The following is a 68,999-nucleotide window of genomic DNA, read 5'->3' as shown; positions in this document are numbered from 1 at the left end:
TCCCCGGATCCGACCGAAGCCGACGCCTGCAGGGCGCTCTGGACCGAGCTCCCGACGGTCAGCGCGGGCGACCGAGACCGGCTGGAGCTGCCTCTCACTCTGGCCGAGTTCTCGGAAGCCCTCCGTCTCATGCCCAACAATAAAACCCCGGGCATGGACGGGCTGACCGTGGAGTTCTACCGCGTGTTCTGGGACGTCCTCGGCCCGGACCTCGTCACCGTCTGGGCCGAGTCCTTGGAGAGCGGGGTCCTCCCTCTGTCGTGCAGGCGAGCGGTGCTCGCCTTGCTGCCGAAGAAGGGGGACCTCCGCGACCTACGGAATTGGCGTCCCGTCTCGCTCCTCAGCACGGACTACAAGATCGTAGCGAAAGCCATCTCGCTGCGACTGCGGTCCGTGCTGGCGGACGTGATCCATCCCGACCAGACCTACACCGTCCCGGGCCGTAGTATATTCGATAACTTGTATTTGGTCCGGGATCTCTTGGAGCTCGGGCGTAGGGATGGCTTGTCGTTCGCCCTCCTGTCCCTGGACCAGGAGAAGGCGTTCGACAGGATGGACCACGGGTATCTCCTGGGCACCCTGCAGGCCTTCGGCTTCGGGCCCCGGTTTGTGGGTTTTCTCCGGGTGCTGTACGCCCTCGCGGAGTGTCTGGTCAGGCTCAACTGGACCCTGACCGAGCCGGTCAGCTTCGGGCGGGGGGTGCGTCAGGGGTGTCCGCTGTCGGGCCAGCTGTACGCTCTGGCGATCGAGCCCTTCCTCTGTCTCCTCCGTAGGAGGTTGACGGGGTTGGTGCTTCGGGAGCCGGAGCTGCGGCTGGTCCTGTCGGCGTACGCCGATGACGTGCTCCTCGTGGTCCGGGACCCGGGCGACCTGGCGCGGGTGGAGGCTTGCCAAGCCGTCTACTCGGCAGCCTCCTCCGCCCGGGTCAACTGGGTCAAGAGCTCTGGCCTGGTGGTCGGGGACGGGTGGCGGGCCGGCTCCCTCCCACCCGCGCTTCAGGCCATCAGGTGGAGCGCGGGTCCGCTGCTCTATCTGGGCGTCTATTTATCCGCCACGCATCCTTCGCCGCCGGAAAACTGGCAAGGTTTGGAGGCCAGGGTGGGTGAGCGGCTGCGGAGATGGACAGGACTGCTCCGGTGCCTCTCCCTTCGTGGGAGGGCGCTGGTGCTCAATCAGCTGGTCCTGTCCATGCTCTGGCACCGGCTCAACACCCTGCGCCCGCACCCGGAGGTCCCGGCCAAGCTCCAGAGGGCAGCTTTGGGGTTCCTTTGGCCGGGACTGCACTGGGTCTCTGCAGGGGTCTTGTCCCTCCCCCTGGAGGAGGGGGGCCAGGGCCTGGTCTGCGTGCGCAGCCAGGTCCGGACCTTCCGCCTCCAGGCCCTGCAGAGACTCCTCTTTAGTGCAGGTAGTCCGGCATGGAGCATTTTGGGGCACGCCTTCCTCCGCCGCTTCCGAGGGCTCCGATACGACCGGCAGCTCTTTTTTATCCACCCGAGGGGTCTTCCGCGAGACCTCTCAGAACTGCCGGAATTCTACCAGGACCTCCTCCAGACCTGGAAGCTCTTCTCGGCGACCAGGTCCGTTGTGGCCTCCGAGGGAGCAGACCTCCTCGCGGAGCCCCTGCTCCACAATCCAGCCTTGTGCGTGCAGGTGGCGGAGTCTCCCTCGGTGCGCCGGAGGCTGATCCTGGCAGAAACCACCATGGTCGGGGACCTCCTGGACTACGACAGGGGGGACTGGGTGGATCCCCGAGCGCTCGCTCAACGCATGGGGCTCTCCACCCTTCGAACCCCCCTGCGCCTACTCCAGGAGGTGAAGGCGGCTTTGTCGCAGCCCGCTCGCGATCTCCTACAGAGAGCCCTGCGAGAGGGAACGCTCCGCCCCTCCCCTCCTGCAAAGCCTCCGTCCCTCTTTATTGGGCCCCTGTCCCGCGGGCCCCCCCGGCCTCCCCACCCTTGGACCCCCAGCCGGCTGCAAAATCTGCAGCCGGTCTGTTTCCGGACCGCGCCCAGGGAACAGCTGTACACGCTCGTGCTCCACGCTTTGCATTTCCCCACCCTCGTGTCCCGCCCCGATACAAAGTGGCGGGACTACCTCAGACCCATAGAGGGTGGGGAACCCCGATGGGCCAGCGTTTATTCGACCTTAATTCCGCGGCCCGTCGGGGACATCAGTTGGCGGCTCCTCCACGGAGCCGTGAGCACGGGCGTGTACTTGGCGCGGTTCACCCCTATCCCAGACACCTGCCCCTTTTGCGGCGTGAGGGAGAACCTGGCGCACGCCTACCTTGAATGCGCCAGGTTGCAGCCCCTATTCCGGCTCCTCCAGAACCTCTTATTGAGGTTCTGGCTGCACTTTTCCCCTCACCTTTTTATTTATGCACACCCAATCCGTGGCCCCACAAAGTCGCGAGACCTCCTCGTCAACCTCCTCCTGGCCTTGGCGAAAGTTGCCATCTACAACAGCAGGAGGAGGATGCTAGACGAGGGGGTTCTCTGCGACTGTGGGGCCTATTTCCGCTCCTCCCTCGTGTCACGAATCCGGGCAGAGTTCCTCTGGGCGGCGTCCACTGGCTCCATCGACAGCTTTGAGGAGCAGTGGGCGCTGTCCGGGGTTCTCTGCTCGGTGTCCCCATCCGGCTCCCTTATTTTGAACCTCTAGCCCGCACTTCTTGATCCTTTAGTCATTATTTGTCCCAAGAAATCAATTGAACATGGGTCCAGTGTCCCTCCCATAAGGTTGGGGAGGGGCTTTTAGAAGGTGGGCGGGCTTCGCCCGCCCACCATCCCATGATTTCAAATAGGCCCTTCTCCCCTCCTCAGTTTGCTGACCAGCTCAGCTTTAGTTTGTTTTCACCTGCCCCGCCCACATTCAGCTAGTGCTCTGTCTCCCAGCCCCTACTGCCCTATCCTGCCCTGCTAACCCGATGCCCCTCCTCCCCCACCCCCCCAGAAGTCCTGTAGCCCCACCCAGAGCTCTGCCCCCTGCCCCCCTTTTTAGTTACCCTCCCTTCACATCACCCCTGCCGCTCAACAGCCCCATAGTCCTTCTCGTACCCCAGTGCAGCCGGAGGAGCCGGCCCCCGCCCTGCACCCATTACCTTGTTCATTGCCTGCCCTGCCAGCACCCTCCTCCTCTGCTTCCAGCCTTGCAGGGAGGACAGGTTGCTGGCCTCTTAGGTTTCCAGTCTACTACTCCTGGTAGAGCCCTCCCTCCCTGAAATCAGTTAGTGGGAGGGAGTGGTTGGTTCCCCCCCTCCCCCTCCTTCCCTCTCCCTCTCCTCCTCCCCAATTGTGTACCCCCCCTTTTCCCTCGCGTGCCCCCTCCCTTGCAATAGCGCCCTCCTCCTCTGCCCTAGTCTCAGCAGGGAGGAGTGGCTGCTAACCCTTCCCTTTTACGGTTGCCCTTCCTTGGACCCAGTGCCCCCCCCCTCCTTCCAACCCCCCCCCCCCTTCCATTGATGCCCTCCGCCCCTGCCTGCTGTTTGGTGGGGAGGAGTGGTTAACCCCCGCCCCCCCCGCCCACAGTTTGCCATTTGCACCTCCCTCCACCCACTCCCCAGGATGGAGGAGACCCCCGTCCCTGATGGTCCCTCGGTCCCATCAGTGCCATCGGCCCAAGCAACTGCTGCGGCCGACCTCCCTACCCCCGACCCGAGCTCTGCTGCTGCCACGGCTGCTGCCCCCCCTGACAAGGGTGGATCCTCTGCCTCGGCCGGCAAGAAAAATCGGGGAGGGAAGAAAGGCAAGGGCCCGGCCCGGAAAGCCGACCCCTCCGTGGCCAAAACTGCCCCGCCCGCTGCAGCCCCGACACCGGCTGCAGCTCCCCCCCTCCCTGCTGTTCCCCCCACCGGCTCTGGGGGCGCTCCACCTCCAGCCCCCAGAGCGTACGCCCAGGTGGCCGCTGCCGCCCCCCCACGTGCCGGGTCATCCGCCCCGACTACTGCCTCCAGCTCCACCCCTGGCGGCCGGGGCCCCTTTCCCGCCATGACCAGGAGGCACGGCGTCCGCTGCCTCCTGGTCGCCGCCTCGCCCCACATGGAAACCTACGTGCGGGCGATGGCGAGGGTGGTGGGGGCCTCGGCCGTGGTGGCGGCCTCTAAGATGTACGGCAAGGCGGTGTTCTTCCTTGCCTCGGAGGCCGCCGCCCAGGAGGCGGTGGAGAGGGGCCTGGCGGTGGGGGGCGTGCACGTGCCCCTCGAACCTCTGGAGGACCTGGGCGTACGGGTGGTCCTTACCTCCGTCCCGCCCTTCCTCCCTAATGCCGCCCTGTTACCTTCCCTCTCCACTCTGGGGAAGCCCATCTCGACCATCAGCCCTCTCCCGCTGGGCTGCAAGGACCCCGCCCTCCGCCACGTCCTATCCTTCCGCCGGCAGGTACAGCTGCAACTGCCGCCGGCGGCGCGTGGCGGGGAGGCGCTCGAGGGGTCCTTTATGGTGCCCTACCAGGGGGCTCTCTATCGAGTCCACTACTCCTCGGGGGAGACCCGGTGCTTCCTCTGCCGGGCGACGGGGCACGTCCGGAGGGACTGTCCCTTGGCCCGGTCGGGGGAGGCGTCCGGGACCTCCGGGGTCCGTGAGGACAGTGGCCCCACCACCGCCAGTCCCCCTGGTAGTCTGGCCTCCGCGGCCGCCCCTCCTCCAACCGACGGCCCTGCTCGGGAGCCGGAGGCGCCCCCTCCGACGTGCCCGAGCGGGCAGGCGGGCCCCGCCTCTACTCAATCTGTCCCTGCGGGGCCCGAGGAGGAGAGGGTGGCGCGGTTGCCGCCGGGCAAGGGAGAGGGCCCTCCCCAGGTGGAGGTATCCCCCTCCTTCCCTCCTGTGCCACAACGCCCTCCCCGAAAATCAAACGTGCCCCCCAGCCTTGCCCCTGCTGACCAGCCCTCCACCTCCACCTCGGAGGACTGGACGCTCGTCCGGGGGAAGCGCAAAGCCCGCCGTTCGCGGGCTTCCTCTCCCCCCTCCGATGCGGAGGGCGGGAAGGCCCCCCGAAAGATCCCGAGGGGGGCCAGCGCTGTCAAAATCCCCCCCGGCGAGCGTCAGCAGGAGGCGCCGGCCGAGGAAGCCGTGGCAGCGAGGGGGGACAACCATGTCCCCCCTGAGGAGCCTATCCACGAGGAGGCCTCTGATGGAGCCCCCCCGGCCCAGGCTCCAATTGCCCCCCCTTCCGTCCCCGCCGAGGTAATTGGTGCCTTGGTGGCCGGAGGGGAAGGCTCCGGGGCCGAGGGGATGGAGTTGAGCTCCATCTTTGAGGAGATCGAGGCCCTGGGTCTGACCCCGCTCACCCAGGGGGAGGACGACCCTCCGCCAGCGGGCCTCGGTCTGGGCGGCGACTCCGTGGCGCCGCCCCCTCCTCTCCCCAACCCCGTGTCCCAGGTGGCCGACCCCATCCTCACGCTCGGGGCACCCCTGATACTGCCCACTGGCCCGGCCGACTCGAGCGCCGGAACGGATGCTGCCGAGCCCCCCGGGGCGACAGCTGGCACCGAGCGACCGAGTCCAGGGGCTGAGGGTGCCCCCCCTCCAGTAACCGGGGTGGGGCGGTCATCCTCCCTTCCCGTTGGGGGCCCACCACAAGATACCATACTGGCCGACGCCGAGGCACTAATACTAGCTTTTCCATCTGAGCCCGGCGTCGGCGCGGACCCCCCAGTTCCTGATCCCGACCCCCAGGTCCCCATCCGGGAAGCGCCGCAGCCTGGTGGAATGGCCACGGGGGACCCCTTCCCAGACCCTGCCTGGGATTCCGATGCCCCCCCACGTCCCGATCCTCCCCCCACCCCCGCTTCTGCCCTTTACGAACCCATCTCCGGTACCGAACCCTCCCCTGTTCCCGATCCCTCTCCTACCCCCATGTCTGCCCCTTTCCCCAACCCTGACCCATCGTCCAGCCTAGAGCCCACCCTCCCCCCCACCCCTACCGTGGAAAACACCCTTCCGTTGCTGTCCCCCCACCCTTTTCCCATCCCGGCCCCGGCCGTGTCACCCGATTCACCCCTACCACCTCCCCAAATGTCCGCTAGTGCCACCCCCGCGAGGGCCGTCTCATTCCCGCTAGCTATGGGCGGCCCTCGGGGGGTTGTTTTTGTATCCCCAGTCCCCGATCTGTTAGGGGCTGCCGTGTTCCCTCCGCCGCCTCCTCCCTTGCCGGGGTCGGGGGCGGGCAGCTCGGCGCCAGCCGTGTCGGCGCAGCGACAGGGATCGGACCCCTGTCTGCCCGCCTCCGTGGCCCGTGAGCTCCACCTGGGGGCCCGGACGGAGGAAAACCCCGGTTCCCCCTCGGCGCTGAGGAGCGAGCTGCGCCAATTCCTCGCGGACAACCGCGGGGCAAGAGGAAAGGTGCAGCTCGCCCTCCAGCGCTGGGGGGACTTTCATTCCATCCTTCAGGCCACTAGAGCCTTGTTGCAGCAGGGGAGAGGGGCCGATAGGCAGGACGACGCGGCCTTCCGCCGGGCCCGCAAGTTTCGAGACTCTCTCCTGACCTTCGGGTCGGGGAGCGGTCTGCTGCCGGGCCCGCGGGGGGCCGCCGACTCACCTGCCCGCAAGGATCCACCCCAGCCCTCAGTATGACTTACGCCACCATCGCGACACTGAACGCCCGGGGCTGTAGGGCGGGTCTCCGCAGGAGCCGGGTGCTCTCCTTCCTCCGGGAGGGGGGGTACTCGGTGGTTTTCCTGCAGGAGACCCACACGACTCCAGCCGTCGAGGCTGGCTGGCGGCTGGAGTGGGGGGACGGGGTGTATTTTAGCCACCTCAGCGCTCGCTCGGCCGGGGTGGTCACCCTGTTCTCCCCTGCCCTACGGCCCGAGGTGCTGGGGACCGCCGAGGTTGTCCCGGGCCGCCTGCTGCACGTCCGGGCCCGCGTGGAGGGGCAGACGTTGAACCTCGTCAACGTCTACGCCCCGAACGCGAGCCCGGACCAGGTCACCTTTTATCGGCAGGCGGCCACCTTCCTCGGCACTTTGGATCCTCGCGAGTGCCTGGTCCTGGGCGGGGACTTTAACACCATCCTCGATGACCGGGACCGTGTAGGACTCGCGAACTGCCAGGCCGCGGCGGACGTCCTCAGGGAGATCGTGGAACATCACTCCCTGGTGGACGTCTGGCGGGACCACCACCCGGACGACAGTACCACCTTCACTTACGTCCGGGTGGGGAACGAGCGGTCGAGCCACTCCCGGTTGGATCGCATCTACCTTTCGCGATTCCATCTGGCACGAGCCCACTCCTCCAGCGTCCGGCCGGCCCCGTTCACGGACCACCATTTGGTGGCCGTGAAAGCCTCTCTGACGGCGGAGAGGCTGGGGCCGGCCTACTGGCACTTCAACAATAGCCTGCTGGAGGATGCGGGCTTCGTGGCGTCCTTCCGGGAGTTCTGGCAGGCCTGGCGGGGGCAGCGGCCCGCCTTTCCCTCGGCGCGGCGCTGGTGGGACGTGGGGAAGGTGCGCGCCCGGCTCTTCTGCCGTGACTACTCCCGGGGCGCCAGCCGGCGGAGGGATGCGGCGATAGAGCAGTTGGAACGGGAGGTGTTGAAGCTGGAGGGGCGCCTGGCGTCCGCCCCCGAGGATCCACTCCTCCGCGAGGCGTACCGGGAGAAGCGGGAGGAGCTCCGGGCCCTGGAAGATCACAGAGCCCGGGGCGCTTTTGTTCGATCTCGCATCCACCTCCTTCGGGAGATGGATCGCGGCTCCCGTTTCTTCTATGCCCTGGAGAAAAGGAGGGGGGCTAAAAAGCACGTCACCTGCCTCTTGGCGGAGGACGGCACCCCCCTCACGGACCCGGCGGAGATGCGCGGAAGGGCCAGGGCCTTCTACGCCAGTTTGTTCTCCCCGGATCCGACCGAAGCCGACGCCTGCAGGGCGCTCTGGACCGAGCTCCCGACGGTCAGCGCGGGCGACCGAGACCGGCTGGAGCTGCCTCTCACTCTGGCCGAGTTCTCGGAAGCCCTCCGTCTCATGCCCAACAATAAAACCCCGGGCATGGACGGGCTGACCGTGGAGTTCTACCGCGTGTTCTGGGACGTCCTCGGCCCGGACCTCGTCACCGTCTGGGCCGAGTCCTTGGAGAGCGGGGTCCTCCCTCTGTCGTGCAGGCGAGCGGTGCTCGCCTTGCTGCCGAAGAGGGGGGACCTCCGCGACCTACGGAATTGGCGTCCCGTCTCGCTCCTCAGCACGGACTACAAGATCGTAGCGAAAGCCATCTCGCTGCGACTGCGGTCCGTGCTGGCGGACGTGATCCATCCCGACCAGACCTACACCGTCCCGGGCCGTAGTATATTCGATAACTTGTATTTGGTCCGGGATCTCTTGGAGCTCGGGCGTAGGGATGGCTTGTCGTTCGCCCTCCTGTCCCTGGACCAGGAGAAGGCGTTCGACAGGATGGACCACGGGTATCTCCTGGGCACCCTGCAGGCCTTCGGCTTCGGGCCCCGGTTTGTGGGTTTTCTCCGGGTGCTGTACGCCCTCGCGGAGTGTCTGGTCAGGCTCAACTGGACCCTGACCGAGCCGGTCAGCTTCGGGCGGGGGGTGCGTCAGGGGTGTCCGCTGTCGGGCCAGCTGTACGCTCTGGCGATCGAACCCTTCCTCTGTCTCCTCCGTAGGAGGTTGACGGGGTTGGTGCTTCGGGAGCCGGAGCTGCGGCTGGTCCTGTCGGCGTACGCCGATGACGTGCTCCTCGTGGTCCGGGACCCGGGCGACCTGGCGCGGGTGGAGGCTTGCCAAGCCGTCTACTCGGCAGCCTCCTCCGCCCGGGTCAACTGGGTCAAGAGCTCTGGCCTGGTGGTCGGGGACGGGTGGCGGGCCGGCCCCCTCCCACCCGCGCTTCAGGCCATCAGGTGGAGCGCGGGTCCGCTGCTCTATCTGGGCGTCTATTTATCCGCCACGCATCCTTCTCCGCCGGAAAACTGGCAAGGTTTGGAGGCCAGGGTGGGTGAGCGGCTGCGGAGATGGACAGGACTGCTCCGGTGCCTCTCCCTTCGTGGGAGGGCGCTGGTGCTCAATCAGCTGGTCCTGTCCATGCTCTGGCACCGGCTCAACACCCTGCGCCCGCACCCGGAGGTCCCGGCCAAGCTCCAGAGGGCAGCTTTGGGGTTCCTTTGGCCGGGACTGCACTGGGTCTCTGCAGGGGTCTTGTCCCTCCCCCTGGAGGAGGGGGGCCAGGGCCTGGTCTGCGTGCGCAGCCAGGTCCGGACCTTCCGCCTCCAGGCCCTGCAGAGACTCCTCTTTAGTGCAGGTAGTCCGGCATGGAGCATTTTGGGGCACGCCTTCCTCCGCCGCCTCCGAGGGCTCCGATACGACCGGCAGCTCTTTTTTATCCACCCGAGGGGTCTTCCGCGAGACCTCTCAGAACTGCCGGAATTCTACCAGGACCTCCTCCAGACCTGGAAGCTCTTCTCGGCGACCAGGTCCGTTGTGGCCTCCGAGGGAGCAGACCTCCTCGCGGAGCCCCTGCTCCACAATCCAGCCTTGTGCGTGCAGGTGGCGGAGTCTCCCTCGGTGCGCCGGAGGCTGATCCTGGCAGAAACCACCATGGTCGGGGACCTCCTGGACTACGACAGGGGGGACTGGGTGGATCCCCGAGCGCTCGCTCAACGCATGGGGCTCTCCACCCTTCGAACCCCCCTGCGCCTACTCCAGGAGGTGAAGGCGGCTTTGTCGCAGCCCGCTCGCGATCTCCTACAGAGAGCCCTGCGAGAGGGAACGCTCCGCCCCTCCCCTCCTGCAAAGCCTCCGTCCCTCTTTATTGGGCCCCTGTCCCGCGGGCCCCCCCGGCCTCCCCACCCTTGGACCCCCAGCCGGCTGCAAAATCTGCAGCCGGTCTGTTTCCGGACCGCGCCCAGGGAACAGCTGTACACGCTCGTGCTCCACGCTTTGCATTTCCCCACCCTCGTGTCCCGCCCCGATACAAAGTGGCGGGACTACCTCAGACCCATAGAGGGTGGGGAACCCCGATGGGCCAGCGTTTATTCGACCTTAATTCCGCGGCCCGTCGGGGACATCAGTTGGCGGCTCCTCCACGGAGCCGTGAGCACGGGCGTGTACTTGGCGCGGTTCACCCCTATCCCAGACACCTGCCCCTTTTGTGGCGTGAGGGAGAACCTGGCGCACGCCTACCTTGAATGCGCCAGGTTGCAGCCCCTATTCCGGCTCCTCCAGAACCTCTTATTGAGGTTCTGGCTGCACTTTTCCCCTCACCTTTTTATTTATGCACACCCAATCCGTGGCCCCACAAAGTCGCGAGACCTCCTCGTCAACCTCCTCCTGGCCTTGGCGAAAGTTGCCATCTACAACAGCAGGAGGAGGATGCTAGACGAGGGGGTTCTCTGCGACTGTGGGGCCTATTTCCGCTCCTCCCTCGTGTCACGAATCCGGGCAGAGTTCCTCTGGGCGGCGTCCACTGGCTCCATCGACAGCTTTGAGGAGCAGTGGGCGCTGTCCGGGGTTCTCTGCTCGGTGTCCCCATCCGGCTCCCTTATTTTGAACCTCTAGCCCGCACTTCTTGATCCTTTAGTCATTATTTGTCCCAAGAAATCAATTGAACATGGGTCCAGTGTCCCTCCCATAAGGTTGGGGAGGGGCTTTTAGAAGGTGGGCGGGCTTCGCCCGCCCACCATCCCATGATTTCAAATAGGCCCCCCGCACTCGGGCTCCGTGGGTGCCATTCCCCTGCCCCACTGCAACTCCTGGGAAGGAGGAGGAGGTGAGGCAGCAGGGTGCAGAAGCTGCTCTCCCCCTTCTCCCCCCGCTCCCGCTCCTGCTCCTGCTCCTGCACCAGCCAGAGCCCTCCCCACCCACCCAGCCGCCCTCCTGCCTGCTGAGGCCTGCTTCCCTGGACACTGCTCCAGCCACAGCTGCTGCTGCTGCTTCTCACCACCACTTGCTGCTGCTGCTGCCGCCTGAGGGGAGAGGGGGGGCCTGCCGGCTGCCCTTCCTCTCCCCTCCTCCACTGCTCCGGAGAAGAAGGACCCCACCAGCACCCACCACCCGGAGGCCTGCCCCACCTGGCTGCTCCCCGCCTGCTGTTGCTGCTGCTGACTACCTGCACCCCACCGAGGAGGACAAGGACTGCCGGTTGGACTGTGGAGGGGGTTTGTTTGCAAGAACTGAGCTTTTTACCTGCTCCTGGGGTGGTGGTGGACAGAGACACCAGGAGGGGGGCTGGGGGAGAGGCGCAGAGCCCTCCCCCTAGTCCAGCTGCCCCCCCTCCCCCCCCCATACCACCTGCCCCACAACCCCCTCCACCAACCCCTACACCACCAAGGAAGCGCCCCTCGGTGGGGCTGGCTGTTCCCCCCTGTTTGTGCCACCTGGGACTGTCTTTGCTGCGGCAGTGGGCGAGGACTGAGCCTCCCACAAACGCTCGTGGGCGAGCTCCCCCCCCCCTCCCTTGGACTTGGCCCCCTTCCCTCAGCAGTGTTAGGTTGGGAGCCCCCCCCCTTACCTTGGTTCCCTTGCCCTGTTCCCCACTCTGTTAGCCAGTCCTGTTCCCTTCTCCCCTCCTCAGTTTGCTGACCAGCTCAGCTTTAGTTTGTTTTCACCTGCCCCGCCCACATTCAGCTAGTGCTCTGTCTCCCAGCCCCTACTGCCCTATCCTGCCCTGCTAACCCGATGCCCCTCCTCCCCCACCCCCCCAGAAGTCCTGTAGCCCCACCCAGAGCTCTGCCCCCTGCCCGAGCGCTTGTGCCTCCCTCCCCCCCTTTTTAGTTACCCTCCCTTCACATCACCCCTGCCGCTCAACAGCCCCATAGTCCTTCTTGTACCCCAGTGCAGCCAGAGGAGCCGGCCCCCGCCCTGCACCCATTACCTTGTTCATTGCCTGCCCTGCCAGCACCCTCCTCCTCTGCTTCCAGCCTTGCAGGGAGGACAGGTTGCTGGCCTCTTAGGTTTCCAGTCTACTACTCCTGGTAGAGCCCTCCCTCCCTGAAATCAGTTAGTGGGAGGGAGTGGTTGGTTCCCCCCCTCCCCCTCCTTCCCTCTCCCTCTCCTCCTCCCCAATTGTGTACCCCCCCTTTTCCCTCGCGTGCCCCCTCCCTTGCAATAGCGCCCTCCTCCTCTGCCCTAGTCTCAGCAGGGAGGAGTGGCTGCTAACCCTTCCCTTTTACGGTTGCCCTTCCTTGGACCCAGTGCCCCCCCCCTCCTTCCAACCCCCCCCCCCTTCCATTGATGCCCTCCGCCCCTGCCTGCTGTTTGGTGGGGAGGAGTGGTTAACCCCCGCCCCCCCCGCCCACAGTTTGCCATTTGCACCTCCCTCCACCCACTCCCCAGGATGGAGGAGACCCCCGTCCCTGATGGTCCCTCGGTCCCATCAGTGCCATCGGCCCAAGCAACTGCTGCGGCCGACCTCCCTACCCCCGACCCGAGCTCTGCTGCTGCCACGGCTGCTGCCCCCCCTGACAAGGGTGGATCCTCTGCCTCGGCCGGCAAGAAAAATCGGGGAGGGAAGAAAGGCAAGGGCCCGGCCCGGAAAGCCGACCCCTCCGTGGCCAAAACTGCCCCGCCCGCTGCAGCCCCGACACCGGCTGCAGCTCCCCCCCTCCCTGCTGTTCCCCCCACCGGCTCTGGGGGCGCTCCACCTCCAGCCCCCAGAGCGTACGCCCAGGTGGCCGCTGCCGCCCCCCCACGTGCCGGGTCATCCGCCCCGACTACTGCCTCCAGCTCCACCCCTGGCGGCCGGGGCCCCTTTCCCGCCATGACCAGGAGGCACGGCGTCCGCTGCCTCCTGGTCGCCGCCTCGCCCCACATGGAAACCTACGTGCGGGCGATGGCGAGGGTGGTGGGGGCCTCGGCCGTGGTGGCGGCCTCTAAGATGTACGGCAAGGCGGTGTTCTTCCTTGCCTCGGAGGCCGCCGCCCAGGAGGCGGTGGAGAGGGGCCTGGCGGTGGGGGGCGTGCACGTGCCCCTCGAACCTCTGGAGGACCTGGGCGTACGGGTGGTCCTTACCTCCGTCCCGCCCTTCCTCCCTAATGCCGCCCTGTTACCTTCCCTCTCCACTCTGGGGAAGCCCATCTCGACCATCAGCCCTCTCCCGCTGGGCTGCAAGGACCCCGCCCTCCGCCACGTCCTATCCTTCCGCCGGCAGGTACAGCTGCAACTGCCGCCGGCGGCGCGTGGCGGGGAGGCGCTCGAGGGGTCCTTTATGGTGCCCTACCAGGGGGCTCTCTATCGAGTCCACTACTCCTCGGGGGAGACCCGGTGCTTCCTCTGCCGGGCGACGGGGCACGTCCGGAGGGACTGTCCCTTGGCCCGGTCGGGGGAGGCGTCCGGGACCTCCGGGGTCCGTGAGGACAGTGGCCCCACCACCGCCAGTCCCCCTGGTAGTCTGGCCTCCGCGGCCGCCCCTCCTCCAACCGACGGCCCTGCTCGGGAGCCGGAGGCGCCCCCTCCGACGTGCCCGAGCGGGCAGGCGGGCCCCGCCTCTACTCAATCTGTCCCTGCGGGGCCCGAGGAGGAGAGGGTGGCGCGGTTGCCGCCGGGCAAGGGAGAGGGCCCTCCCCAGGTGGAGGTATCCCCCTCCTTCCCTCCTGTGCCACAACGCCCTCCCCGAAAATCAAACGTGCCCCCCAGCCTTGCCCCTGCTGACCAGCCCTCCACCTCCACCTCGGAGGACTGGACGCTCGTCCGGGGGAAGCGCAAAGCCCGCCGTTCGCGGGCTTCCTCTCCCCCCTCCGATGCGGAGGGCGGGAAGGCCCCCCGAAAGATCCCGAGGGGGGCCAGCGCTGTCAAAATCCCCCCCGGCGAGCGTCAGCAGGAGGCGCCGGCCGAGGAAGCCGTGGCAGCGAGGGGGGACAACCATGTCCCCCCTGAGGAGCCTATCCACGAGGAGGCCTCTGATGGAGCCCCCCCGGCCCAGGCTCCAATTGCCCCCCCTTCCGTCCCCGCCGAGGTAATTGGTGCCTTGGTGGCCGGAGGGGAAGGCTCCGGGGCCGAGGGGATGGAGTTGAGCTCCATCTTTGAGGAGATCGAGGCCCTGGGTCTGACCCCGCTCACCCAGGGGGAGGACGACCCTCCGCCAGCGGGCCTCGGTCTGGGCGGCGACTCCGTGGCGCCGCCCCCTCCTCTCCCCAACCCCGTGTCCCAGGTGGTCGACCCCATCCTCACGCTCGGGGCACCCCTGATACTGCCCACTGGCCCGGCCGACTCGAGCGCCGGAACGGATGCTGCCGAGCCCCCCGGGGCGACAGCTGGCGCCGAGCGACCGAGTCCAGGGGCTGAGGGTGCCCCCCCTCCAGTAACCGGGGTGGGGCGGTCATCCTCCCTTCCCGTTGGGGGCCCACCACAAGATACCATACTGGCCGACGCCGAGGCACTAATACTAGCTTTTCCATCTGAGCCCGGCGTCGGCGCGGACCCCCCAGTTCCTGATCCCGACCCCCAGGTCCCCATCCGGGAAGCGCCGCAGCCTGGTGGAATGGCCACGGGGGACCCCTTCCCAGACCCTGCCTGGGATTCCGATGCCCCCCCACGTCCCGATCCTCCCCCCACCCCCGCTTCTGCCCTTTACGAACCCATCTCCGGTACCGAACCCTCCCCTGTTCCCGATCCCTCTCCTACCCCCATGTCTGCCCCTTTCCCCAACCCTGACCCATCGTCCAGCCTAGAGCCCACCCTCCCCCCCACCCCTACCGTGGAAAACACCCTTCCGTTGCTGTCCCCCCACCCTTTTCCCATCCCGGCCCCGGCCGTGTCACCCGATTCACCCCTACCACCTCCCCAAATGTCCGCTAGTGCCACCCCCGCGAGGGCCGTCTCATTCCCGCTAGCTATGGGCGGCCCTCGGGGGGTTGTTTTTGTATCCCCAGTCCCCGATCTGTTAGGGGCTGCCGTGTTCCCTCCGCCGCCTCCTCCCTTGCCGGGGTCGGGGGCGGGCAGCTCGGCGCCAGCCGTGTCGGCGCAGCGACGGGGATCGGACCCCTGTCTGCCCGCCTCTGTGGCCCGTGAGCTCCACCTGGGGGCCCGGACGGAGGAAAACCCCGGTTCCCCCTCGGCGCTGAGGAGCGAGCTGCGCCAATTCCTCGCGGACAACCGCGGGGCAAGAGGAAAGGTGCAGCTCGCCCTCCAGCGCTGGGGGGACTTTCACTCCATCCTTCAGGCCACTAGAGCCCTGTTGCAGCAGGGGAGAGGGGCCGATAGGCAGGACGACGCGGCCTTCCGCCGGGCCCGCAAGTTTCGAGACTCTCTCCTGACCTTCGGGTCGGGGAGCGGTCTGCTGCCGAGCCCGCGGGGGGCCGCCGACTCACCTGCCTGCAAGGATCCACCCCAGCCCTCAGTATGACTTACGCCACCATCGCGACACTGAACGCCCGGGGCTGTAGGGCGGGTCTCCGCAGGGGCCGGGTGCTCTCCTTCCTCCGGGAGGGGGGGTACTCGGTGGTTTTCCTGCAGGAGACCCACACGACTCCAGCCGTCGAGGCTGGCTGGCGGCTGGAGTGGGGGGACGGGGTGTATTTTAGCCACCTCAGCGCTCGCTCGGCCGGGGTGGTCACCCTGTTCTCCCCTGCCCTACGGCCCGAGGTGCTGGGGACCGCCGAGGTTGTCCCGGGCCGCCTGCTGCACGTCCGGGCCCGCGTGGAGGGGCAGACGTTGAACCTCGTCAACGTCTACGCCCCGAACGCGGGCCCGGACCAGGTCACCTTTTATCGGCAGGCGGCCACCTTCCTCGGCACTTTGGATCCTCGCGAGTGCCTGGTCCTGGGCGGGGACTTTAACACCATCCTCGATGACCGGGACCGTGTAGGACTCGCGAACTGCCAGGCCGCGGCGGACGTCCTCAGGGAGATTGTGGAACATCACTCCCTGGTGGACGTCTGGCGGGACCACCACCCGGACGACAGTACCACCTTCACTTACGTCCGGGTGGGGAACGAGCGGTCGAGCCACTCCCGGTTGGATCGCATCTACCTTTCGCGATTCCATCTGGCACGAGCCCACTCCTCCAGCGTCCGGCCGGCCCCGTTCACGGACCACCATTTGGTGGCCGTGAAAGCCTCTCTGACGGCGGAGAGGCTGGGGCCGGCCTACTGGCACTTCAACAATAGCCTGCTGGAGGATGCGGGCTTCGTGGCGTCCTTCCGGGAGTTCTGGCAGGCCTGGCGGGGGCAGCGGCCCGCCTTTCCCTCGGCGCGGCGCTGGTGGGACGTGGGGAAGGTGCGCGCCCGGCTCTTCTGCCGTGACTACTCCCGGGGCGCCAGCCGGCGGAGAGATGCGGCGATAGAGCAGTTGGAACGGGAGGTGTTGAAGCTGGAGGGGCGCCTGGCGTCCGCCCCCGAGGATCCACTCCTCCGCGAGGCGTACCGGGGGAAGCGGGAGGAGCTCCGGGCCCTGGAAGATCACAGAGCCCGGGGCGCTTTTGTTCGATCTCGCATCCACCTCCTTCGGGAGATGGATCGCGGCTCCCGTTTCTTCTATGCCCTGGAGAAAAGGAGGGGGGCTAAAAAGCACGTCACCTGCCTCTTGGCGGAGGACGGCACCCCCCTCACGGACCCGGCGGAGATGCGCGGAAGGGCCAGGGCCTTCTACGCCAGTTTGTTCTCCCCGGATCCGACCGAAGCCGACGCCTGCAGGGCGCTCTGGACCGAGCTCCCGACGGTCAGCGCGGGCGACCGAGACCGGCTGGAGCTGCCTCTCACTCTGGCCGAGTTCTCGGAAGCCCTCCGTCTCATGCCCAACAATAAAACCCCGGGCATGGACGGGCTGACCGTGGAGTTCTACCGCGTGTTCTGGGACGTCCTCGGCCCGGACCTCGTCACCGTCTGGGCCGAGTCCTTGGAGAGCGGGGTCCTCCCTCTGTCGTGCAGGCGAGCGGTGCTCGCCTTGCTGCCGAAGAAGGGGGACCTCCGCGACCTACGGAATTGGCGTCCCGTCTCGCTCCTCAGCACGGACTACAAGATCGTAGCGAAAGCCATCTCGCTGCGACTGCGGTCCGTGCTGGCGGACGTGATCCATCCCGACCAGACCTACACCGTCCCGGGCCGTAGTATATTCGATAACTTGTATTTGGTCCGGGATCTCTTGGAGCTCGGGCGTAGGGATGGCTTGTCGTTCGCCCTCCTGTCCCTGGACCAGGAGAAGGCGTTCGACAGGATGGACCACGGGTATCTCCTGGGCACCCTGCAGGCCTTCGGCTTCGGGCCCCGGTTTGTGGGTTTTCTCCGGGTGCTGTACGCCCTCGCGGAGTGTCTGGTCAGGCTCAACTGGACCCTGACCGAGCCGGTCAGCTTCGGGCGGGGGGTGCGTCAGGGGTGTCCGCTGTCGGGCCAGCTGTACGCTCTGGCGATCGAGCCCTTCCTCTGTCTCCTCCGTAGGAGGTTGACGGGGTTGGTGCTTCGGGAGCCGGAGCTGCGGCTGGTCCTGTCGGCGTACGCCGATGACGTGCTCCTCGTGGTCCGGGACCTGGGCGACCTGGCGCGGGTGGAGGCTTGCCAAGCCGTCTACTCGGCGGCCTCCTCCGCCCGGGTCAACTGGGTCAAGAGCTCTGGCCTGGTGGTCGGGGACGGGTGGCGGGCCGGCTCCCTCCCACCCGCGCTTCAGGCCATCAGGTGGAGCGCGGGTCCGCTGCTCTATCTGGGCGTCTATTTATCCGCCACGCATCCTTCTCCGCCGGAAAACTGGCAAGGTTTGGAGGCCAGGGTGGGTGAGCGGCTGCGGAGATGGACGGGACTGCTCCGGTGCCTCTCCCTTCGTGGGAGGGCGCTGGTGCTCAATCAGCTGGTCCTGTCCATGCTCTGGCACCGGCTCAACACCCTGCGCCCGCACCCGGAGGTCCCGGCCAAGCTCCAGAGGGCAGCTTTGGGGTTCCTTTGGCCGGGACTGCACTGGGTCTCTGCAGGGGTCTTGTCCCTCCCCCTGGAAGAGGGGGGCCAGGGCCTGGTCTGCGTGCGCAGCCAGGTCCGGACCTTCCGCCTCCAGGCCCTGCAGAGACTCCTCTTTAGTGCAGGTAGTCCGGCATGGAGCATTTTGGGGCACGCCTTCCTCCGCCGCCTCCGAGGGCTCCGATACGACCGGCAGCTCTTTTTTATCCACCCGAGGGGTCTTCCGCGAGACCTCTCAGAACTGCCGGAATTCTACCAGGACCTCCTCCAGACCTGGAAGCTCTTCTCGGCGACCAGGTCCGTTGTGGCCTCCGAGGGAGCAGACCTCCTCGCGGAGCCCCTGCTCCACAATCCAGCCTTGTGCGTGCAGGTGGCGGAGTCTCCCTCGGTGCGCCGGAGGCTGATCCTGGCAGAAACCACCATGGTCGGGGACCTCCTGGACTACGACAGGGGGGACTGGGTGGATCCCCGAGCGCTCGCTCAGCGCATGGGGCTCTCCACCCTTCGAACCCCCCTGCGCCTACTCCAGGAGGTGAAGGCGGCTTTGTCGCAGCCCGCTCGCGATCTCCTACAGAGAGCCCTGCGAGAGGGAACGCTCCGCCCCTCCCCTCCTGCAAAGCCTCCGTCCCTCTTTATTGGGCCCCTGTCCCGCGGGCCCCCCCGGCCTCCCCACCCTTGGACCCCCAGCCGGCTGCAAAATCTGCAGCCGGTCTGTTTCCGGACCGCGCCCAGGGAACAGCTGTACACGCTCGTGCTCCACGCTTTGCATTTCCCCACCCTCGTGTCCCGCCCCGATACAAAGTGGCGGGACTACCTCAGACCCATGGAGGGTGGGGAACCCCGATGGGCCAGCGTTTATTCGACCTTAATCCCGCGGCCCGTCGGGGACATCAGTTGGCGGCTCCTCCACGGAGCCGTGAGCACGGGCGTGTACTTGGCGCGGTTCACCCCTATCCCAGACACCTGCCCCTTTTGTGGCGTGAGGGAGAACCTGGCGCACGCCTACCTTGAATGCGCCAGGTTGCAGCCCCTATTCCGGCTCCTCCAGAACCTCTTATTGAGGTTCTGGCTGCACTTTTCCCCTCACCTTTTTATTTATGCACACCCAATCCGTGGCCCCACAAAGTCGCGAGACCTCCTCGTCAACCTCCTCCTGGCCTTGGCGAAAGTTGCCATCTACAACAGCAGGAGGAGGATGCTAGACGAGGGGGTTCTCTGCGACTGTGGGGCCTATTTCCGCTCCTCCCTCGTGTCACGAATCCGGGCAGAGTTCCTCTGGGCGGCGTCCACTGGCTCCATCGACAGCTTTGAGGAGCAGTGGGCGCTGTCCGGGGTTCTCTGCTCGGTGTCCCCATCCGGCTCCCTTATTTTGAACCTCTAGCCCGCACTTCTTGATCCTTTAGTCATTATTTGTCCCAAGAAATCAATTGAACATGGGTCCAGTGTCCCTCCCATAAGGTTGGGGAGGGGCTTTTAGAAGGTGGGCGGGCTTCGCCCGCCCACCATCCCATGATTTCAAATAGGCCCCCCGCACTCGGGCTCCGTGGGTGCCATTCCCCTGCCCCACTGCAACTCCTGGGAAGGAGGAGGAGGTGAGGCAGCAGGGTGCAGAAGCTGCTCTCCCCCTTCTCCCCCCGCTCCCGCTCCTGCTCCTGCTCCTGCACCAGCCAGAGCCCTCCCCACCCACCCAGCCGCCCTCCTGCCTGCTGAGGCCTGCTTCCCTGGACACTGCTCCAGCCACAGCTGCTGCTGCTGCTTCTCACCACCACTTGCTGCTGCTGCTGCCGCCTGAGGGGAGAGGGGGGGCCTGCCGGCTGCCCTTCCTCTCCCCTCCTCCACTGCTCCGGAGAAGAAGGACCCCACCAGCACCCACCACCCGGAGGCCTGCCCCACCTGGCTGCTCCCCGCCTGCTGTTGCTGCTGCTGACTACCTGCACCCCACCGAGGAGGACAAGGACTGCCGGTTGGACTGTGGAGGGGGTTTGTTTGCAAGAACTGAGCTTTTTACCTGCTCCTGGGGTGGTGGTGGACAGAGACACCAGGAGGGGGGCTGGGGGAGAGGCGCAGAGCCCTCCCCCTAGTCCAGCTGCCCCCCCTCCCCCCCCCATACCACCTGCCCCACAACCCCCTCCACCAACCCCTACACCACCAAGGAAGCGCCCCTCGGTGGGGCTGGCTGTTCCCCCCTGTTTGTGCCACCTGGGACTGTCTTTGCTGCGGCAGTGGGCGAGGACTGAGCCTCCCACAAACGCTTGTGGGCGAGCTTCCCCCCCCTCCCTTGGACTTGGCCCCCTTCCCTCAGCAGTGTCAGGTTGGGAGCCCCCCCCCTTACCTTGGTTCCCTTGCCCTGTTCCCCACTCTGTTAGCCAGTTCTGTTCCCTTCTCCCCTCCTCAGTTTGCTGACTAGCTCAGCTTCAGTTTGTTCTCACCTGCCCTGCCCACATTCAGCTAGTGCTCTGTCTCCCAGCCCCTACTGCCCTATCCTGCCCTGCTAACCCGATGCCCCTCCTCCCCCACCCCCCCAGAAGTCCTGTAGCCCCACCCAGAGCTCTGCCCCCTGCCCGAGCGCTTGTGCCCCCCCCCCTTTTTAGTTACCCTCCCTTCACATCACCCCTGCCGCTCAACAGCCCCATAGTCCTTCTTGTACCCCAGTGCAGCCGGAGGAGCCGGCCCCCGCCCTGCACCCATTACCTTGTTCATTGCCTGCCCTGCCAGCACCCTCCTCCTCTGCTTCCAGCCTTGCAGGGAGGACAGGTTGCTGGCCTCTTAGGTTTCCAGTCTACTACTCCTGGTAGAGCCCTCCCTCCCTGAAATCAGTTAGTGGGAGGGAGTGGTTGGTTCCCCCCCTCCCCCTCCTTCCCTCTCCCTCTCCTCCTCCCCAATTGTGTACCCCCCCTTTTTCCCTCGCGTGCCCCCTCCCTTGCAATAGCGCCCTCCTCCTCTGCCCTAGTCTCAGCAGGGAGGAGTGGCTGCTAACCCTTCCCTTTTACGGTTGCCCTTCCTTGGACCCAGTGCCCCCCCTCCTTCCAACCCCCCCCCCCTTCCATTGATGCCCTCCGCCCCCGCCTGCTGTTTGGTGGGGAGGAGTGGTTAACCCCTGCCCCCCCCCGCCCACAGTTTGCTATTTGCACCTCCCTCCACCCACTCCCCAGGATGGAGGAGACCCCCGTCCCTGATGGTCCCTTGGTCCCATCAGGGCCATCGGCCCAAGCAACTGCTGCGGCCGACCTCCCTACCCCCGACCCGAGCTCTGCTGCTGCCACGGCCACTGCCCCCCCTGACAAGGGTGGATCCTCTGCCTCGGCCGGCAAGAAAAACCGGGGAGGGAAGAAAGGCAAGGGCCCGGCCCGGAAAGCCGACCCCTCCGTGGCCAAAACCGCCCCGCCCGCTGCAGCCCCGACACCGGCTGCAGCTCCCCCCCTCCCTGCTGTTCCCCCCACTGGCTCTGGGGGCGATCCACCTACAGCCCCCAGAGCGTACGCCCAGGTGGCCGCTGCCGCCCTCCCACGTGCCGCGTCATCAGCCCCGACTGCCGCCTCCAGCTCCATCCCTGGCGGCCGGGGCCCCTTTTCCGCCATGACCAGGAGGCACGGCGTCCGCTGCCTCCTGGTCGCCGCCTCGCCCCACATGGAAACCTACGTGCGGGCGATGGCGAGGGTGGTGGGGGCCTCGGCCGTGGTGGCGGCCTCTAAGATGTACGGCAAGGCGGTGTTCTTCCTTGCCTCGGAGGCCGCCGCCCAGGAGGCGGTGGAGAGGGGCCTGGCGGTGGGGGGCGTGCACGTGCCCCTCGAACCTCTGGAGGACCTGGGCGTACGGGTGGTCCTTACCTCCGTCCCGCCCTTCCTCCCTAATGCCGCTCTGTTACCTTCCCTCTCCACTCTGGGGAAGCCCATCTCGACCATCAGCCCTCTCCCGCTGGGCTGTAAGGACCCCGCCCTCCGCCACGTCTTATCCTTCCGCCGGCAGGTACAGCTGCAGCTGCCGCCGGCGGCGCGTGGCGGGGAGGCGCTCGAGGGGTCCTTTATGGTGCCCTACCAGGGGGCTCTCTACCGAGTCCACTACTCCTCGGGGGAGACCCGGTGCTTCCTCTGCCGGGCGATGGGGCACGTCCGGAGGGACTGTCCCTTGGCCCGGTCGGGGGAGGCGTCCGGGACCTCCGGGGTCCGTGAGGACAGTGGCCCCACCACCGCCAGTCCCCCTGGTAGTCTGGCCTCCGCGGCCGCCCCTCCTCCAACCGACGGCCCTGCTCGGGAGCCGGAGGCGCCCCCTCCGACGTGCCCGAGCGGGCAGGCGGGCCCCGCCTCTACTCAATCTGTCCCTGCGGGGCCCGAGGAGGAGAGGGTGGCGCGGTTGCCGCCGGGCAAGGGAGAGGGCCCTCCCCAGGTGGAGGTATCCCCCTCCTTCCCTCCTTTGCCACAACGCCCTCCCCGAAAATCAAACGTGCCCCCCGGCCTTGCCCCTGCTGACCAGCCCTCCACCTCCACCTCGGAGGACTGGACGCTCGTCCGGGGGAAGCGCAAAGCCCGCCGTTCGCGGGCTTCCTCTCCCCCCTCCGATGTGGAGGGCGGGAAGGCCCCCCGAAAGATCCCGAGGGGGGCCAGCGCTGTCAAAATCCCCCCCGGCGAGCGTCAGCAGGAGGCGCCGGCCGAGGAAGCCGTGGCAGCGAGGGGGGACAACCATGTCCCCCCTGAGGAGCCTATCCACGAGGAGGCCTCTGATGGAGCCCCCCCGGCCCTGGGTTCAACCGAGGCCCCCTCCGTCCCCGCCGAGGTAATTGGTGCCTTGGCGGCCGGAGGGGAAGGCTCCGGGGCCGAGGGGATGGAGTTGAGCTCCATCTTTGAGGAGATCGAGGCCCTGGGTCTGACCCCGCTCACCCAGGGGGAGGACGACCCTCCGCCAGCGGGCCTCGGTCTGGGCGGCGACTCCGTGGCGCCGCCCCCTCCTCTCCCCAACCCCGTGTCCCAGGTGGCCGACCCCATCCTCACGCTCGGGGCACCCCTGATACTGCCCACTGGCCCGGCCGACTCGAGCGCCGGAACGGATGCTGCCGAGCCCCCCGGGGCGACAGCTGGCGCCGAGCGACCGAGTCCAGGGGCTGAGGGTGCCCCCCCTCCAGTAACCGGGGTGGGGCGGTCATCCTCCCTTCCCGTTGGGGGCCCACCACAAGATACCATACTGGCCGACGCCGAGGCACTAATACTAGCTTTTCCATCTGAGCCCGGCGTCGGCGCGGACCCCCCCGTTCCTGTTCCTGATCCTGACCCCCAGGTCCCCATTCGAGAGACACCGCAGTCTGGTGGAACGGCCACGGGGGACCCCTTCCCAGACCCTGCCTGGGATTCCGATGCCCCCCCACGTCCCGATCCTCCCCCCACCTCTGTTCCTGCCCTTTACGAACCCATCTCCAGTACCGAACCCTCCCCTGTTCCCGATCCCTCTCCTACCCCTATGTCTGCCCCTTCCCCCAACCCTGACCCATCGTCCAGCCTAGAGCCCACCCTCCCCCCCACCCCTACCGTGGAAAACACCCTTCCGTTGCTGTCCCCCCACCCTTTTCCCATCCCGGTCCCAGTCGTGTCACCCGATTCATCCCTACCACCTCCCCAAATGTCCGCTAGTGCCACCCCCGCGAGGGCCGTCTCATTCCCGCTAGCTATGGGCGGCCCTCGGGGGGTTGTTTTTGTATCCCCAGTCCCCGATCTGTTAGGGGCTGCCGTGTTCCCTCCGCCGCCTCCTCCCTTGCCGGGGTCGGGGGCGGGCAGCTCGGCGCCAGCCGTGTCGGCGCAGCAGCGGGGATCGGACCCCTGTCTGCCCGCCTCCGCGGCCCGTGAGCTCCACCTGGGGGCCCGGACGGAGGAAAACCCCGGTTCCCCCTCGGCGCTGAGGAGCGAGCTGCGCCAATTCCTCGCGGACAACCGCGGGGCAAGAGGAAAGGTGCAGCTCGCCCTCCAGCGCTGGGGGGACTTTCACTCCATCCTTCAGGCCACTAGAGCCTTGTTGCAGCAGGGGAGAGGGGCCGATAGGCAGGACGACGCGGCCTTCCGCCGGGCCCGCAAGTTTCGAGACTCTCTCCTGACCTTCGGGTCGGGGAGCGGTCTGCTGCCGGGCCCGCGGGGGGCCGCCGACTCACCTGCCCGCAAGGATCCACCCCAGCCCTCAGTATGACTTACGCCACCATCGCGACACTGAACGCCCGGGGCTGTAGGGCGGGTCTCCGCAGGAGCCGGGTGCTCTCCTTCCTCCGGGAGGGGGGGTACTCGGTGGTTTTCCTGCAGGAGACCCACACGACTCCAGCCGTCGAGGCTGGCTGGCGGCTGGAGTGGGGGGACGGGGTGTATTTTAGCCACCTCAGCGCTCGCTCGGCCGGGGTGGTCACCCTGTTCTCCCCTGCCCTACGGCCCGAGGTGCTGGGGACCGCCGAGGTTGTCCCGGGCCGCCTGCTGCACGTCCGGGCCCGCGTGGAGGGGCAGACGTTGAACCTGGTCAACGTCTACGCCCCGAACGCGGGCCCGGACCAGGTCACCTTTTATCGGCAGGCGGCCACCTTCCTCGGCACTTTGGATCCTCGCGAGTGCCTGGTCCTGGGCGGGGACTTTAACACCATCCTCGATGACCGGGACCGTGTAGGACTCGCGAACTGCCAGGCCGCGGCGGACGTCCTCAGGGAGATTGTGGAACATCACTCCCTGGTGGACGTCTGGCGGGACCACCACCCGGACGACAGTACCACCTTCACTTACGTCCGGGTGGGGAACGAGCGGTCGAGCCACTCCCGGTTGGATCGCATCTACCTTTCGCGATTCCATCTGGCACGAGCCCACTCCTCCAGCGTCCGGCCGGCCCCGTTCACGGACCACCATTTGGTGGCCGTGAAAGCCTCTCTGACGGCGGAGAGGCTGGGGCCGGCCTACTGGCACTTCAACAATAGCCTGCTGGAGGATGCGGGCTTCGTGGCGTCCTTCCGGGAGTTCTGGCAGGCCTGGCGGGGGCAGCGGCCCGCCTTTCCCTCGGCGCGGCGCTGGTGGGACGTGGGGAAGGTGCGCGCCCGGCTCTTCTGCCGTGACTACTCCCGGGGCGCCAGCCGGCGGAGGGATGCGGCAATAGAGCAGCTGGAGCGGGAGGTCTTGAAGCTTGAGAGGCGCCTGGCGTCCGCCCCCGAGGATCCACTCCTCCGCGAGGCGTACCGGGGGAAGCGGGAGGAGCTCCGGGCCCTGGAAGATCACAGAGCCCGGGGCGCTTTTGTTCGATCTCGCATCCACCTCCTTCGGGAGATGGATCGCGGCTCCCGTTTCTTCTATGCCCTGGAGAAAAGGAGGGGGGCTAAAAAGCACGTCACCTGCCTCTTGGCGGAGGACGGCACCCCCCTCACGGACCCGGCGGAGATGCGCGGAAGGGCCAGGGCCTTCTACGCCAGTTTGTTCTCCCCGGATCCGACCGAAGCCGACGCCTGCAGGGCGCTCTGGACCGAGCTCCCGACGGTCAGCGCGGGCGACCGAGACCGGCTGGAGCTGCCTCTCACTCTGGCCGAGTTCTCGGAAGCCCTCCGTCTCATGCCCAACAATAAAACCCCGGGCATGGACGGGCTGACCGTGGAGTTCTACCGCGTGTTCTGGGACGTCCTCGGCCCGGACCTCGTCACCGTCTGGGCCGAGTCCTTGGAGAGCGGGGTCCTCCCTCTGTCGTGCAGGCGAGCGGTGCTCGCCTTGCTGCCGAAGAAGGGGGACCTCCGCGACCTACGGAATTGGCGTCCCGTCTCGCTCCTCAGCACGGACTACAAGATCGTAGCGAAAGCCATCTCGCTGCGACTGCGGTCCGTGCTGGCGGACGTGATCCATCCCGACCAGACCTACACCGTCCCGGGCCGTAGTATATTCGATAACTTGTATTTGGTCCGGGATCTCTTGGAGCTCGGGCGTAGGGACGGCTTGTCGTTCGCCCTCCTGTCCCTGGACCAGGAGAAGGCGTTCGACAGGATGGACCACGGGTATCTCCTGGGCACCCTGCAGGCCTTCGGCTTCGGGCCCCGGTTTGTGGGTTTTCTCCGGGTGCTGTACGCCCTCGCGGAGTGTCTGGTCAGGCTCAACTGGACCCTGACCGAGCCGGTCAGCTTCGGGCGGGGGGTGCGTCAGGGGTGTCCGCTGTCGGGCCAGCTGTACGCTCTGGCGATCGAGCCCTTCCTCTGTCTCCTCCGTAGGAGGTTGACGGGGTTGGTGCTTCGGGAGCCGGAGCTGCGGCTGGTCCTGTCGGCGTACGCCGATGACGTGCTCCTCGTGGTCCGGGACCCGGGCGACCTGGCGCGGGTGGAGGCTTGCCAAGCCGTCTACTCGGCAGCCTCCTCCGCCCGGGTCAACTGGGTCAAGAGCTCTGGCCTGGTGGTCGGGGACGGGTGGCGGGCCGGCTCCCTCCCACCCGCGCTTCAGGCCATCAGGTGGAGCGCGGGTCCGCTGCTCTATCTGGGCGTCTATTTATCCGCCACGCATCCTTCGCCGCCGGAAAACTGGCAAGGTTTGGAGGCCAGGGTGGGTGAGCGGCTGCGGAGATGGACAGGACTGCTCCGGTGCCTCTCCCTTTGTGGGAGGGCGCTGGTGCTCAATCAGCTGGTCCTGTCCATGCTCTGGCACCGGCTCAACACCCTGCGCCCGCACCCGGAGGTCCCGGCCAAGCTCCAGAGGGCAGCTTTGGGGTTCCTTTGGCCGGGACTGCACTGGGTCTCTGCAGGGGTCTTGTCCCTCCCCCTGGAGGAGGGGGGCCAGGGCCTGGTCTGCGTGCGCAGCCAGGTCCGGACCTTCCGCCTCCAGGCCCTGCAGAGACTCCTCTTTAGTGCAGGTAGTCCGGCATGGAGCATTTTGGGGCACGCCTTCCTCCGCCGCCTCCGAGGGCTCCGATACGACCGGCAGCTCTTTTTTATCCACCCGAGGGGTCTTCCGCGAGACCTCTCAGAACTGCCGGAATTCTACCAGGAACTCCTCCAGACCTGGAAGCTCTTCTCGGCGACCAGGTCCGTTGTGGCCTCCGAGGGAGCAGACCTCCTCGCGGAGCCCCTGCTCCACAATCCAGCCTTGTGCGTGCAGGTGGCGGAGTCTCCCTCGGTGCGCCGGAGGCTGATCCTGGCAGAAACCACCATGGTCGGGGACCTCCTGGACTACGACAGGGGGGACTGGGTGGATCCCCGAGCGCTCGCTCAACGCATGGGGCTCTCCACCCTTCGAACCCCCCTGCGCCTACTCCGGGAGGTGAAGGCGGCTTTGTCGCAGCCCGCTCGCGATCTCCTACAGAGAGCCCTGCGAGAGGGAACGCTCCGCCCCTCCCCTCCTGCAAAGCCTCCGTCCCTCTTTATTGGGCCCCTGTCCCGCGGGCCCCCCCGGCCTCCCCACCCTTGGACCCCCAGCCGGCTGCAAAATCTGCAGCCGGTCTGTTTCCGGACCGCGCCCAGGGAACAGCTGTACACGCTCGTGCTCCACGCTTTGCATTTCCCCACCCTCGTGTCCCGCCCCGATACAACGTGGCGGGACTACCTCAGACCTATAGAGGGTGGGGAACCCCGATGGGCCAGCGTTTATTCGACCTTAATTCCGCGGCCTGTCGGGGACATCAGTTGGCGGCTCCTCCACGGAGCCGTGAGCACGGGCGTGTACTTGGCGCGGTTCACCCCTATCCCAGACACTTGCCCCTTTTGCGGCGTGAGGGAGAACCTGGCGCACGCCTACCTTGAATGCGCCAGGTTGCAGCCCCTATTCCGGCTCCTCCAGAACCTCTTATTGAGGTTCTGGCTGCACTTTTCCCCTCACCTTTTTATTTATGCACACCCAATCCGTGGCCCCACAAAGTCGCGAGACCTCCTCGTCAACCTCCTCCTGGCCTTGGCGAAAGTTGCCATCTACAACAGCAGGAGGAGGATGCTAGACGAGGGGGTTCTCTGCGACTGTGGGGCCTATTTCCGCTCCTCCCTCGTGTCACGAATCCGGGCAGAGTTCCTCTGGGCGGCGTCCACTGGCTCCATCGACAGCTTTGAGGAGCAGTGGGCGCTGTCCGGGGTTCTCTGCTCGGTGTCCCCATCCGGCTCCCTTATTTTGAACCTCTAGCCCGCACTTCTTGATCCTTTAGTCATTATTTGTCCCAAGAAATCAATTGAACATGGGTCCAGTGTCCCTCCCATAAGGTTGGGGAGGGGCTTTTAGAAGGTGGGCGGGCTTCGCCCGCCCACCATCCCATGATTTCAAATAGGCCCACACCCCAGGATGGAGGAGACCCCCGTCCCTGATGGTCCCTCGGCCCCATCAGAGCCATCGGCCCAGGCAACTGCTGCGGCCGACCTCCCTACCCCCGACCCGAGCTCTGCTGCTGCCACGGCCGCTGCCCCCCCTGACAAGGGTGGATCCTCTGCCTCGGCCGGCAAGAAAAACCGGGGAGGGAAGAAAGGCAAGGGCCCGGCCCGGAAAGCCGACCCCTCCGTGGCCAAAACCGCCCCGCCCGCTGCAGCCCCGACACCGGCTGCAGCTTCCCCCCTCCCTGCTGTTCCCCCCACCGGCTCTGGGGGCGATCCACCTCCAGCCCCCAGAGCGTACGCCCAGGTGGCCGCTGCCGCCCCCCCACGTGCCGGGTCATCCGCCCCGACTGCCGCCTCCAGCTCCATCCCTGGCGGCCGGGGCCCCTTTCCCGCCATGACCAGGAGGCACGGCGTCCGCTGCCTCCTGGTCGCCGCCTCGCCCCACATGGAAACCTACGTGCGGGCGATGGCGAGGGTGGTGGGGGCCTCGGCCGTGGTGGCGGCCTCTAAGATGTACGGCAAGGCGGTGTTCTTCCTTGCCTCGGAGGCCGCCGCCCAGGAGGCGGTGGAGAGGGGCCTGGCGGTGGGGGGCGTGCACGTGCCCCTCGAACCGTTGGAGGACCTGGGCGTACGGGTGGTGCTCACCTCCGTCCCGCCCTTCCTCCCTAATGCCGCCCTGTTACCTTCCCTCTCCACTTTGGGGAAGCCCATCTCGACCATCAGCCCTCTCCCGCTGGGCTGTAAGGACCCCGCCCTCCGCCACGTCCTATCCTTCCGCCGGCAGGTACAGCTGCAGCTGCCGCCGGCGGCGCGTGGCGGGGAGGCGCTCGAGGGGTCCTTCATGGTGCCCTACCAGGGGGCTCTCTACCGAGTCCACTACTCCTCGGGGGAGACCCGGTGCTTCCTCTGCCGGGCGATGGGGCACGTCCGGAGGGACTGTCCCTTGGCCCGGTCGGGGGAAGCGTCCGGGACCTCCGGGGCCCGTGAGGACATTGGCCCCACCACCGCCAGCCCCCCTGGTAGTCTGGCCTCCGCGGCCGCCCCTCCTCCAACCGACGGCCCTGCTCGGGAGCCGGAGGCGCCCCCTCCGACATGCCCGAGCGGGCAGGCGGGCCCCGCCTCTACTCAATCTGTCCCTGCGGGGCCCGAGGAGGAGAGGGTGGCGCGGTTGCCGCCGGGCAAGGGAGAGGGCCCTCCCCAGGTGGAGGTATCCCCCTCCTTCCCTCCTTTGCCACAACGACCTCCCCGAAAATCAAACGTGCCCCCCGGCCTTGCCCCTGCTGACCAGCCCTCCACCTCCACCTCGGAGGACTGGACGCTCGTCCGGGGGAAGCGCAAAGCCCGCCGTTCGCGGGCTTCCTCTCCCCCCTCCGATGCGGAGGGCGGGAAGGCCCCCCGAAAGATCCCGAGGGGGGCCAGCGCTGTCAAAATCCCCCCCGGCGAGCGTCAGCAGGAGGCGCCGGCCGAGGAAGCCGTGGCAGCGAGGGGGGACGATGAAGTCCCCCCTGAGGAGCCTATCCACGAGGAGGCCTCTGATGGAGCCCCCCCGGCCCAGGTTCCAATTGACCCCCCCTCCGTCCCCGCCGAGGTAATTGGTGCCTTGGTGGCCGGAGGGGAAGGCTCTGGGGCCGAGGGGATGGAGTTGAGCTCCATCTTTGAGGAGATCGAGGCCCTGGGTCTGACCCCGCTCACCCAGGGGGAGGACGACCCTCCGCCAGCGGGCCTCGGTCTGGGCGGCGACTCCGTGGCGCCGCCCCCTCCTCTCCCCAACCCCGTGTCCCAGGTGGCCGACCCCATCCTCACGCTCGGGGCACCCCTGATACTGCCCACTGGCCCGGCCGACTCGAGCGCCGGAACGGATGCTGCCGAGCCCCCCGGGGCGACAGCTGGCGCCGAGCGACCGAGTCCAGGGGCTGAGGGTGCCCCCCCTCCAGTAACCGGGGTGGGGCGGTCATCCTCCCTTCCCGTTGGGGGCCCACCACAGGATACCATACTGGCCGACGCCGAGGCACTAATACTAGCTTTTCCATCTGAGCCCGGCGTCGGCGCGGACCCCCCCGTTCCTGATCCCGACCCCCAGGTCCCCATCCGGGAAGCGCCGCAGCCTGGTGGAATGGCCACGGGGGACCCCTTCCCAGACCCTGCCTGGGATTCCGATGCCCCCCCACGTCCCGATCCTCCCCCCACCCCCGCTTCTGCCCTTTACGAACCCATCTCCGGTACCGAACCCTCCCCTGTTCCCGATCCCTCTCCTACCCCCATGTCTGCCCCTTTCCCCAACCCTGACCCATCGTCCAGCCTAGAGCCCACCCTCCCCCCCACCCCTACCGTGGAAAACACCCTTCCGTTGCTGTCCCCCCACCCTTTTCCCATCCCGGCCCCGGCCGTGTCACCCGATTCACCCCTACCACCTCCCCAAATGTCCGCTAGTGCCACCCCCGCGAGGGCCGTCTCATTCCCGCTAGCTATGGGCGGCCCTCGGGGGGTTGTTTTTGTATCCCCAGTCCCCGATCTGTTAGGGGCTGCCGTGTTCCCTCCGCCACCTCCTCCCTTGCCGGGGTCGGGGGCGGGCAGCTCGGCGCCAGCCGTGTCGGCGCAGCGACGGGGATCGGACCCCTGTCTGCCCGCCTCCGTGGCCCGTGAGCTCCACCTGAGGGCCCGGACGGAGGAGAACCCCGGTTCCCCCTCGGCGCTGAGGAGCGAGCTGCGCCAATTCCTCGCGGACAACCGCGGGGCAAGAGGAAAGGTGCAGCTCGCCCTCCAGCGCTGGGGGGACTTTCACTCCATCCTTCAGGCCACTAGAGCCCTGTTGCAGCAGGGGAGAGGGGCCAATAGGCAGGACGACGCGGCCTTCCGCCGGGCCCGCAAGTTTCGAGACTCTCTCCTGACCTTCGGGTCGGGGAGCGGTCTGCTGCCGGGCCCGCGGGGGGCCGCCGACTCACCTGCCCGCAAGGATCCACCCCAGCCCTCAGTATGACTTACGCCACCATCGCGACACTGAACGCCCGGGGCTGTAGGGCGGGTCTCCGCAGGAGCCGGGTGCTCTCCTTCCTCCGGGAGGGGGGGTACTCGGTGGTTTTCCTGCAGGAGACCCACACGACTCCAGCCGTCGAGGCTGGCTGGCGGCTGGAGTGGGGGGACGGGGTGTATTTTAGCCACCTCAGCGCTCGCTCGGCCGGGGTGGTCACCCTGTTCTCCCCTGCCCTACGGCCCGAGGTGCTGGGGACCGCCGAGGTTGTCCCGGGCCGCCTGCTGCACGTCCGGGCCCGCGTGGAGGGGCAGACGTTGAACCTGGTCAACGTCTACGCCCCGAACGCGGGCCCGGACCAGGTCACCTTTTATCGGCAGGCGGCCACCTTCCTCGGCACTTTGGATCCTCGCGAGTGCCTGGTCCTGGGCGGGGACTTTAACACCATCCTCGATGACCGGGACCGTGTAGGACTCGCGAACTGCCAGGCCGCGGCGGACGTCCTCAGGGAGATCGTGGAACATCACTCCCTGGTGGACGTCTGGCGAGACCACCACCCGGACGACAGTACCACCTTCACTTACGTCCGGGTGGGGAACGAGCGGTCGAGCCACTCCCGGTTGGATCGCATCTACCTTTCGCGATTCCATCTGGCACGAGCCCACTCCTCCAGCGTCCGGCCGGCCCCGTTCACGGACCACCATTTGGTGGCCGTGAAAGCCTCTCTGACGGCGGAGAGGCTGGGGCCGGCCTACTGGCACTTCAACAATAGCCTGCTGGAGGACGCGGGCTTCGTGGCGTCCTTCCGGGAGTTCTGGCAGGCCTGGCGGGGGCAGCGGCCCGCCTTTCCCTCAGCGCGGCGCTGGTGGGACGTGGGGAACGTGCGCGCCCGGCTCTTCTGCCGTGACTACTCCCGGGGCGCCAGCCGGCGGAGAGATGCGGCGATAGAGCAGTTGGAACGGGAGGTGTTGAAGCTGGAGGGGCGCCTGGCGTCCGCCCCCGAGGATCCACTCCTCCGCGAAGCGTACCGGGAGAAGCGGGAGGAGCTCCGGGCCCTGGAAGATCACAGAGCCCGGGGCGCTTTTGTTCGATCTCGCATCCACCTCCTTCGGGAGATGGATCGCGGCTCCCGTTTGTTCTATGCCCTGGAGAAAAGGAGGGGGGCTAAAAAGCACGTCACCTGCCTCTTGGCGGAGGACGGCACCCCCCTCACGGACCCGGCGGAGATGCGCGGAAGGGCCAGGGCCTTCTACGCCAGTTTGTTCTCCCCGGATCCGACCGAAGCCGACGCCTGCAGGGCGCTCTGGACCGAGCTCCCGACGGTCAGCGCGGGCGACCGAGACCGGCTGGAGCTGCCTCTCACTCTGGCCGAGTTCTCGGAAGCCCTCCGTCTCATGCCCAACAACAAAACCCCGGGCATAGACGGGCTGACCGTGGAGTTCTACCGCGTGTTCTGGGACGTCCTCGGCCCGGACCTCGTCACCGTCTGGGCCGAGTCCTTGGAGAGCGGGGTCCTCCCTCTGTCGTGCAGGCGAGCGGTGCTCGCCTTGCTGCCGAAGAAGGGGGACCTCCGCGACCTACGGAATTGGCGTCCCGTCTCGCTCCTCAGCACGGACTACAAGATCGTAGCGAAAGCCATCTCGCTGCGACTGCGGTCCGTGCTGGCGGACGTGATCCATCCCGACCAGACCTACACCGTCCCGGGCCGTAGTATATTCGATAACTTGTATTTGGTCCGGGATCTCTTGGAGCTCGGGCGTAGGGACGGCTTGTCGTTCGCCCTCCTGTCCCTGGACCAGGAGAAGGCGTTCGACAGGATGGACCACGGGTATCTCCTGGGCACCCTGCAGGCCTTCGGCTTCGGGCCCCGGTTTGTGGGTTTTCTCCGGGTGCTGTACGCCCTCGCGGAGTGTTTGGTCAAGCTCAACTGGACCCTGACCGAGCCGGTCAGCTTCGGGCGGGGGGTACGTCAAGGGTGTCCGCTGTCGGGCCAGCTGTACGCTCTGGCGATCGAGCCCTTCCTCTGTCTCCTCCATAGGAGGTTGACGGGGTTGGTGCTTCGGGAGCCGGAGCTGCGGCTGGTCCTGTCGGCGTACGCCGATGACGTGCTCCTCGTGGTCCAGGACCCGGGCGACCTGGCACGGGTGGAGGCTTGCCAAGCCGTCTACTCGGCAGCCTCCTCCGCCCGGGTCAACTGGGTCAAGAGCTCTGGCCTGGTGGTCGGGGACGGGTGGCGGGCCGGCTCCCTCCCACCCGCGCTTCAGGCCATCAGGTGGAGCGCGGGTCCGCTGCTCTATCTGGGCGTCTATTTATCCGCCACGCATCCTTCTCCGCCGGAAAACTGGCAAGGTTTGGAGGCCAGGGTGGGTGAGCGGCTGCGGAGATGGACGGGACTGCTCCGGTGTCTCTCCCTTCGCGGGAGGGCGCTCGTGCTCAATCAGCTGGTCCTGTCCATGCTCTGGCACCGGCTCAACACCCTGCGCCCGCACCCGGAGGTCCTGGCCAAGCTCCAGAGGGCAGCTTTGGGGTTCCTTTGGCCGGGACTGCACTGGGTCTCTCCAGGGGTCTTGTCTCTCCCCCTGGAGGAGGGGGGCCAGGGCCTGGTCTGTGTGCGCAGCCAGGTCCGGACCTTCCGCCTCCAGGCCCTGCAGAGACTCCTCTTTAGTGCAGGTAGTCCGGCATGGAGCATTTTGGGGCACGCCTTCCTCCGCCGCCTCCGAGGGCTCCGATACGACCGGCAGCTCTTTTTTATCCAGCCGAGGGGTCTTCCGCGAGACCTCTCAGAACTGCCGGAATTCTACCAGGACCTCCTCCAGACCTGGAAGCTCTTCTCGGCGACCAGGTCCGTTGTGGCCTCCGAGGGAGCAGACCTCCTCGCGGAGCCCCTGCTCCACAATCCAGCCTTGCGCGTGCACGTGGCAGAGTCTCCCTCGGTGCACCGGAGGCTGATCCTGGCAGAAACCACCATGGTCGGGGACCTCCTGGACTATGACAGGGGGGACTGGGTGGATCCCCGAGCGCTCGCTCAACGCATGGGGCTCTCCACCCCTCGAACCCCCCTGCGCCTACTCCAGGAGGTGAAGGCGGCTTTGTCGCAGCCCGCTCGCGATCTCCTACAGAGAGCCCTGCGAGAGGGAACGCCCCGCCCCTCCCCTCCTGCAAAGCCTCCGTCCCTCTTTATCGGGACCCTGTCCTGCGGGCCCCCCCGGCCTCCCCACCCTTGGACGCCCAGCCGGCTGCAAAATCTGCAGCCGGTCTGTTTCCGGGCCGCGCCCAGGGAACAGCTGTACACGCTCGTGCTCCACGCTTTGCACTTCCCCACCCTCGTGTCCCGCCCCGATACAAAGTGGCGGGACTACCTCAGACCTATAGAGGGTGGGGAACGCCGATGGGCCAGCGTTTATTCGACCTTAATTCCGCGGCCCGTCAGGGACATCAGTTGGCGGCTCCTTCACGGGGCCGTGAGCACGGGCGTGTACTTGGCGCGGTTCACCCCCATCCCGGACACCTGCCCCTTTTGCGGCGTGAGGGAGAACCTGGCGCACGCCTACCTCGAATGCGCCAGGTTGCAGCCCCTATTCCGGCTCCTCCAGAACCTCTCATTGAGGTTCTGGCTGCACTTTTCCCCTCACCTTTTTATTTACGCACACCCAATCCGTGGCCCCACAAAGTTGCGAGACCTCCTCGTCAACCTCCTCCTGGCCTTAGCGAAAGCTGCCATCTTTAATAGCAGGAGGAGGATGCTAGACGAGGGGGTTCTCAGCGACTGTGGGGCCTATTTCCGCTCCTCCCTCGTGTCACGAATCCGGGCAGAGTTCCTCTGGGCAGCGTCCACTGGCTCCATCGACAGCTTTGAGGAGCAGTGGGCGCTGTCCGGGGTTCTCTGCTCGGTGTCCCCATCCGGCTCCCTTATTTTAAACCTGTGACCTGCACTCCTTGACCCTGTAGTCATTTTTTGTCCCCCGGATTCAGTTGAACATGGGTTCAGTGTCCCTCCCATAAGGTTGGGGAGGGGCTTTTAGAATGTGGGCGGGCAAAGCCCGCCCACCTTCCCATGATTTCAAATAGGCCCTCTCTGCAGCAGCTCCCTGGCCTGACCCTGTCACAATATACAATGCGACTCCACCACCTTTACCCTTATTTCTGTCTTTCCTAAACAGCACATACCCTTCAATACCTGTACTCCAGTCATGCCTAGTATTCCACCATGTTTCTGTTATTCCTATAATATCTGGTTTCACTTCCTGGACCAATAGCTCTAGTTCCTCCTTTTTGTTACCTAGGCTCCTCGCATTGGTGTACAAACATCTTAATTTTTGCTGTTTGGCCTCATTCACATTCTTTACCCAATTTGGCACGGACATTGTACCTCCAATATGACCTATTAAACTGGTATCCACCCCACCCTTCCTTATGTACATTCTCCTACCCCGAGCTATATCCTTTCTTACTTCATTTTCTTCCCTCTCAGTGTTAAAATCCGTCGTAGAGATTACCTGGGCATCTCCCAACCGTCTCCCCCAAATTCCTAGTTTAAAGCTCTCTTAATCAGTTGAATAGTGATAGAAATGTAGCCGTGTTAGTCTGGGGTAGTTGAAGCAAAATGCAGGACAATGTAGCACTTTAAAGACTAACAAGATGGTTTATTAGATTATGAGCTTTTTTGATCTGAGGAAATGGGTCTGGCCCACGAAAGCTCATCATCTAATAAACCATCTTGTTAGTCTTTAAAGTGCTACATTGTCCTGCATTTTGCTTAATCAGTTGAGCCAGCCTCCATCCTAGAAATCTATTTCCCTCCCTACTTAGGCGAAGTCCATCCCGAGAGAACAGTCCTCTGTCCATAAATGCCTCCCAGTGAGCATACATCCCAAAGCCCTCCTTATAGCACCACTGCCTAAGCCATCTATTGATCATCATAATCCTGTCACATGTTTGTTGCCCTTCTCTAGGAACAGGCAGAATCCCACTAAAGATCACCTGAGCCTCAATTTCCTTGAGCGTCCTCCCCAGCCTAGCATAGTCTCCCTTAATTCATTCCAGCGAGAATCTAGCCGTATCATTTTTTCCTACATGAAGGATGATCAATGGATTCCTTCCTGCTCCCTTAATAATCCTCTTCAACCTCAGTTCCACCTGCATCTCCAGTCCTCGGATCTTTTCTTCCATCAGCTCTATCAGGCGGCACTTCATGCAAACAAAACTCCTTTCAGGTACCTCCTCCAGAATCATGTACATACCGCAGCTACCACATCCAATCATCCTCCTTGTGTTCTCTACTACTTGGGTCATGGCCACTAATGCCTCTGCGTTTTATCTACTTTCTCACCAAAATCCTATTAGTCCGGTGAACACAAAAACAGACCAAAACACCCCCTCCACAGCAAAAACAAACCCCAAACAAGTTCCAGTATCCAAACTCCCACTCAAACTCCCCTGTTTACAGCTCTGTTTGCTGGCTCCTGTGCCGCTGCAGCTATCTATCTAAACTAAACTTTAGTCTTAACTAAAGCTTGGTTTCTGCTAAGTGTGGCCATGATCCGTATGCTGGTACCTGCCATAGTAATTGTATCTGCAACTATCAGTCCATTGTATGGCTCCCTGCTATAGGCCTTTCTGGCAGAAAGGAAAGCATCTCATCAATACATTGTCAAGATGATTTAGTTGGGTTGGTCCTGCTTTGGGGAGGGGGCTGGACTCGATGACTCCTGAGGTCTCTTCCAGCCCTAGGATTCTACGATTCTAAAGTTTGTGAGTATGGCAAAGGCATTAACCCTGTTCCTTTCATTTACAAAAATGCCACCGTACTCTAAAGCAATGACCCAAAACAGTGCCTCAATAGTGTTTCTGCCACTGTGTCTCCACTGCACAGGCTAATGGGAGCTGAATTAGGGCTCTTGCTATGGGATACTGTACATTCAAGAGAGGCTTACAACCATCCTTTCCTTAATGAATTAGCAATAAGATCGGTTCTTATTAAAATAAAGAACATATTGGATAATTAATAGTGTCAAGGAAGACTGTCAGGTTTACATCTCTGTCCTATCTCCTCATATGCCTGAATCCAAGCATTGCAGGAGGAGTAACAGTTAATCCGAACTAAGGACTTCGTTCGGATTAACTTCTGACTGCCGCGTGTAGCCGCGGGCAGTCAGTTCGAACTAAGGGGATTTAAAAATGGCGCCCGCCCGGGAACATGCAAATGAAGCCTGGGATATTTAAATCCCGGGCTTCATTTGCAAGTTCGAATGCCTACATTAGCCACCCTAGTTTGAACTAGGGGGCTAGTGTAGACATACCCATAGGGATTAATGATTGCCCCTCATCCTCCAGACCCTACGTTGGGGCCTCAGGTGGCTGACCTGGATACCAGGGAGTCAGCAGAGGAGCCTGCACTCAGGAACACCCTCTCACCCCGACAGCGTGTAGACGTTCGCCGCCTGCTAGACTCCTTCCAGGAGATGTTTACCGCACGTCCAGGATACACAACAGTAATCTATCATAAGATCCAGACGACCCCAGGGACCGTGGTCCGGGAAGCAACTTGCCCTCTACCCCGACAAAGACGGGAAGCCGTCCAAAGGGAAATCCAGACTATGCTAGAACTGGGGGTGATAGAACCCTCCTGGAGTGAATGGTGGAGCCCTGTCGTGTCGGTGCCTAAGCCTGATGGAACCTGGCGTTTTTGCATTGACTTCCGCAAAGTGAACGCTATTTCAAAGTTTAACAGTTATCCTATGCCCCAAGTGGACGAATTGTTGGAGTGACTAGGGACAGCCAAATATATTACCACACTGGACTTGACTAAGGGGTATTGGCAAATACCCCTTGATCCACAGTCTCGAGAAAAGACAGCCTTTGCCACCCCCACCGGTCTTTACCACTTTGTGAGGATGCCTTTTGGGCTACGCAGGACACCAGCTACGTTTCAGCGACTAATGGACCGCCTCTTGAGCACCCACACACAATACGCGGCAGCCTATTTAGATGACGTTGTGATATACAGCAAAGACTGGGACACACACCTGAGGCAGGTAACAGCCATCCTTCGGACACTACAATGGGCGGGGCTCACAGCCAACCCAAAATAATGCAGGGTGGGTTGGCAAGAAACAACTTATTTGGGGTACATGTTAGGCAGAGGACAGGTCCGACCCCTTATCGGAAAGGTCCAAGCATTGCAAGACTGGCCAGCCCCGGACTAAATGCCAGGTCCGACAATTTCTCAGCCTGGCTGGCTATTATCAGTGATTTGTTCCTCAATTTGCGACCATTACGGCCCTCCTCACCTCTCTCCTGAAGAAGGACAGCCCCCGACAGGTTAGGTGGACTACTGAGTGTGAGGAGGCCTTTTGTAATGTGAAAAGGATCCTGTCACAGGAACCGGTGCTTTTTAGCCCGGACTTTGATAAGGAGTCCTCTCATAAGAGGCAGATGGAGATGAACATCCCATTCTGTATTTGAGTAGAAAGCTGCTCTCACGAGTGTGCAGATACTCCACAGTGGAAAAAGAGGATCTTGCTGTCAAATGGGCCATTGAGGCCCTCCGTTATTATTTATTAGGTGCCCCCTTTGTCCTTGTGACAGACCATGCCCCGCTACAGTGGCTACACCGGATGAAAGACACCAACGCCTGCCTCACATGCTGGTACCTAACACTACAGCAATATGTCTTCTCGATCTGACACCGAGCTGGTAAGGAACACGTAAATGCTGACTTTTTTTCTCCCGCTCAGGGGAAGAGCCAGAATCCAGCCTCCGTGACCTGAGTCTGGACTTGGGGGCGGGGAGTGTAGTGAGTCGGCGTGGCCCCCCGCTGACTCAGAGGAGGAAGCTCCCACAGAAACTCCTTGGTGGGCGGTGCCAGAATCACCCAGCCCGGCCCACAGGAAACAGGAAGTGAGAGCTAGGGGTATAAGAAGGGAAGCTCCCAGCTCAGTCAGAGCCTAGCTGCTAAGCAGGGCAGAGGCTCTTCCCCAGCCCCAGCATCGGAAGGCTCTGCCGCGCCGCACTCTGGTGGATGAGTGGGTTGGACTGCCCGGGCCGCTACCAGGCCCTGAGCCCAGGCCTAGACCGCCCTGGCGGCTGATGGGCCTGGATCCCGGGACACCCCTGCAGAGGCCACCACCCGGGCCCACCAATCTACCTGGCCCCTCAGGGCTGGTGCAAGACCCAGATGAGTGGGCTGGACCACCTGGACCCCTGCCTACCTCGGATCCCAAGCTGATGGACACACTGCCAGCACCCCCGTTCCTAGCTGACAGCGAGGAGCGGCAGCCAACCCAGGTAAGCCCCCAGGGGGAGCAGGGAAGTGGCCCAGGGACAGCCAACCCTGGGACGGCTGAAGAAATGGAGGTCGGGTGGGCAGCGTGCTGCGGTTCAGACCCCCGCTGACCCACCGACCATGATGGCGCGTTACGGCCTGGAGCCCCGCTGGTCCCGCTGGCTGCAGCACTGCCACTGTTAGGGCCCTGGGCTGGGACACGGTGGAGTAGGGAGGGCCCGCGTCCCCCCCCACCACCCCTTCCCCTGGGTGGCAGGTTTCCCCTTGTGGGCGAAAACCCCTGCGCTTGTTGGCTCTCTGCCAGCGAGGAGTACCGACCCCTGGCTCAGCCTGCGAACAGGCCTGTGCCGAGGAACCACCCTACTGTTTACCTGTGTACTTACTCCCTTGCCCTGACCCTGGACCTGGGTTCACAAACTGTTGTGAAGCCCCTAAGACTACTGTACAAGTGTTTATTTGTTGTTTTGCCTTGACTCAGGGCCTGGGCTCCCAGACTGTGGGGTAGCCTGCCGGACCACTGTTTAACTGTTAATTTACTGCCTGGCCCCGAATCAGGGCGGGCCACTAGAACTGCAAATTAGTCGCCATCCGGCCATTGAGGCTCTGGATTCGGGGCTTGCCATGAGTCAGCATGGCCCCCACTAACTTAAACAGCTACACAGCCCTTCTGACTAGGGTCTGTGGCATGGCTGCATCCACACTGCAAAATGACCAGCTTGACCCTAAGTCCTAGCAAGCTTTTGGCTCAAACCCAGCCTTGAATGAGTCCTGAGCCCTTGCTGACCCATATCTGACAGATTTTTGTGCAGACAGCAAAGCAGTTTGAGCTCAAACCTGAGTATGAGACTGGATTTACACAGCAGTGTAGACATACCTTCAGTGCCAGAGAGGCAAACTGAGGCAACCACATTTTCAAAGGTTTTCATAACTTTTGGTGCTTCTGTTTTGGGACGCCTGACCCAAAAGACTTTGGGTCCGATTTTTTTAGAGGTGCAGCTTCCCTGCAGCTCACACACACGTGCACATACGCACACACACGCTCTCCCTCTCTTGTGGCTGCCTCTGGGCAGCTTTGTTCCCGTACTTCCATATGTAAGTGTAAAGAGTGACTAATAAGAGGCTGTTCCAAATTATGTTTAATATGGCTGAAAAAGCATCAAGACTTATCAACCATGCAATCTTTCATGTCAGTGCATTTTACAGGCATGCAAAAGAAAATATCAATAACCCACATGTGCGGTTACTGCACACACATTTCATCATTAATCTCCAGATTTCACTCAGTAACCGAATGGCCATTTTTTACTCCACTTGGCCTGGGTGGCTGAGGGTCCCAGGAGCACAGAAGGTAGAGGACCAGGAATTCCACTCCAGGGTCTGCTCACGAGTGAGGAGGGCAGTGCTCAGTGGGGGACATGGGAGAATGGTAAATGGTTTAGGGCTGGTCTATACCTAAACCTGAGGTTGACCTAGTTATGTTGCTCAGGGGTGTAAACAATAAGGGTATGTCTACACTACAGCACTAATTTGAACTAACTTAGTTCGAATTAGTTAATTTGAACTAACTTAGTTCGAATTAGTTAATTCGAACTAAGATCATTCGAATTCGCGCATCTAGACTTAAAAACTAGTTCGAATTAGCGTTTTGCTAATTCAAACTAGCGTGTCCACACCGATTGGACGCTGGGGTGCACTTAAGGGCAGCTGAAACCGGTTCCGGCAGGGCATCAGGTCAGTAGTTGCTTTGTGTGGCTGCTGTCTGAGGCTATCTGAGGCTCGTGCTTAAAGGGACCCCCCTGGACAGCTGGTTCTCAGCTTTTCCTCTTGCTTGCCTACCTCGCCAAGGGACAGCAAAGCGTTTTTCTCTGCGCCTGTCTGTCGGTGGTTCCCTTTGGGGCCGCCGCCGCAGTTGGCAACATGGAGCCAGAGCTCGCCCTGGGCTTTCTGGTGCAGTTTTTGGACTTGCTGCTGCAAGCCTGCCAGCAATGGCTGAAGGCTGCCTGGCACCACCTGGTGCACGTCAGCCCCCTACCTCTCCGCCTGGCCTCCCCGGGAGCCGTGGAGGAGCCGCAGCAGCGCCCGGACGCCAGCGTGCCCCGCCGCATCTGGCGTCTGGACACCAACAACGACTGGTGGGACCACATCGTTCTGGAGTGCTGGGGAGACAGACAGTGGACCCAGAACTTCAGGATGAAGAGGGACACCTTCCTGGAGCTCTGCGAGTGGCTCGCCCCTGCTCTGCAGCGACGGGACACTTGCATGAGGCCCACCATCCCCCTCCAGAAGCGTGTGGCCATCGCCCTTTGGAAGCTCTCCACGCCGGACAGCTACCAATCCGTCGGGAACCAGTTCGGCGTGGGGAGATCCACCATCAGAGCAGTGCTCATGCAGGTATGGCACCCACCGGCCACGGGGCCGGGGGGGAGGGGGGCTGTAAGGAGGGGAGGGGCCGCCCCACGGAAAACGTGGGGGGAGGAGGTGAAAGTGCCCCGCACCAGAGGGTTTGGTCTGTCCCGGCCGTACTACACGCCGCCCGGGGGGTTGCTTCCGGGAGTGGGGCGCGGGGCAGTGCCAGGGCACGAACACTCCCAGCCACCCAGACACCCCAGTGATTCGCGGTTTGCTTTGTCTCTCTGCAGGTGGTCAAGGCCATCAACCGAGTGCTGCTCCGCAGGGTGGTCCGCCTCGCCGACCCGGACGCCGTCATCCGGGGGTTCGGCGCCCTTGGCGTCCCCAACTGCGGGGGGGCCATCGACGGGATGCACATCCCCATCCGTGACCCGGAACACCAGGCCTCCCAGTATGTCAACCACAAGGGGTACTTCTCCGTGCTCCTGCAGGCCGTGTGTGACCACCGGGGCCAGTTCATGGGGAGGACATTCATGTGGGCTGGTCTGGCAAGGCACACGACGTACGGGTGTACCGGAACTCCTCCGTGTGCCAGAGGCTGCAGGCCGGGACCTTCTTCCCCGACCGCCACATCAGGGTTGGGGACGTGGACATGCCCATGTGCCTGGTGGGGGATGCGGCCTACCCCCTACAGCCCTGGCTGATGAAGCCATACACGCGGCACCTCAACCCCTCCTGCTAGGCCTTTAATGCCAGGCTGACCAGAGCCAGCATCGTGGTCGAGGGGGCCTTCGGATGCCTGAAAGCCAGATTTAGGTGCCTCCTCACTCGCCTCGACCTTGCTGAGCACAATATCTCTCCCATGGTGGCAGTATGTTGTGTGCTGCACAATTTGTGCGAGAGGAGGGGGAGACTTTCCTGCCAGCCTGGATGGCTGAGGCTGAGCGCATGGCTGGCCACTACGCTCAGCCCCGCACCGCCGCCGTCCGGGAAGCCCAGCGGGGGACCGTCCGGATCTGGGAAGCCCTGCGGGAGAGCTTCCAGGTGGAGGAGGAGGACTGAACTCTCCCTGCATGCCCCACTGGGGCCTTCTTCCACCCTCCCCCCCTTCCCCTCCCTAACCCCCCTTCCTGATGTCAAATAAAGACACCTGTTTTAACAACAAAAATCTTTTTAGTTTACATAACTGGGGTGGGGGGAGGGAGGGGAGGGGAAACCTGGGAGGAGGGAGCTAGAAGGGGAGGAAAGGAAGGGAAAGCTCAGGCTTGGGGGTCCTGCTGGCTCTCTCGTCTCGCAGCACTGCGGGTGTGGGGGCATCGGGGGGGAGTGGGTGTGGAGGGTGGGGCAGGAGGGACGGGGGGGTGCAGAGGAAGTAGGAGGGGGAGCAGGGGCAGGAGGAGGAGCGAGAGCTGGGACAGCCGGAGCAGGAGGAGGCAGGAACCTGTCAACCAAGGTCTGGAGGTGGCCTCTGAGGGCACGGACCTGCTCCTTCAGCGCCTCCACACTCCACTGCCGCAGCCGCAGGTCCTCCCGGACCCAGTGGTCCTGGGTGCGGCGCTGGTGCTCCAGGAACCGCAGATGCCGCCGCTGGTACTCCTCCTGGTTCCTGGCGCGCCTGCTGGCCCGGGTGTGGGTGGCTGTTGCAGGCGGGGTGGTGCGCCCTGCAGTCCCAGGTGCTGCGGCTGTGGTGAAACAAGAGCAGCGGTCAATTCTCCCTGGGGACAAGGTGGGTGAAACCCAGCCCCCCTCTGCAAGGCCAGGGCCCCTGCATGACACCCAGCTGCTGCTCCATGGTGGGCAAGGCCCAGGCGCACGGTCCCTGGGCTCCCTCTCCCCCCACCCCCCTCCATACACATAAGGGGAGCATGATGGTACTCACATGTGGAGCCCTCCCCGGCCTCGGACAACACAGGCGATGTGCTCTGTGGGGTGCCTCGGGGGTCCTGGGTCATGGGCTGGCTCCCTGAAGGCTCCTGGCTCTCGGCGTCCTCCTCCTCCTCCTCCTTGGTGTCAGGGACGGGGCCTTCTGCCCCGGGGTCGATCACCACCTGGGGGGCATGGACGGTGTGAGCCCCCAGGATGCAGTCCAGGGCCTCAAAGTGGGGGCAGGCCTCCCGGTTGGCCCCTGGCTGGCAGGCCCGGGAGTAGGCCTGCCGCAGGTCCTTTATTTTGCAGCGGACCTGCTCCGGGGTCCGCATGTGGCCTCTGGTGTCCAGGCTGTCAGCCACGCGGCTGTAGACGACCGCGTTCCTGTGGCTAGTGCGGAGATCGTGGATGTTGGAGGCTTCCCCCCAAACCTCGATGAGGTCCACGATCTCCGCACTTGACCAGGCGGGCGCCCACCTCTTGCGGCCCCGGGCAGGCTCCTGGGAGCCGCCAGCCTGGTCCCGGGAAGAGGGGGAGGGCTGGGTGGCAGCGGGTGGCTGGCTCATGGCGTGGCAGGTGCAGGGTCTGCTGGCTGGGTGCTGGCAGGCTTGTAACTGGCACGGGCACCGTAGCCAGACCGTGGCCCTTTAAGGGCTCCAGGGCAGGGAGGAGGGCAGACAAGTTTCCCTGGTTTGGCCAGAGTGGCCACCAGGGCAACCTGGGAAGGGCTAGCCTCCAACTAGTTCAAATTAAGTGGCTACACAGCCCTTAATTCCAACTACTTAATTCGAACTAGGTAAACCTCATTCTACGAGGACTAACGACTAGTTCGAATTAAGTTCAAACTAGCGGAGCGCTAATGTAGCGCCTATCAAAGTTAATTCGAACTAACGGCTGTTAGTTCGAATTAACTTTGTACTGTAGACATACCCTGAGAGATACAGGTTAGCTGATTTATGCTGCTAGTCCAGGGGTGGGCAATAATTTTTGACAGGGGGCCACTCCAAGAATTTGGTAAGTGGTTAAGGGCCGCACTCTTCCACAATATTAATGGAGGACGTGCACGGGTTTGGGATGGAGGTTGGGTGCAGAAGGGAGCTTGGGGTAAGGGATTCGGGTGTGGGATCTGGGAAGGAGTTTGGGTGAAGGAGAGAATTGTGACCTGGGGCAGGGGTGCAGGGGTTTGGGTTGTGGCCAGGGATAGCAGACTGGGGTGTAGGGTCTGGAAAGGGGTTGTAACATGGGTCAGGAGTGCAGGAGGGGATGTAGTATTTGGGGAGGTGTATGGGGGCTGGAGTGGGGGTGCAGAAGGTTTGGTTTACATGGGGTAGGGATGCAGGAGGGGGGCAGAGGTTTGGGGGAGGGAGGGGCTGGGGTGCCAGAGGCAGGATCTGGCTGGGAGAAGCTTACCTGGGTGGCCACCAGCCAGAAGTCCAGCAGGTTCCTTAGCTAGGGTCCCTGTCTTCCATGCCACTGTACATGCTTAGAGCAGCTACAGGAGCCATGTTTGCTGCTCTGAACTGAACGCCATGACCTATGTATAGCTCCTGGCCTATGTTTCCAGCCCCTGTGCTAGCATGCAGGCAAAAGCATGCAGTTATCTGAGACCAATACTGGTCTGGCCATATTCTGCTCTCAATTAAACAACATAAACTGAGAGCGACTCCTTGGCACCTCTGGCATTATTCTGGATTTACCCTACCATGAATCCAAGAACAAGGTTTAGACATTCTGCACGTGCTCCATGAAAAAGATGCCTGACGAGTCTAATCGCGAGCTAACCTGAAGGCCCTCAGGAGCAGCAGTGGGGTGGAATGAAGAGTGAGAGTGGCTTTCTCTTTGCAGTCCAAGAAGGTCCTTTGTAATGTAGTTGGTGAAACGCCCCAGCCATTTGGAGCCCCTCCATGTGGAAGCATTCTGTCACACATGGGTTTTTCTTGTCAAATGCTGAAACACTTTGTGGAATGATCATAATTATTATAGCACTAAAATGAAGCACCAAAAGCTTATTACTTTGGAGAGATCACTAACTATCTTTGTCTAATTCCTTGGCTCCAATTAACATTTTACCACAGATTTCTTTTCCAAGCAGTTTTCTTGAGAGGAAAAGAATGCAATCTGACAATTACAAAATTAAAAAAAAAACAAAACAGTGCAATACAGAATCTGAACCCTGGATGGAAAACTTTACCAATGTACAAGCATCCAGTGTTATCACAGAAGAGAATACACTGCATAAAGACAAATTGGCAGCCACCTGTACAAAGGAAAGGAACTAGACAAGTTGGAAGAACACCAGAAATGTGTATGTTACCTCTTACCACGTCCACATCTGAGAACTGTGTATTACCTGCCAGTCAAAGAGCAGTCAAGTGACCTCCATGTGACAGGCCTTTTTATGCCACGGGCTGTACCTGGGACTATTATTTTTTTTGTCAGAGGGGGAACATTCTCCTCTCCCCTCTTTGCGCCTGGGCCTAGCCCTCACTGGTCGAAGGGTCTTGTACGTTCCCAGTGTTCCTGTTTGCACGGGCTATTTGCCATCAGCATGAGGTGGTGCTGTGGCAGATCAGCAAAGCCAAGGTTTGTTTTGTTGGGGAGAAGCTCTCCAGGAGGGCAACAAGTGAAAGGTTGGTTGAATAAGGAGAAGGATGGGATGGAATGTTTGCACACCTCCCCTGAAATGGCTCAGAACCACTGAGGTGCTCTAGGGTTTGATTGGCGGCTGTGTTTGTTCTAATGTTGCTGGGTCACCCATCTTTTGTCACTTTCCAGCGGATTTTTGGTTGAGGTGCTAAAATCTCCAGATATCAGGGGAAATGTGCTGGCCACTTTCCTGAAATTTCATGGTTCACTTTCAAACCGTTTCTCAATTTTCCCCACAAACATTTTGTTGCAATTGTCACCTTCACAGAAACCATTTTGGCTTTGACAAAGTGTCACTCTGTCCTAGGAAACTCATGCCTCTAATGGTGTTCTACCCACTGCAGCGCAGTGTGACTGACAGCTCTAGCTAGTTGTGGAACAGGGAGAATGCTGATAATGGGAGGCTTAGGGAGAAATCTCAGCTTCATTTGACTTCAAGAGGGCCATGAGTTCCCCCCCAGAGTTGATTTCATGTCATTCCATAAAACATCCATACGTTTTAACACAATCAGCAACAGGAGTGTTTTTTAGTAATAATTCTGATCAGATCTCCCAGTGCAACAAACCCCAGCTCTAACGCAGCATCTCTGCTCAGTCAGTATTACTACACCTAATGCTGCCCATGTCCCTGGCCCTGGGAGGCAGTGTGCTGTTGTCATCAGAGCAGAAGAGTGGGAATCAGCCAGCATCCTTGCTTCTGTTCTCAGCTCTGCCACTGGTACACTGTGTGACTTTGAGCAAATCCCTTCTTCCTATGTGACATGGGTGTATTTAGACTCATTGGATCTTTGGTATTTGTGAGGGTTAGCAATAGCTACAGTGATCCACCAGCTAAGCCTGCTGTATTATGTAAGTGCAAGGTATCATTAGCATTCTAAGCTCCAAAGCCATATTTGGTTCTTATCTGATTATTCCCTGAAATCTCCTTGCCTTTACAATGCAGAACTGGCTAGTAACGGAATTGCCCTGGAGAGTGCAAACAGGGAGGAGTGGTCCTACGAAGGCTAAATTCTCAACCCCGATCTCCATGGTCTGAGGTTTTGATGCTGCCATTTTAGATTCTACAGCCACACAGCACAGAGAACAATCCCTTTTCATCAGGGTAGGTGGCATATGGCCACGAGCAAGAATGACTCTGTACTGGCTAGTCCTTGGCCCAGCAGTGGGATTTGCTTCCTCGTTCCTGTGTGTTATGGAAGGAGAAGGCTGTGCCAGATGGGAAGTGTTTGTAATTGCAGATGGTCTCACTGGAGTCTCTGGGAAAGAAGAGACAGGTTTCCCATGCACTCATGTGAGTTTCATGTTCACTCGGCATCTGGAATTTTTGCAGAGGTTTTAAGTAGCAAGACAATGTCCCAGATCACAGGCACAGAGGGTGTCACCAGTTTGGGTCCTTCAGAGTTGTATTTACTGTTTTGTCATAGAATAGCTTGTGCACAGGGGAACCAGGAAATGACAAACTGAGCGGGGGAACCAGGAAAAATGGAAACAGCACGTAATGACCACAGCTTTTTTGCACACAGCAGTGAGCACAAATGTGGGTGGAGGACCTTGTTCACTGGGCACTAGCCCAATCCCCCTGGAGGGCAGGACAGGAGGAGAGGAGAGTGAGTCAAATAAGTTTGCACTTCTCCTGGGGCTGACAGCAGCTGGACCCCCCTCTGGCCTTCCTCATCTCCACAGGGGTGCTCTTTCACAGCTGGAGTGAGGAGCTGGCACTCCCCACTTTTCTCTCCCCCGAACCTAGAGGCACCAAATCTGGGTCTGCATGGCTCCTGGGGCTGAGGCAGGAATGATGAACCCACCCACCATTGCTAAGAATAATTAAATTCTATATTTCCCACAGAGATAACCGGGCTGGGTCATGACTCACGCATGGCTCTGTCTGTAGAATGGTGCCAAAGCCGAGCACTATGGAATGAATTTCAGAAAGTTTCCACTGCAGGAAGTTTGAAAGTAGCTATTTCTGGCTATGAGAACCAGAAGCGTGCTTTAGACTGTACAGATGTAGCAGAAAACCCATCCAAGTTCTACTTCTTCTGTTGCCAAAGGGCCCTAGGCAGGGCCAAACTAGGCAGCCCCTCCAATGTCTAAATTCAGCAGTGCATTTGCTATGCTTCCTAGAGCTTGCATATTTACATACATTCTATAATTGCCATCTGCACAGCCAGAGGCCTTAACTGGAAATGGGCTGATTTCATCTGTTGATGCAATTTTTTCACAGGAATTTTCATTGATCACTTTTTTATGCAAAGCTTTTTTATAGATTATTTTTTCCTATTTTTAAAAATAGGCTCTTCTGGTGAGGTCTAAGAGCCTGGCAAATAATTCTTGGCCCTCAGAATAGCCAAACCATGTTATTTGCTCTCCCATCTATCCCAACAACAACTGCTAGTTAATACTGGCTGCTCTAAGATGGCATATTTCACATATTTATTGTTTTATTTTATATTTGAGCTGGTGACGCATCCTTAATGCAATGACCCTAAATTAAGGGAAATGGGGTGTGGTAATTGTCAGTCAACTGATTATTCTAGATCAGAGATTTCAGATTCAGTACCTGGTAGGACCAGATGGGACTTTTTGCATATTTTTGACAGCTATAATGAACAGGGCAGTATCATATTGATTAAATGTCTAGGAAATCAATACAACTCTCTGGAGTTTGGTTATTTACTGTAACGGTTCAAAGTCTGTAAAGTTTACACAGATGAGGCTCTGTGGGGTGGAGGCATGTGTTCAAGGTGTTTGGGGAGGTGCCTGCATGCTCCTAGGGTTGGGGCCATGGAGGTGTGGTTCCCCCCCACAACTCTAGGCATGACCCAAGGAAGGCATTTGGGGCGGGGTAGCTACTGGAATCAATCTGTGCACTTACACTGTAGGACATCCAGGGCACCAGCTGTGCCACATGTGTCCAGCATTAGGCACAGAAACTTTGGACTACACTTGGCCAAACTCACCACTGAATTTGGAATTTGTCCCTGCCACTCCCCCGCCCCCAGGCCAATCAGGGCCTAGGGACCAGGAATCATGCAGCGCTTAGAGTCAGTCCTGGCGGTTGACTCTAAGCACCACGTGCCTGAGGGCAGGGAGCAAGAGACTTCACGTGCTTCCCCCTCCCCCAGGCTCTGAATGGCCTGGGGGCAGGGGGGGGGGGAGTGGGAGAAGTCTCCTCCCACCGCCAGGGACATGGGCACCTAGAGGGAACTGCCAGCTGTTCAGAACAGTTGGTAGTTCTCTCTTGGGGGGGGGTGCACAAAGACTTCATGTGCTCCTCCACCCCCAGACCAATCAGGGTCTGTGGGCAGGGAAACACAGAAGTGCCCTGGCCCCGTCCCTTCTGCCTGAGGCCACTTCAAAAATTTCTGAAATGTCCCCCCGTCAAAAATTATTGCCCACCCCTGATCTAGATCCATTGTTGAGAAGCTCGGCTGAATTTGGACCATGAGCACCGATGCACCAAGCTACAGGGGAGTTCCCATGATGCAAAGTGGCATAAAGGCTCCCTTCATCTTTGCAGGCCCATATCTAGAGGGAAGCTATCTCCAGGCCTGGAATGGGCTGGGGGAAATTTGACTGGGTGCAGGATCCCAGGTCCAGAGGCAGTCCTGGATGAGACAAGGCAGTCATTACATTTTCCTTTGAGTGGTTTACAAACCCAACCCCACTCAGGAGACTCTCTGCATCCAGAGGGGTTGGGAAGTGAGGGGAGGTGCATATCCTGGCACACCGCAATCCATGGCTGGGGTTTCATGCAGGGAGCCCACATGCAGATGCCTGTTCATTGTTTCTGTTGAATGAAAGATTACTACTATGCTATGCAGTTATTTATGGCACTCATTAGAAACACCTAGATGTAAGCAGGGGCTGAACTGCTGCTTGTTATCAGCCAGCTAAAAGGAGGGAGCTGCCCTGGGGGTGGGTGTGCTCACTACAATTGTTTAGCTCTGCAAGATAATTCACTGTTAACTGTTAATATGTAAATACAGCTCATGCCAGGAGGGGGAGGGAATCCGAGGTGTGACTATGTAAATCCAATTCAGCCAGGGCTGATGGAGGGTCAGTGTTGGAATGGAATGTGGAGAATTGTATATCATTTGGGACTGTTGTGGGGGTCACTAATCATGCTACCCCTAAATGTGGGAACTGTAAAACATGCCACCAGTGCTTGCTGGAGAGACACCATCATTGCAAGAGGTCTCCGAGGAACAAGCCTCCCCCTTCCAGAGTTGAGTGAACTGAGCTGGGGGGAAGGGTTAAAGGGCTTGAGTTAGGCTGCTTCAAACCTGCTAAGTGTGAGCTGTAAGACTAGCTTAATCTGCCTCTTTCTCCCTTTTGCTTTAAGGACAGACCTAAAGCCAATCTAGACGTGCTTTTGCGGAAATACTTTTAACGGAAAAACACAGCCCATGAGGAGTCTTTTTGCTCATCTAGTGGAAGCTGGAATCCTTTGCCAAGCTAGGTGGTGGCTAAAGAGCTGAAATCACTGGTTTGGCTGGGAGCCAGACCCATTGCAGCCAGCGAAGCAGCAGCGGCCAGCAGAGTGGCTGGTGGGAGCGGCGGCAGGCGACCAGTAGCATGGCGCAGCAGGCGAGGAGCGGCGACAAGCGACGTGGCACAGCGGGTAGGAGTGGCAGCAGGCAACCAACGGCATGGCATGGCATGGCTGGTAGGAGCGGCGGCAGGCAGCCAGCTGAGCGTCCAGTGGAGTAGGACGAGACAGCTGGTGGAGCGTGGCGGAGTGGCTCACGTTAAAAACTGCAGCAGAACCCTACGGAGAGGTGGGGCCGTCGGCCTCAGACCACGTAAGGAGCCCCTATCTATCCCCCGCCCCCATTTCTACCCAGGTTGGGAAGTAAAACCCTGCAGGTGAACTTTTGGGCTGTGTCTACACTAGGCCACTTATTCCAGAAAAGCAGCCACTTTTCCGGAATAACTTGCAAGCTGTCTACACTGGCCACTTGCTTTTCCGCAAAAGCACTGACGATCTACTGTACAAAATCAGCCGCTTTTCCGGAAAAGCTTTGCCGCTCCTGTTCGGGCAAAAGTCCTTTTACCGGAAAACTGTTCCGGAAAAGGGCCAGTGTAGACAGCTAGCTAACGCTTTTCCGAAAAAGCAGAAGAAACAGAAAAAAGCGGTTTGGACGCCTGGAGACCCCCGTAGGAGCCCTGGACTTCCTGGTAACCCGAGCGCTTAAAGAGCATGCAGGCTGTTGGGCGCACATGGCAGGAGCGTGCCTCAGACCCTGCAGCCTGAGCTCTGCCACAGCGCCCCTGTGCTGCCCAACCACATCTCTCAGCAGCAATGGCAGCTCCCGCTGGTGAGCCCCCTGCACCCCCAGCGGAGGAGGCCCCCAGGGGCCTCAAAAGGAGGGCTCCATCCTGGACCCCCAGGGAGCTGGAGACCCTCCTGGACCTCTGGCAGGAGGAGGAGGGTCTCCATGACATCAGGTCCCGGCGCCGCAACGTGGAAATTTTTACCCGGCCCAACAAGGTCACCCCGCCCGGAACTGTGAGCAAGTCCGGGTGAAGGTAAAGGAGCTCCGGCTGGGGTACGTCTGGGCCAGCGAGGGCAGGGGGGCAGGACCAGATGCCTGCCCCCACTACGACCGGCTCCATGCCATACTCGGGAAGCCAGCCCCGCAACCCCCGGAGGTGCCCGTGGACAGCTGCCAGCGGCCCCCCATCATCCGACCCAGCGAAGCGGAGGAGGGAGAGGACAGCGGCAGCGCGTCAGGAGAGGAGGCCAGCATTACCACCACCCAGCAGGCCCCCTCCAGCAGCTCCTCCAAGGCCGGGGAAGAATCCACTGGTGAGTCTTTGCAGTTTACACTACAAGGGTGGGGGGCGGGGGGGGGAGCCAGGTGCCCGGAGGGGGGAGGGGAAGAGCATGTCACTCAGGCCACGTGAGCTGCACGTTGTGTAGCATTAGGCAGCAAGTAGCACGTGCAGCCACGTGTAGCCTGGTGACCGAGCGGCACGTGGCCGCGGCAGGCAGCTGCAGGGCACGCCTGGGACCGTGCTGCTCACACACATGCGGCGGGACCAGGGGGAAGGGTGGATGCCGGCTGGAACCGGACAGGGCCCCAGGGACTCAGCCCAGAGCCCGCACCTCCGCAAGGGTGCAGCACACAGAACGGCAACACTGTCCCATGCCTGGCTGTGAGGTACAGCCAGCTGCTTCTGGGAAAACCACAGCGTCACAGCCCTGTGAGCGTGGCCCCCACCGAGCCCCTCGCCTGCTCCCGGTGCCTTGGCTGGCTCCCCGAGGGAAGTCCCCACTGCGGCCACACATGTCACTGGGCTACCGGGCTTGCGGAAGGGATAGTGGGAGGGAGAAGGGCCCCTGAGTTTTGCTGCTAGGATGGGACACCCCCCCCAGTCACTCTTCTGGCTCCGTCCAGGAGATATCCCACGCGATGGGGATCTGAGAGCCCAGACCACGTCTGCCAGATGTGCTCCCAGGCACTGTGTGAGGATGCATCTCGCTCCCTGTCAAACACCAGTGATTAGCCCAAAGCTTTTCACAGTCTCCACCAGCAGGGAGTTCCACAGGTGAACGCAGCACAAGCACCCTCCTGCGCTCCACAGGGCCAGGACACAGACCGGTGGTTACAACACATGGAGGAGGACCCTACTCCAGGGGCGGGCCTCCTTGCCAACATACAACACGGGGGGCAGGGGGGGAACCGAGTGGGCCCAAGCCACACTACTGTGGGGTCACCTGGGCTCAGGGGTGGAGGGCATGAGGTGTGGGGACAGTGGCCGGCCTGCCTGACTGACCCATCCTTCCTTCTCTTCCCTGCAGCGGGACCGAGCACAAGACCCTCCAGTCCGGCAGCAGCGGTGCCCCCAGCTGGCCAACCCCAGAGGCGCAGGCTCCGACAGCGGGACCAGCTGCTTTGCCGCCACATTGTAGCGGTGGAGGCAATCCAGGGCTCCATTCGCGAGCGCGTGCAGGGGGACCTGCAGTGGCGGCAGGAGGGCTGGGCTGCCTTCCTGGCAGAGTGCTGAAAGATGGGTGACTCCATGGCCATCCTCACAGCACATTTAGTGCATGCCGTCCACTATGGCATGGCCGTACCCCATGCCCCTGCCATCCCTCCCGGAGCACTGCCCATGTCCCCTGCCGCCCCTGCAATGGCCCCTGCTCCTATGCCCCCAGCTCCTGCCCCTGCTCCTGCCGCCCCTGCTCCTATGCCCCCAGCTCCTGCCCACTTCCCCGTGCAGCCTGCCCCGATGCGGCCTGCCCCGCATGTGCAGGTCCACCCCCGCAGGAGCGCTCGCAGGGGCCACCCGTCCCAGTAGCTCCCCCCCTCCCCATCCCAGTTGAAGGTCTCCCCCTCTCCCCCTTGTAAATAAATTTTTCTATGTTTCAGTTGATTCTTGTGTTGGTTCTTGTGTTACTCTAGTAACTGTAAGAAATGATTTGAGATGCCAATTAGCCATCTACATTTAAAAGGGTTACAAACTGTGGACACCAAAATTCTGTATCTATCACTGGGGGTCCCTTTGTAAGTGGTCATTGGTTTGTGGCGCATAAATAAATACTGAGACTTTTCAGTAAAATTTAAACCACAAACTATATTTACGTAGCTAACAAACAAGCAAGCAAGGTTAGAAGATGCACACTAAAGATTATGTAACATAGTCTAGACGCAGGGGACGATTGTAGTGTTGCTGGCAACCTCAATCCTTTGGTCCTTCAGGGCCTTGGGAGAGGAACAGCCAGGAGATCCCTCGAAGACGACTGGAATCGGGTACGCTGACTTGAGCCTTCCACACGAACCCTGAATCCTCTTGGCTGTTCTTCAGGACAGGCGATGGTGGCCTAAACCCTAGCTTAAACTAAAAAGAAAAACCCTAACTAAGCCCGACGCACCCGACGAACAGTCACGATGACGGCCGATGTGCTTGGAACCGACGCTTTACAATTGGGGGGAGGTAAGGGGGGCGTGGGGAAGGGTAGAGGATGGGAGGGAGTCGTCTGGGGAGACCCAGGCGACCCTACTACGGGGCTTGGGCAAACATGTCCACCAGGGCCTCTCTGATGCGCACCCCATCCTGGCGCGCCTGGCGGACGGCAGCTGTGTGGGGCTGGTCGAATGTCTGTGCCTCGGCTGCCATCCATGCAGGGAGGAAGGCCTCCCCACTGTGCTCCACAATGTTGTGGAGCACGCAGCACGCGGCCAGTACCTCCGTTGCATTCCGCTCACCCATCTCGAGACGGGTGAGCAAACAACGGAAGCGGGCTTTTAAATGTCCAAAGGTGAGCTCCACTGGATTTTGGGCCCGGTTGAGGCGGTCGTAGAACCAGGCCCAGTCCTGGTCCGGCCGCCCCGTGTAGGGCCGCAATAGCCAGGGCAGCAGGGGGTAGGCCGCGTCCCCAATGACGCAGATGGGCATAGGCACATCCCCGACAGTCAAGTCCTGCTGGGGGTACGTCTACACTACAGCGCTAATTCGAACTAACTTAGATCGAATTAGTTAATTCGAACTACGCTAATACGAACTAGCGCATCTAGAACTAAAAACTAGTTCGAATTAGCGTTTTGCTAATTCGAACTAGCGCGTCCACACTGATTGGACGCAGGGGGGCATTTCAGGGCGGCTGAAACCGGTTCTGGCAGGGCATCAGGTCAGTAGTTGCTTTGTGTGGCTGCTGTCTGAGGCTATCTGAGGCTCGAGCTTAAAGGGACCCCCCTGGACAGCCGGTTCTCAGCTTTTCCTGCTTGCTTGCCAACCTCGCCGAGGGACAGCAAAGCGTTGGTCTCTGTGCCCGTCTGTGTCGGTGCTTCCCTTCGGGGGGGCCACTGCAGGTGGCAACATGGAGCCACGGCTCGCCCTGCACCTTCTGGTGCACGTTCTGGACTTGCTGCTGCAAGCCTGCCAGCAATGGCTCGAGGCTGCCTGGCACCACCTGGGGAACGTCAGCCCCCTGTGACAGTGGACCCAGAACTTCAGGATGAGGAGGGACACCTTCCTGGAGCTTTGCGAGTGGCTCGCCCCTGCCCTGCGCAGAAGGGACACTCGCATGAGGCCCACCATCCCCCTCCAAAAGCGGGTGGCCATGGCCCTCTGGAAGCTCTCCACGCCGGACAGCTACCAATCCGTCGGGAACCAGTTCGGCGTGGGGAGATCCACCATCTGAGCGGTGCTCATGCAGGTATGGCACTCGTCGGCCACCGAGCCGGGGGGGGGGGGGAGGGGGGCTGCGAGGAGGGGATGGGCCGCCCCAGGGACAAAGGGGGGGCGGGAGGAGGCGAAAGCGCCCCGCACCGGAGGGGTCGGGCTGTCCCGGCCGTACTACACGCCGCCAGGGAGGTTGCTTCCGGGAGGGGGGCGCGGGGCACTGCCAGGGCACGAACGCTCCCAGCCACCCGGGCGCCCCACTGATTGGCGCTTTGCTGTGTCTCTCTCCGCAGGTGGTCAAGGCCATCAACCGGGTGCTGCTCCGCAGGGTGGTCCGCCTCGCCGACCCGGACGCCGTCATCCGGGGATTCGGCGCCCTCGGCTTCCCCAACTGCGGGGGGGCCATCGACGGGACGCACATCCCCATCCGTGCCCCGGAACACCAGGCGTCCCGTTACGTCAACCGCAAGGGGTACTTCTCCGTGCTCCTGCAGGCTGTGTGTGACCACCGGGGCCAGTTCACGGACATTAATGTGGGCTGGTCCGGCAAGGCACACGACGCCCGGGTGTACCGCAACTCCTCCGTGTGCCAGCGGCTGCAGGATGGGACCTTCTTCCCCAACCGCCACATCAGGGTCGGGGACGTGGACATGCCCGTGTGCCTGGTGGGGGATGCCGCCTACCCACTGCAGCCGTGGCTGATGAAGCCGTACACGGGGCACCTCAATCCCTCCCGCCAGGCCTTCAATGCCAGGCTGACCAGGGCCCGCATCGTGGTGGAGGGGGCCTTCGGACGACTGAAAGCCCGCTTTCGATGCCTCCTCACCCGTCTGGACCTGGCTGAGCACAACATCCCTCCCGTGGTGGCAGCATGTTGTGTGCTCCACAATTTGTGTGAGCGGAAGGGGGAGGCTTTCCTGCCAGCCTGGATGGCTGAGGCTGAGCGCATGGCTGGACACTACGGTCAGCCCCGCACCGCCGCCGTCCGGGAAGCCCAGCGGGGGACCGTCCGGATCCGGGAAGCCCTGCGGGAGAGCTTCCTGGTGGAGGAGGAGGACTGACCTCTCCCTTGCATGCCCCACTGGGGCCTTCTTCCACCCTACCCCCCTTCCCCTTTCCCCTCCCTACCTACTGTAAAATAAAGACACCTGTTTTTGAAACCAAAATGTCTGTTTATTTCACAGAACTGGGTGGTGGAAGGGAGGAATGAGGGTGGGAGAGGGGAGGGGGAAACCTAGGACGAGGGAGCTGGAAGGGGCGGGAAGGGAGGAAGGGAAAGGAAAGCTCAGGGGTGGGAGTCTGGCTGCCTCTCCCGTCTCGCCACACTGCGGGTCCGGGGGCATCGGTGGGAAATGGTTGTGGAGGGGGGGGCAGGAGGGACAGGGGGTGTGGAGGAAGCGGGAGCAGGGGGAGGAGGAAATGGGAAGCGGTCGAGCAGGCTCTGGAGGTGGCCTCGCAGGGCACGGCCCTGCTCCTCCAAGGCCTCCAGATTCCTCCGGCGCAGCCTCAGGTCCTCCTGGACCCAGTGGTCCTGGGTGCGGAGCTGGTGTTCCATGAACTGGAGGTGCCGCCGCTGATACTCCTCCTCGTTCCTGGCTCTCCTTCTTGCCCAGGCACTGGCAGCTGCTGCAGGCGGTATGGTGCGCCCTGCAGGCCCAGGTGCTGCAGCTGTGGTGCAACAAGACCAGCGGTCAATTACCCCAGGGCCCCAGGTGTGTGAAACCCAGCTCCCCTCTGCAAGGCCAGGGCCCCTGCAGGCTCCCCAGCTGCTGCTCTGTGGTGGGCAAGGCCCAGGCGCACGGTCCCGGGGCTCCCTCTTGCCCCAGCCCCCCGTACACATAAGGGGAACACGATGGTACTCACAGGTGGACGCCTCCCCGGCCTCAGATGACGCAGGCGAGCGGCTCTGTGGGGTACCTCGGGGGTCCCGGGTCCCGGGCAGGCTGGCGGCAGGCTCCTGGCTCTCAGAGCCCTCCTCCTCCTCCTCCTCCTCCGTCTCCAGGAGCGAGCCCTCTGCCCCGCGGTCAATCACGTCCCGGGGGGCAGGGACGGCATGAGCCCCCAGGAGGCGGTCCAGGGCGTGGAAGTGGGGGCAGGCCTCTGGGTCGGCCCCTGGCTGGCAGGCCCGGGAGTAGGACTGCCGCAGGTCTTTGACCTTGCAGCAGACCTGCTCCCGGCTGCACTGGTGGCCCCTGGCGGCCAGGCTGGCAGCCATGCGTCCGTAGACGGCCGCGTTCCTGTGGCTAGTGCGGAGATCGTGGACATTGGAGGCTTCCCCCCAAACCTCGATGAGGTCCACGATCTCCGCACTTGACCAAGCGGGCGCCCGCCTTTTGCGCCCCCGGGTAGGCTCCTGGGAGCCACCAGGCTGGTCCTGGGGAGCAGTGGAGGGCTGGGAGCCCTCGGGTGGCTGGCTCATCCTGTGGCAGGTGCAGGGTCTGCTGGCACGGGTGCTTGCAGCCTTGCAACTGGCACAAACTGTGTAGCCAGCCCGTGCCCCTTTAAGGGCTCCGGGGCCGGGAGGGGGGCAATAGAGTTTCCCTGGTGTTGGCCAGAGTGGCCACCAGGGAAACCTGGGAAGCCTTAGCCTCCCACTAGTTCGAATTAAGGGTCTACACACCCCTTAATTCGAACTAGTAAGTTCCAACTAGGCTTAATCCTCGTAAAATGAGGTTTACCTAGTTTGAACTAAGCGCTCCGTTAGTTCGAACTTAATTCGAACTAACGGAGCGCTAGTGTAGCGCCTAGGAAAGTTAGTTCGAACTAACGTCCGTTAGTTCGAACTAACTTTGTAGTGTAGACATACCCTGGGGGAAGTAGGTGCCCGCCTCCAACCTGCGAAACAGTCCGGAGTTGCAGAGGATGCGGGCGTCGTGTGCCCGGCCGGACCAGCCCCTGTAGATGTCCAGGAAGCGGCCCCGGTGGTCCACGAGGGCCTTCAGAACAATGGAGCAGTACCCCTTTCGGTTCATGAAATGGGCTGCTCGATGCTCCGGGGCCCAGACAGGTATGTGGGTTGCGTCCAGGGCTCCCCCACAGTTGGGGAACCCGAGGGTAGCGAAGCCGGCCATGGTATCATCCACATCGCGCAGGCGGATCACTCTCGGTAGCAGGACATCGTTGATGGCGTCGACGACCTGCAGAAGGGTGCAGAGAAACACAAGGGAACACATCACATACGGCAGGGGTGAGTGTGCGCTCCCTTGGGCCCCCCCCCCTTGATTCCCTCTGTCCTCTCACACACACACACACACACACACACACACACACCAGGGCCCCCCTCGCCCCACGGCCACCCCCACCACCACCAGCGGGCCTGTGCAAGGGAGGGGCGGCCCAAACCCCTGGGCGACCCAGCCTGGAGTCTTGGCTGCCCCTGGGCATGGAGTGCAGCACCCTCCCCCCACCCCACTCCCCCTGGGACTTACCTCCACAACGATCACACTGATGGTTGGTCTTCCCACCCCGAACTGGTGTGCCACCAAGCGGTAGCTGTCTGGTGTGGCCAGCTTCCACAGCGCGATGGCGACCCTCTTGTTGACGGGGATGGGTGCCCGCAGCCGGGTGGTGGCTCTCTGTAGCGTGGGGGTGAGCCAGGCACACAGCTCCAGGAACATCCGCTTTCGCATGCGGAAATTCTGGAGCCATTGCTGGTCGTCCCATTGTCCGAGGACCAGCCAGTCCCACCAGTCGGTGCTGGTGTCCAAACTCCAGACTGGCCTCTCCATGGTGGGGTGCTGATGCCACAGGGCCACCAGGGCCTCTCTGGTGAGGGAGTCCAAGGCGATCGCTGCCTCCTGGTCCTGGAACACCAGGGCACCGGCCTCCAGCACGAGCTGCACGCACTTGCACAGCTCCAACAGGGGCCCGAGCAGGCACATGGCCACCCACGGCTCCATGGCAGACAGGGCAGGGCAAAAGAAACAAAACGCAGGAAAAAGCAGTTGGGGGCCAAAGGGTGGTGTCCCCAAAACTCAGACGGCAACCACCGAACCTGCTAAGGGTGTCAGTCCCTGGCAGAGGCCCCAAGGCACGGGAGCAGGAGACCAACGGTTGTCCGGCGAGACCCCTTTAAGCACGTGTCTGAACCGAGCTCCGGCCCCGCCCCTGGAAAGGTCTGGTGGCCTTTTGCCCTCTTCAAAATGGTTCCGGGCTTCTGCTTTTCCGGAAAAGTGCGCCGCCAATGTAGACGTGCTTTTCCGGAAAAGCGCATCGTTCTAACGATAACTCCGGGACCAATGTAGATGCGCTTTTCCGGAAAAGCGCATCGTTATAACGGTAACTCTGGGGCCAATGTAGACCCTCCTTTTCCGGAAATACTTATAACGGAAAACTGTTCCATTTTAAGCATTTCTGGAAAAGGGTGCCAATGTAGACACAGCCTTGGACGGCACTGACCAGGGACAGAGACTTTTGGGGTGTCGGACTTTGGGACTTCAGGTGATTCTTGGTTGGGGGGCAGGGGGATTAGCTCATGTTTGGGCTATGAACTCTGTGGCTGTCTACACACTGGGCCACTTATTCCGGAAAAGCATCCTGCCAATGTAGATGCGCTTTTTCCGGAAATACTTATAACGGAAAACTGTTCCGTTTTAAGCATTTCCGGAAAAGGGTGCCAGTGTAGACGTAGCCTCTCTGTTTCATTAAGGCTACGTCTACACTGGCAGCTTATTCCGGAAGAACAAGCGTTCTTCCGCAAAAACTTGCTGGCTGTCTACGCTGCACGAGCGTTCTTCCAGAAGTAAATTTACAGTATGGCTGTGTCTACACTGGCCACTTATTCCGGAAAATCAGCCGCTTTTCCGGAATAACTTGCCAGCTGTCTACACTGGCCCCTTGAATTTCCGGAAAAGCACTGATGATCTACTGTAAGAAATCAGCTGCTTTTCCGGAAATACTATGCTGCTCCCGTTTGGGCAAAAGTCCTTTTTCCGGAAAACTGTTCCGGAAAAGGGCCAGTGTAGACAAAACAGTAGTGTTTTCCGCAAAAAAGCCCCGATCGCGAAAATGACGATCGGGGCTTTTTTGCGGAAAAGCGCGTCTACATTGGCACGGACGCTTTTCCGCAAAAAGTGCTTTTCCGGAAAAGCAGCCTGCCAATGTAGACGCACTTTTTCCGGAAATACTTATAACAGAAAACTGTTCCGTTTTAAGCATTTCCGGAAAATCATGCCAGTGTAGACGTAGCCTCTAGCTTTGTAAAACAGGGCTTCTTCCGGAAGAGTTATTCCTCTCCCCACGAGGAATAAGCCCTCTTGCACAAGAGCTCTTCCAGAAGAGGCCAGTGTAGACAGGCAACATGAATTTCTTGTGCAAGAAGCCCCTATGGTTAAAATGGCCATCGGAGCTTTCTTGTGGAAGAGAGCGTGGATGCTCTTGAGCAAAAGCACATGGCAGTGTAGACGCTCTCTTCTGGAAGAGTTTTTGCACAAGAACTCTTCCGCAAAAGAGTTCTTCCGGAAGAAGCTGCCAGTGTAGATGTAGCCTATGGCTGTGTCTACATTGGCACCCTTTTCCGGAAAAGGGATGCTAATGAGACACTTCGGAATTGCAAATGCCACAGGGGATTTAAATATCCCCCACGGCATTTGCATGAACATGGCTGCCGCTTTTTTCCGGCTCGGGGCTTTGCCAGAGAAAAGCACCAGTCTAGATGGGATCTTGCGGAAAATAAAGCCTTTTCCGGAAGATCCCTTATTCCTACTTGAAATAAGTTTATTTACCTCCAAATTCTGAAGGAAGGGATGTCCACTGACCATCAAGCTGTATTGGCCCTGGGCGTTTTGGTTGGAAACGCATACACAGACATAATGAAGTGGAGTATGGATTTACAGAACAGGAAGGGAAAGAAAGTAGCTTCAACCAACACTATAAAGGCAGCGGCCACATTCCATCCAATTCAGGCCACTCTCTGCTACACCTGCGGGAAGCCGGGGCACATAACACGGGACTGTGGGCACAGAAGGAAGCCCAGCCTTTGTAACAACTGCAAAAAGACTGGCCACACTAAAGAATGCTGCCACCCCGGAGGGGGGAAGGCAGGACAGTGGCTGAGTAGGAGTGCCCCCAGCACACAGGACACACACAACCACACGCAGGAGCAGGAGAAACTGCCAAGTAACTCAAGCAACTCCAGGAGATTCTTAAGCTCCATGCCAGCAAATAATGTTTCATAATACATGAACAGGGAGGGCAGCCGGGCAAATTATTAATAAGCAGCCAAACCTTCCCCTCACATGCCGTTATATTTGGCTCGAAGGCGTGGGAGGAGGTAAATTAAAAGCCACCTTAAGCCAGCTAGTGCCAATTGAATTAGGAGATCTAGGTTGCCAATTTTGTCTCCTTGTCAGGGGCCAATGATGATTACATCTTCAATCAAGTTTGAGGAAGTAGTTAACCCCAAAGCCAGCATAGAATGAACTGTTTCAGAGAAAACCCTACAGACTTTGAAGTAAATTGACAACGTTTACAATCTCTTAATTTTACTATAAAAAACAAAACACCACAGACTCTGCTGCAGCATGGATGTTATGAAAACCCTATACTGAGAAGTTTAAAATTAGTAATAGCTGACTGCAATAATACACATTCGGATTTACCCACTGAAAAGAATCAGGAGGTGTGGGGGCTAATTGGAAAGCCCACCCTCCTTACCAAATTAATACTGGACAAACTTGTGTCATTGGGAAAAGTCATTTAGCAGGAATCAGGGCGGATCATAAGAAGGAAAAAGCATGTGAAAGGGGAAGGGAAAAGGTTTGGAGCCCTATGGGCATAGTGGAAGGAATAAGGAAAGTAGGACAGACATTGGAAAGTTACTAGGAGTGAGGAACATGTTCTTTGGAAGGACGAAGCAAGCGATTGAGGGAATGTGAAGGTGAGAAGTGGACTCCGTAGGAGTGTGGAAGGAATTAAGTGATTGTTGTAATATGTGAAGGGAAACCTGCTTTAAAAATGACACCTCGTTTCTTTGCAGCCTCTTTCTTAAGCACTGTGCAAACCATCTAGGCAAAGAAACAATCAAATTTAACTATTTGGCTACAGACACTTTGTTAAATCTGTAAAGGGGAAATTAGGGATTCTACTGAAACTTCATTGGTTAACTGCATAAAAGAATGAGCTCTCTATACTGTAAATATTTTGTAGGTTTCAAATGAACTAGTTTTATTCGTTTTGGATAATGCCCTCTTACTTAAAATTGCAAACAGACAAGGCACAAATTGGCTAGTGCTTGTGTTGGGCATTCAACTTTTAAGATTAAATTTAATTCTCTAGAAACAAATTATTATTTTAGGAATCCAAGCTTTGGAACTTCACTGTCTCTTTTCAAGGCTGAGTTGATAACACTTTTGGCTTGCTTTCAGATCCAACATTATATGTGAATACAGGCTGCCTGTGTGGGAGAAAAATCAAATAACTCCAATTGTGTCTAAAGGGGGGACTGTGCAGGAAATCAAAACTCTCTAAAAGAAAACTGCTGTAAGGGTTAAAAGTTTTCCAGGCCTCTCTCCCTGTAACAGAGAGAAATCAAATTAACTCTAATCAAGACCCTTACAATGCCTCCTATGTCAAGTTCATGGATACTCCTAGTCTGTCACAATTTGTCATGTAAACCCTTATCTTTGTCACAGTTTGCCTTGTAGACTCCTCCAGTCAAGTTCTCATGTGGCTTTGTGTACTGTAAAAACTTACTTCTAGCACTCCTGGGGTGAACAGAAACGTCTCAGAGTACTTCTGCTGAGACTTTGATATGTTAAAGAAGAACAATCAACAACTGAACTGTCTAAGCCAGGCATGTCCAAAGTCCGGCCCGCGGGCCAATTGCTGCCCGTGTTCCGGTTTAATATGGCCCCACAGGTAATTTGGCAATATCTATCTTTTATGGCCCCCAACGAATCCATATGTATTGATATGAATACATTGTAAAATCTCAGTTAATGTCAGTTGGTCTAAATCAGTTATAAATATATTTGGACACAACATGTATACTTGGTGTTATGTTCCTGTTCATATTTTTTGAACTTAAAATTGACAGACAACCTTTATTTCCAATAATATGTAATGTACTTTACAATGTTCCTGACATATATTTCAGCTTCCTGGATTTTTTTTTCCATCTGGCCTTCAGATATGAAAGGCAGAGTGATTTAACACCTGTTTAGATTTGTCATCCATGTGACGAAATGAAAAGTATGCCGTTTGCAATAAACTTTGCATAAAATAGTTAATTTGCATTTTATTTTAATGGTTCAAAGAATGTCAGGCAAAATGGTCGGCCCTCACGCATGTTCACTTCATCAAATCTGGCCCTCTTTGAAAAAAGTTTGGACACCCCTGGTCTAAGCATTCTGTATATAGGATACCTGAATCTGTCTGTCAGGGCTGCTGCTTTCACTCTTGGAAGTGACAGCCTGCATGCATGCATCATAAAGTTTTCCCTTCTAGATTTCTCTCCTGCCTCACTGATTTGACCTCCGGCCTCGGACCCTTCTGGGGGCTCTGTACCCCAGGGGAGCGAGATTTCCCCCTCACCTGGCTATTTCAAAGGAATATAAAACACCTGTCCCCTGAAGTAAATTGTCCAAATACAAACAAAATATTTATAAGCACCCATTTAACAAAATTTAATATCAATATTATTATTACTATAGTCTTAATAAGTAACACTGTATATGATTCTTTTTCAGGAACTGAAAACCTTTTTGATTGCTGGAATGGTAATTGCCAACACCTAGTAGTAAGGAGAATGTCTATAACAGTGAAGCCTCTCAGTTAACACCCGTGAATAGTTTGACGCTTCACACATTAAACACCTGGTCTGCAGTACAGGAGGGAAACTGAGGCATGCCACCATTAACTTAATAATTGAACAATAAAGTAATTCACTCAAACCCTCTGAAGCTGATTTACAAAATAAAAGCATACCATTAGGTAACAACAGGCTGATCAAATTAACAAAGAACATCTGTAAAAGAAAAGTATTTTAAGTTATAATGTGTCACCCCGACGGGGGTAGAAATGTTTTCTTGTCTTTCAGGTCATCAGAAAGTGCTGGTGCCAGCTGAAGAAAAACAACAAACAAGAACAACAAAAAACCATGGTTCCGTGTCATGACATAATGAGTTTGTGTTCTGTCCAAGTTTGTCTTGTGTGTCCTAATCGTAATACGTATTGCAAATATTGTTGTGTGTAGGATATTGTTTTAATGAAAGGATATTTTAAGTAAAGCAAAAGCATGAATTTAAACAAAACAAAATTAAAGTTGCCAATTGATTGGGCCCAATTATTAACATTTAGTGAAAGGATAATAGTGAAGTAATTGTTTAAGCTAGGAGAATGTTAACAATATCTCCACAGGTGAACAAAAGAAACTGAAAGGAAGCAATAAGTGTGCCACGTGAACAGTGTCGTACCTCGGTGTTTTCGTACCTCGGTACCTTCGGTGGTCTGGACTGTCAGTGTCAGCGTCGTCTGGTCAGGGTTGTCCTGGCGCGCTCCTGACAGGACCTCTACTCCGTTGATAAACTTTCGGCTGTGTGCATAACAATCGGTACTCCCTTTATCTAGAGTGTTAGACCCCGTGCACTTGGGTCAACACAGGAGATCTCTGAGAGGCCCCGGAAACGACAGATGCAGGCAAGGTTTGAAATCAATCCAGCAGGTTTATTGTCAAATGCGAAGCTCTACCAGTTGGTAACAGAGATCAGTACAATGTTACACCACTGGGCACTATGGCCCGCGTTGACACGGTACCAACACCGGGCAGGCCTATTGCCATATAACAGATATTAACAGCAGTTAGTCAAAGTTAAGCTACTGTGCATTCTGTAAGTTTAGGCAATGACACCTGCCGTTCAGGCGCCTAGTGCGCCCCCCAAGGTCGGCCGGAGAGCACCCTCTGCGGTGTCCTTTTATAGACAGGTACAAACAACTTACATCACTTCTTTACGTACCAGCTTGCCACCCTCTGTTGCCTAGATACCACCCCTCACCTTACGGAAGGGGGGCTTACTTACTATCCTTCATGCTGTCAATTTCGACCCGGTCCTGAACCTAGGTCAGTATGTGCATTAGTTTTTAGGGAGTTTTTGTACCAAGACATTTCTTATGAAGATGTTCCATTACTCCCCTTTGGCTTACAGTCTGTACCCAGTGCCTCCCTGTGTCCTTCCATGCTCCACCTAACTTACACAATCACACAATTATCAATAGGGCCTCTTTCTTGGCTCCTGTGTTCCTGAACCAAAGTCTTGCTCACTAGATTGCAGGCCTGTTGCTGTTTTCATGTTACAGGCCTCTATTTAGGCCTGCTGACTCCATGTTACTGACCCTCAACTTACTACAAACAGAAGGACTGGAAGTGGGGTACCAGCCCCCTCCCCCACCAGATTAGTTTTGCTTTAATGGCCACACAAATGAAATATTTAGCTTCTACAAATTTGCACACCAACCATAAACGTGATTTGGCCAGAGATAATAAGAAATCTGTAAGAAACAACACAGGCAAGTGGGACATCAGCATATTTAAGTAAAGATGCCCACAACAATGAGGAAACTAGTAACCTCACCATTGCAATAAAAGCTACTTGCCCTGCTACTCATTGGTGCCTGATGCCTTAAAAGGCCTCAAGAATTATGGAATTGCATGGGTCCTATTAACAATTAAACATCTGTGAACCATGCTTGGTCCTATAAGAAAAACAGTGATTCCAGTCAATGAAACCAGCCTTCAAGTCACATACATAGAACAAATACACACTAATAGCGATGGGGAATACACGGCCTTGGGCCTCCCCTCATTCACACAGAATTATTTTGTTTATTGTAACAACATGAACACTACGAGGACAATATCAGATCTAATATCAGATCATGTACCAATTATACTGACAAGGTACCTGTCGGAGTGGGACCTACTGACTCCCACTGGGGTTTACCATGTAAAGCCCAGACAAAGGTAACCCCTGAGGCATGGCTGTCATTTGTTAAACAATGGCCATTGCTAACTTGCCCTCATTTGAGTATTATTAACCAGGTCCTTAAGGACAAAATAAAACCTCCTGAATGTACATCATGCCCCAAGCAGATCCCTGTCCCAGAACCCGGACTGGTAATGAAAGGACCAGTGTTGCCAGTCCTCACCTCAGTGGTGTTCAACACTTACAAGGTTGAGATCTGCATTGCCCTAAAAGGTATAGGCCAGCAATGCACTAACACTACCAGATTGGCTAATCAAATTGGTAAACACCTAATTCGGCAACGGGGCTTAGCAGATACCATCGCAGGCTGGTCTGGGCCTGGAAACTGTCAGCAACACTTATGTCATAGCCCAGAAATTGTATAGAATCCAGGCTGGTAGATGCAGTAATATCCAGTGCCTGTAATGGCCTAGACACCAGCCAAGCTAATCGAGTGATCCTAAATAGTTTGAAGGATCTGTCCAGCTCTGTGTCCACTTCATTAGACACAACCAGATATTTGGACCAGAGATGAGTTGGATTGTTAATTAATGGAACTAAATTAGAGGAATTAGAAGGCCAGTATTGAAAAACAGGGCAAGCTTTAGCCACTACCACCCAGCCCCTATGGAGATGGTGAGTCCCCATCTCCCCCGTGCCTATCCATGGGAGTGGGGAAGTAGAGAATCCTTGAGAATCCAGAAGCCTATTGGGACAGGCCATAGTATAACCTTTCGGCCCCTCTGGGTATTTCCACTTACAGCAAGCAAGAGCATATATAGATACAGTCGAGGGCATCATTTATTCTGAAGGTGTAGGGGCCTCCCTATACCCCGGGGATTGTTGCACACACTTTAATAAGGAAATTTTATGTACCTGCCCATTTAACATCATGATGAATCTGCCTAGGTTTGATGTGGTTGTCACAGAAAACAAATGAACACCGAGCTGGTCCAAATGAATGGTACCTACTGGTGTTTGACTACACAGACAGATCACTCCATCCTGCCCCTCTACATATCCATCTGTGTGCCCCTCGCCGGATGATCCTGACCGTTGATGGAATGCGGCTCTATCGCACTTCGGCAGTGATAAGTAACCTAACATGAGATCCTGAGTGGCACGGCAGAAGTAAGTACCAAGAGGAGGGTTCACTGGCCCTGCAGGCAAAGATCGAGGAGTTGGTGGCCAATACCCAAAGATATATCGGGGCTGGCTGTCTGAGGTACACACAGATAGGGAAACACCGTTGACCATGCCAAACACCTACCTCTGCGGCACTCGACCAGGCAGTAGAGGTCAAATCTATCATCATGGGCAGCGCCTTTACTGGCGACAAAATATCTTGGGGATGGATTTGGGTAGTATTTTGCCAAATTATGTGGGGGGTTTCGATTACAACATTCATAATAGTGCTGGTGCTGTACCGGCACTTCCAGAGTAAATTAAAATCCCTTACATTGTTGCATTTAACCTGGCGGGTTGAAGAACCCTAAGGTCAAGAGGAGGGAACTGTAGGTAAATTGAGGCAGCCCATGGTATCTTGCTGAGAACTGACAAACTCAAATCTGAAAGTATTAGGCCAGCCCTGAGAAACATCCAGTACAGCAGTTACTGTGCCTCTGGCAACCACATTCCAAAAGGGCCTCACTTTGATAAGGCCGGTACCAAACAACCAAACAACCGTGCGTGGGATTGTTTTTCATTGTCTGCTTTGTTCCTAGAAAATAAGCTTGGATCCCAAAGATTGCACCAAGGCAATACCACCCCCACAGGAGACGCATTATATTTCTGGCTGACAAAATGACCATCAACATGCCTTTGTTTATGTTGGCTCATTTAGCTTGTTAGAAATAACTATTTGTATTAGTGATAACATGTTAAATTGGTAATGGGCAGAGATACTGTGTAACTTTGTAGCTCATTGGCTTATGCGCATATCTCACTTCCGCTGCTAGACCTATCAAATCACTTCTCCTCCGTCCATCTGCGACCTATATAATCTAATGTATGTTTTGGTTAAGTTAGTGCTCACCAGGTTAACCCCTGATGGGTACTCCACCAGCTGTGTGAACCAATAAATCCTCTGCTTGTTTTCACCTGCACCTAGTGTGTCCAGAAATTATTCTCTACAGTTTACACTACTATGCTATGCAGTTATTTATGGCACTCATTAGAAACACCTAATGCAACAACTGAATACATGCCTTTGTAGTGCAAAAGATTAATGAACTGCTGGTGTAAGTGTAAACACAGTGTGTCAGTTTGAAGGAAGGTGGGATGCATGTCTGAATTTTCTTTGTTGTTAAACAGGGTGGTGGAGTGACTCCTCCAATGGTTTGCTTTCACCTTTCCTCTTGGGGAGTCACATGCACTTAATCTACTGCAGATTCTGTAGTCCTCTAGAATCCCTTCACATTTTGTGTTTATGTACCATAAACTTACTTCCTGTGGAATATCCCAGGCTGAATGGACTGCTTCCAGCAGCTCCACTCATGCTGCCACAGTAACAGATACGTACTCAGTCAGATACCAGGCCTCGTACATTGTGATTTCTGCTGCACTTCTTCAAGGGTGTGTCTAAACTACATGGCTCCATCAATGGAGCCATGTAGATTAGGCTGATCGGCAAAGGGAAATGAAGCCGCGATTTAAATAAATGAGCTCCCTTCACCAGCCAGGTGTGAGAGGCATGCACGGACTGCAAGGACTTTCCCCTCACTC

The 68,999-nt window shown here is 60.0% G+C and overlaps 2 protein-coding genes across 4 annotated transcripts; one reads left to right on the top strand and one right to left on the bottom strand.

Annotated features, from left to right (window-relative positions):
• Positions 1-34,995: 34,995 nt before the first annotated feature.
• LOC142823909 (uncharacterized) lies at positions 34,996-42,831 on the top strand. 2 transcript variants are annotated; one of them, XM_075915682.1, is made up of 5 exons: positions 34,996-36,253; positions 37,374-38,074; positions 38,628-38,735; positions 39,199-41,715; positions 41,964-42,831. In XM_075915682.1, exons 4-5 carry the CDS (start codon positions 41,242-41,244, stop codon positions 42,375-42,377), a joined length of 888 nt encoding a protein of 295 aa, XP_075771797.1. In that variant the 5' UTR covers positions 34,996-36,253; positions 37,374-38,074; positions 38,628-38,735; positions 39,199-41,241; the 3' UTR covers positions 42,378-42,831. The 2 variants fall into 2 exon arrangements, with proteins under 2 accessions (XP_075771797.1, XP_075771796.1); XM_075915681.1 differs by having other exon boundaries at positions 34,996-38,074.
• A 15-nt stretch (positions 42,832-42,846) lies between these two features.
• LOC142823908 (uncharacterized) lies at positions 42,847-65,655 on the bottom strand. 2 transcript variants are annotated; one of them, XR_012898974.1, is made up of 3 exons: positions 64,731-65,655; positions 43,553-43,721; positions 42,917-43,355 (listed from the first exon to the last, which is right to left on the bottom strand). XR_012898974.1 is itself a non-coding variant. In XM_075915680.1 (2 exons), the coding sequence occupies exons 1-2, from the start codon at positions 44,103-44,105 to the stop codon at positions 42,847-42,849; spliced, it is 1,062 nt and encodes a 353-aa protein (XP_075771795.1). In that variant the 5' UTR covers positions 44,106-50,508. The 2 variants fall into 2 exon arrangements, 1 of the variants encoding a protein (XP_075771795.1); XM_075915680.1 differs by lacking the exon at positions 64,731-65,655 and having other exon boundaries at positions 42,847-43,355; positions 43,553-50,508.
• Positions 65,656-68,999: the final 3,344 nt, after the last annotated feature.

The sequence above is a fragment of the Pelodiscus sinensis genome, unplaced genomic scaffold (assembly GCF_049634645.1).
Source record: "Pelodiscus sinensis isolate JC-2024 unplaced genomic scaffold, ASM4963464v1 ctg38, whole genome shotgun sequence".
Lineage (NCBI taxonomy): Eukaryota > Metazoa > Chordata > Testudines > Trionychidae > Pelodiscus > Pelodiscus sinensis.
The sequence above is the reverse complement of the archived record's forward strand: the minus strand, read 5'-3'. Positions and strand labels throughout refer to the sequence as shown.

Bases quoted from the DNA above. Each gene is read 5' to 3' on its own strand.
- LOC142823909 (XM_075915682.1), top strand. From the start codon at position 41,242: ATGGAGCCAGAGCTCGCCCTGGGCTTTCTGGTGCAGTTTTTGGACTTG. The intron at 41,716-41,963 runs GTATGGCACCCA...GTCTCTCTGCAG, and splicing joins TCAGAGCAGTGCTCATGCAG to GTGGTCAAGGCCATCAACCG.
- LOC142823908 (XM_075915680.1), bottom strand. From the start codon at position 44,105: ATGAGCCAGCCACCCGCTGCCACCCAGCCCTCCCCCTCTTCCCGGGAC. The intron at 43,356-43,552 runs GTGAGTACCATC...GTTTCACCACAG, and splicing joins GGCCGGGGAGGGCTCCACAT to CCGCAGCACCTGGGACTGCA.